This window comes from Phragmites australis, chromosome 6 (genome assembly GCF_958298935.1).
Source record: "Phragmites australis chromosome 6, lpPhrAust1.1, whole genome shotgun sequence".
Lineage (NCBI taxonomy): Eukaryota > Viridiplantae > Streptophyta > Magnoliopsida > Poales > Poaceae > Phragmites > Phragmites australis.
Window position 1 is genome coordinate 10,992,820 of NC_084926.1, and position 71,042 is coordinate 11,063,861.

General features: G+C 48.2%; 3 protein-coding genes and 1 long non-coding RNA gene across 7 annotated transcripts; 1 reads left to right on the forward strand and 3 right to left on the reverse strand.

The window, feature by feature from the left end:
* Nucleotides 1-9,667: 9,667 nt before the first annotated feature.
* LOC133920448 (probable inactive leucine-rich repeat receptor kinase XIAO) lies at nt 9,668-11,420 on the reverse strand. Its single transcript, XM_062365069.1, has one exon. It carries the CDS (start codon nt 11,159-11,161, stop codon nt 9,863-9,865), a length of 1,299 nt encoding a protein of 432 aa, XP_062221053.1. The 5' UTR covers nt 11,162-11,420; the 3' UTR covers nt 9,668-9,862.
* A 22,029-nt stretch (nt 11,421-33,449) lies between these two features.
* LOC133920449 (aldehyde dehydrogenase family 3 member F1-like) lies at nt 33,450-37,282 on the forward strand. Its single transcript, XM_062365070.1, has 10 exons — nt 33,450-33,755; nt 33,873-33,941; nt 34,090-34,186; nt 35,526-35,732; nt 35,838-35,962; nt 36,068-36,172; nt 36,254-36,414; nt 36,499-36,589; nt 36,673-36,822; nt 36,934-37,282. Exons 1-10 carry the CDS (start codon nt 33,543-33,545, stop codon nt 37,168-37,170), a joined length of 1,455 nt encoding a protein of 484 aa, XP_062221054.1. The 5' UTR covers nt 33,450-33,542; the 3' UTR covers nt 37,171-37,282.
* Nucleotides 37,283-45,515: 8,233 nt separating this feature from the next.
* Nucleotides 45,516-48,347, reverse strand: LOC133921657 (uncharacterized). 2 transcript variants are annotated; one of them, XR_009910308.1, is made up of 4 exons: nt 48,150-48,347; nt 46,131-46,204; nt 45,929-46,020; nt 45,516-45,833 (listed from the first exon to the last, which is right to left on the reverse strand). It is a non-coding gene; the product is annotated as an uncharacterized LOC133921657 (long non-coding RNA). The 2 variants fall into 2 exon arrangements; XR_009910309.1 differs by having other exon boundaries at nt 45,929-46,026.
* A 1,707-nt stretch (nt 48,348-50,054) lies between these two features.
* On the reverse strand, nt 50,055-53,085 carry LOC133921658 (B-box zinc finger protein 21-like). Of its 3 annotated transcripts, none has more exons than XM_062366630.1 (3): nt 52,579-53,085; nt 52,062-52,463; nt 50,055-50,497 (listed from the first exon to the last, which is right to left on the reverse strand). In XM_062366630.1, the coding sequence occupies exons 1-3, from the start codon at nt 52,786-52,788 to the stop codon at nt 50,333-50,335; spliced, it is 777 nt and encodes a 258-aa protein (XP_062222614.1). In that variant the 5' UTR covers nt 52,789-53,085; the 3' UTR covers nt 50,055-50,332. The 3 variants fall into 3 exon arrangements, with proteins under 3 accessions (XP_062222614.1, XP_062222613.1, XP_062222612.1); XM_062366629.1 differs by having other exon boundaries at nt 50,055-50,527; nt 52,579-53,083; XM_062366628.1 differs by having other exon boundaries at nt 50,055-50,542; nt 52,579-53,083.
* Between the last annotated feature and the right edge of the window lie 17,957 nt (nt 53,086-71,042).

Consider the following 71,042-nt stretch of genomic DNA (forward strand, 5'->3'; position numbering starts at 1 on the left):
TAGTACTGCTCATTGACAATATTGACCATAGTGGCCCCTTTAAATGTGCTATAGTGCTGGGTAGATAACAATATTGACTTTGAGGCTCGTCATACCAGCGTGGGCGTTGCTGCTAGCCTCAAGGAATAATGCTAGTACTGAAAAGCTGCAACTGCTCGTGCTGGCGCCTTATTTCTGCCAAGAGCCCTATGCATGCCGGTATGGCCAAAGCCAATTGGGGGCGTGCATGTTAGACAGCCCTGTGATCCATTCCTATAGCAATTGGGGTTTGGGGCGTGCATGCTACCAAGGCCAGATCGTACCAATAAGGATTATCCTCTCTACTAACCATGCATGCAATGGACTACCTTGAACATGAAGTTAGCTCATTCAAGAACAAAAAATACCTTCGACAAACGTCAGCCTGGAATAAATGCTGAAGCATCGGCCAATCGGCCACTACCTCGATCATGCGAGGGCCCCCTCTGTCATGCCTCAAAGCCCATCTATAGTGGAGAGATATCGCGAGCTTCCGTCCCTGGCTTCGGAGCCCATGCGGAGGAGGAGCGACCGCTCGGCTCCAGAGCCCATGCAAAAGCGGGGCAGCCACTCAGCTCCGGAGGCATGTACAAAGATGGAGCAGCCGCCCTGCTCTAGAGGCACATGTTACTCAAAGCTGCCTCACCGATGTACCGAACAGCGGGGTACCGCATGACTGTGTTCCTGGTTTCAAAGCCCGTGTGAAGGCAGAGTAGCCACCTAGTTCTGGAGGCCCATGCAGAGGTGGAGCAGCTGCTCGGCTCCAGAGGCCCATGTGACTCCAAGCTACCTCACCGACGTACCTGAGCAACGGAGTACCGCACGACTCCGCCCCCAGCTTTGGAGCCCTTGTGAAGGTGGAGTAGTTGCCCAGCTCCGAAGGCCCGTGTAGAGGTGGAGCGGCAGCCTAGCTCCAAAGGCCCATGCGATTTGAAACTGCCCCACCAATGTAGCCCAAGTAGAGGGATACCACAGGACTCCATCCCCAGCTCTGGAGCCTGTGCAAAGGTGAAGCAGCCACCCAGGTTCAAAGGCCCTTGAGGAGGCGGAGCAACTGCCTAGCTTTAGAGGCTCGTGTGACTCTGAACTGCATCAACAATGTATTCCAAGCGGAGGGATACCACAGGGCTCTGTCCCCCAGCTCCGTAGCCCGTGCGAAGGCAAAGCAGCCACCTAGCTCCAGAGGCTCGTGTGGATGCGGAGCGGCTACTCCACTTTGGAGGCCTGTGCGACTCCGTGCCGCCTCACGGACGTAGCCGAGTAGAGGGTTCCCGCGTGGCTATGAAGGACCAGGCATCGTCCCTAACTTCGGAGCCCATGCGAAGGCGGAGCAGCCACCCAGCTCCAAAGGCCCGTGCGAAGGTGGAGCATACGCTCGACTTCGGAGGGCCATGCAACTCGGTGCCGCCTCACCAATGTAGCCAAGTGAAGGGTCCCCGCACGGCTGTGAAGGACCAGGCGCCGTCCCTAGCTTCGGAGCCCATGCTAAGGCGGAGCAGCCGCTCGGCTCTAGGTCACCTTGAGCTGCTCTGGAGTCTTTCGCTTGGACCGTAGACGCAAAGCCAGCCCGTCTCCTCTCCAGGTATCCCTATCACCATGGATACCTCTGCATCTCGACATAGACTTCCTCTCTGTTGTTCACCAACAGTATGCATGCAGGTGCGTACAACATGTGCATGTTGGTCTCCTCGTTGTACGCTAGCGTCTTATGCATGTGCGTTATGTCATGTTCATGTTATATACGCTAATAGAAAGGATTGAATCCTTACCTCATCACATAGAGGCTAAGACAAATCCTGCTACATGCCATCAGATTTACATCCTGCATGCTAACATCAAGGCTGGTAGGTACATAACCTAGCCACCTGCTAGCACTTTTTGTTACTAGAGAGTAGCTGTTACCTACAGGCACATATAAAATTCTGAGTGGCTGCTAAAAGATAACCACCAACCACAGGTCTCAGGCTGGCTGCTTGCTTTGCAGAGAGTGTGGCTCACTTGAAACAATATCGCGTCCCATGTGCTTGGTCGAAAGGTTTGCTATATTTATTAAGTGGTGTCCTGTCACCCCATCTCTTATCAGCTAGCTGTCCTCTAGCGTATATTAGGAACAACATGGCTATAGTAGGAGGGTACTCTGAGTTGTTGCGTCTTTGGCATATTCTCTCCTCTGATCATGCATGCAACCTGACATTGATGTAGCGCCACCTCGTCTCACACGGGGAGGCCCCGTTCCACCTTTGGGACAGCTAACAGCTCAAGCTAAGTTTTTCTAACAAGCAGTAGGAGGTCGGGCCTCTAGCAAACAGATCGCTTGGGAGTCTCCAGAGGCCTTCCAGACTTCGGCCCTACTGTGGGGGCCTAGTCGGAGGCCAGAGGCCCCTCCGACAAACGGCCCACACGAGAAGCTCTGGAGGCCTTCCAAGCTCTGGCCTCGCTGTGGGGGCCCAATCCGTGCGAAGTAGGCCCCACCGCTGTCCTCTCTAATTCTGCAAAAAAGAAAGAAGTCCGATCAGTGGGAGCCAAACTCCAGACCTGCAACCTCACAGCAACATAGCTAATTGCACCTAACCAGTAGGTCCGCTGATTACTTCCTCCTGTTACATGCGATATTTTATAAATAGCGCACTATCATGATGTTAGCGACATGGTCCACATGCACACAAGGCTGCGTACAGCCATACGTGCATGATGCCTTGGGGTGGGTCCTTGAGTTGCAGGCGCATGCAATCATCAAATTACATACTGCAAGCATTAATTTGGCCTGTGCTAAAATTAGCTTAGCTAGTTGTGGATATTTTTTTTAACTAAAAATGGCTACTCGACGCTAATAGTAATCACACATCTCGAGTGGCATCTCTACTCAATAATATAACATGTCGCACAGCAAGCTAAAAGGCCACGACGATGGTAAAAAGCCCATCACAGTAGCACTAGCTCCGCACCTCGAAGGCTATAAGCCTCGATCACATGACACACTGCCTTGACGGTTTCGCGCCTCAGCAAAATCCCATCACAGTGGTACTTGCTCTGCACCTCAAAGGATATAAGCCTCGGTCGTGTGATGCACTACCTTGATAGCCCTGCTCATCGGTAAAAGCCCACGACGATGGAAAAAACCTATCACAGTGGCACTAGCTCCGCACCTCAAAGGCTATAAGCTTCATTCGTGTGACGCACTGCCTCAACGGCCTCGCGCCTCCACAAAAGTCCACGGTGATGGCAAAAGCCCATCACAGAGGCACTAGCTCCGCCACTTCGAAGGCCATAGGCCTTAGTCACATCGAGCAGGTAACCTCTGCCACCTTAAAGGCCGTTGGCCTTAATCATGTTGAGCAAGTGGTAACCCTCTTGGCCAAGCCTGCAATAGCGGCACAAATGGCCACCACCGTAGCACTGTTTTGCACCTTGAAGTATCAGGACCTGGGTCATGAAATATACGATATAAAGGCTCCACGCCTCAGTAAGAGACCACACCTGCACATAAGATGCGGCACACGCCCTTCGCTCGCTCACGACCGAAAAATGCAAGGGGGTTGCGGAATGATGCTCCGCATAATACACACTACGCATAAGGTGCAGGACACACCCATCGCTTGTTCGCGACCAATAGATGCGAGGGGAGCAGGGGGTTAGGAAGTCCATGATGGCGGGCGTCGCGCAACACTGGATCATACAATTACAGGAACAATGCAAGGGCCTAGATCCTGAGAAACTTGAGTGGGACTCGAAATATGTTGGCTCTGGGACTTCGCTGTCATCACAATCATCCCTCAGCCTCGTCGTCGACTTTGCCTCCGGCACACGCCACAGTGCCCTGAACGGCCCCATCTCCATCGAGCATCGCCACGGCTACTCGTAGAGGGGGTCACAAACTGCCTCTCTCAGCCTTGCCATCAAGGCGGTCCTCGTAGTGGCACTCCAAACGGGTCCACCTCCATCGAGCCTCGCCACGGCACCCACTGAGGGGATGGTTGGCTGCCTCCCTCAGCTTCGCCACTGATTTTGCCTTTGTCCCTCGCCGCGGTGCTCCAAATGGCCCCACCTTCGTTGAGCATCGCTACGGCTACCCACTAAGGGGGTCGCAGACTGCCTCCCTTAGCTCGCCGTTGACTTCTCCTCTAGTCCTCGCCACAGTGCCTCGGATGGATCCGCCTTTGTCAAGCCTCGTCATGGCACCAGCTGAGGGAATGGATTGATGCCTCCCTCAGTCTTGCCATCGACTTCGCCTCCGACCCTCGCCATGGTGCTCTATACGGCCTCACCTCCATCGAGCATTACCACAGCTACCCGCTGAGGGGGTCGCAGACTGTCTCGACTGAGGGAGGCCCTCGCTATAGTGCTCTGTACGGCCCCACTCCATCGAGCATTACCACGGCTCCCCGCTGAGGGGATTGCGGACTACCTCCCTCAGCCTCGCTGTCGACTTCGTCTCCAGCCTCACCGCAATGCTCTGGATGGCTCCTCCTCTGTCGAGCCTTGCGTGCGACACCTACTGAGGGGATGGTTAGCTGCCTCCTTCAGCCTCATCATCGACTTCGCTTCTAGCCCTCACTGCGGTACTCCGAACGGCCCTACCTCCGTCGAGCATCGCCATGGCTACCCACTGAGGGGGTCACGGACTTCCTCCCTCAGCCTCGCCGTCAACTTCACATCCGGCCCTCACTGCGGCGCTCTGAATAGCTCCGCCTCTGTCGAGCCTCGTGGTGGCACCTGCTGAGGGGATGGGTGGTTGCCTCCCTCAGCCTCGCCACCGATTTCATCTCAGGCCCTCGCTGCAGTGCTCGGGACAGCCCCGTCTCTGTCAAGCATTACCACGGCTATCTGTTGAGGGGGTCATAGACTGCCTCCCTTAGCCTCACCATCGACTTCGTCTCCGGCCCTTGCCGCGGTGCTCTGGACGGATCCGCCTTTGTTGAGCCTCGCCGTGGCACCCGCTGAGGGGATTGTTGGCTACCTCCCTTTGCCTCATCGTCGACTTCGCCTCCAGCCCTCGCCGCCATGCTTCGGACGGTCCCACCTCCATCGAGCATCACTACAGCTACCCATTGAGGGGGTCGCAAACTGTCTCCCTCGATCTCACCATCGACTTCGCCTCCGACCCTCACCGCGGCGCTCCGGATGGCCCCGCCTCCATCGAGCATCGCCCCAGCTACCCTCTAAGGGGGTCGGGACCTCGTCGTCGTCTCTTCATCCACTGGCTCCAATCTCCACTACGAGGACCCTCGATGTGCGACCCCGGTGAGCTTTGTGGCCTTCGCTCCTTGCCAAAGACGTCCACGCTACAACGACAGAGAACGATCTAGGATAGCCTAACTTCAAAAAGACTGGAGCTAGTTCTCTGTACATCCGCTCGCCCCTCGGGACCTCGAAACTGGCGGATGAGGGGGTGCTGTTAGGGAAACGTCCCAGCCTTAAGATATTTAGACGTATATGGTGGTATTACTATAGCGATCATAATATCCCACACGTCACATGTAAAGGGTTAAATACCTGAAATGCCCGCCTATACATATGATTGTAATAAAATATTTTAGGAATAGACCAGTAATTTCTCATGTCCCTTCTCATTATAAAATAAGCTCTCAAGAGGCAGGGAGAGGATTCCAACTTTTCACCTATTTCAACGACTCAGTTTCTCTCTCTCCTTTTGGCTCATCGTTCTTCTCCAAACTTAAGCCTCACCTATAGGGAAAGACTCTCCCGCGCTCTGTTTGGAATATATTTTCGTGTCTAAACACAGAGTATAACTCGCCGCGCTCTGTTTGAACTTTTATTTGTATTGAGATTTGTGTTAGAAAGTTATGTGAAAAATCATAAGGTATGTAAGAGAATTAACAGATAGATAAGTATTAGATGAGAGGAATATATGACCGAGATAGTCTTTGCGTCCACATCTACAGGTTGAATTGCTTTGCCGATGAGCCGGGCGCCAAAACTGACCGAGTCACGGAAAGAAAAACGCACGAAAATGGCGCAGCAGACAGCAGATCGGTTGCTGCTGCTGTTGACACCCTAACTAGCAGCCTCAATGAGAGACGTCCTGCAAAACCAGTTGACAACGAGCTGCTCGTCCTCCACACCTTCCAGGAGTGCACTACGGCCAACGCGAAACAGATGTGCCGTATACATGTAACTGTTAACAAAGGTGCTGCTAGACACTACAATCATCCGTTAGGCCGCAAGAGACATTGGTTGTAAGGTAGCCGGTTGCAACTTGCAAGGGTACTTAATTATTTGGTTGCAATTGCTAAGCATGAACTGCATTGCGTCGTGGAGTGCAGATGCAGGGGTCCCTACAAATAATGCACGCAAGCATGTATTGGTAGCTCATGCTTAGATAATAAGTTTGGTTTGATAGACGCAATTAAGTTGCTGTCTGGGTTTAGGAATGATTCCCAGAAGCCGTTTTACGTCCAATAATTCGAGACGACCTAGAACGCAGGTAAAAATTCGTGTCGTGCCCTCTGCCCTGCCTGAAGTGGTGGTTACAGAAATTCTATACCTGCAACACTACAGCGCAGCAGCTGGGTATAATGCGACACGGGAGATCTGAGCCGCATTCGTATTCTTTTTCTATCGCTTGCTTTGCTGGCTAGGCAAGAAATCATATGTTTAGTTCGTTTGTTAGATGTTTCAGTGCTTATACTTTTGAGCTTTTTCTTTAACAGCCTAAGTGAACCAAATCAGCTCTCCATCAAAAGCAAAACTAGCCTCGCTCAGCGAGACGAGACGAGCAAAAAAACCAAACGCGCCCCTGCTGTACGGTACTTGCCTCCGCAGCCTTCGCGATCCTGCGAGGGCGTGAGGCCGGCAGGATGAAGCTTGCCATTGGATACTCAACGGCGGCCGGGTTTCAGAGCGGCAAAGCTGGTGAGTTTTTAGTGTTCTCAGAATCGCAATCACATGCGAACCAGATCTCTCATAGCGCAGAAAGTCATCGGTTTAGGCTGAAATTAATACTGTGCTCCCAGCGTCAATCAGGAATAGGTCTTGTGTTCTGCAGCAGCGTTTAGGCTAGTTGTTCTGCGTGGTTACTCCAGGGTGGTTTAGCGTGGAAGGCCTCATTTGTTTAAGCTCCAACTCTGTTCATGCCACATGCGGAATTGTTAGATCTTTGTTGTGTGCTTGCTCTCGTACTGGCTAGTTTAGTGAGGCGACGGATAGCGTGTTGCATTATTGCTTATTGTTTATTCAGAATAGAGAATTATGATGAGCTGTGGAATGTTGAAATGTCGTGATTCAACGCTCCCTGGTTCTTTTTTACTCAGGGCTATGAAAAATGGAAAATCGACGCGTCACCATGACTTAGCGACATCCAAGCAGCATTTGGTAATGTTCAAGGAATTTTTATCCTTTCTTGGAAACCTGGAATGTAAATTTCCTGTGAGGCAACTTAGAAAATTATTTCAGAGGATATTTTACATATGAGGTTTCAGATAAGAAAAAAAAAAAAGGGGCAATTGTGTTCTTACCCCTACTTTGAAGTGAAACTGTGAATTTGCTCCTTTTTTCTAACTTTGTGATTTTACCTCTCTTTTTCACAACAAAATTACCATTTACCCCTAGTTTGGGGTTCCATTAGGTGAAACCGGATTAAATGGATTTAAAAAAAGAAATGAAAGAAAACCAAACTGCTCTCCCCTTACCCGTGACTCTCTCTCTCTCTTGGCGGCAGCAGGGTGTAGGAGAGAGGTGGCGTGGCCTGGGTGGAGTGGGCAAGGATAGTGCAGGAGGGCAGCACGGCCTGGACCAACAGGAGGGCTGCCATGGCCAACCAGCTCGGCTGGCACTCGCCGGTGGCAAGCGGCGAACCATTCGGCCCGATCGAGGGCACCAAAAAGGAGGAGTGCGCCGCTAGGAAACTTTCTGGGCAGGTGCCGACCGGTGAGCTTGGCCGGAGCATGGCCAGCGGCGAGCGCCCAGGAGCGGCATCTTTCAGCACTTGCGGCAGGCCACGCCGACGACGGGCTAATGACAAGATGGTGCACGCAAAATATTAAGGGTCTGTTTGTTTTAGCTGGGGATTCTGAAAAGCAGCTTGTAGATTGTGGTTTGTTAAAAGCTGGATTGTAAAATGTTAGATTGTGAAAAACTTTTAGATTGCTGATTCTAAAAAACTTTGATGGTCAGTTCAGTACAATAGACTTTCATAATATGTAAAAAACTGAGAGAAACCAGCTCCTTAAATTCCTACAATCCAACAAGCGGATTGTAAAAAGCTATAATAAAAAATTGTCTGTTTGTTTCAGTTTCAGATTATAAAAGCTAAAAGCCACAATCTGAAGCTGAAACAAACAAGCTCTAAAGGAGGTCTGGTGATGCTGACTGTGGCCTCGGTTAGGGTGTAAAGGTGGCGACGCAGAACCGGGTCGACAGCATGGAGGATCCATGATGGCGATGCATAGAGCTTTGACGGTGTCGCAGCAGTGAGGAGCTCGACCGGAAGAGGGACGTAGAAGGCGTAACGCATCGCAAGGAACCCATTTGGGGGTTTTTGGTTTTGCGGGCCTGACCAAAGCACAGACGGCAACATGCACTCTGCGACTCAAAGGCTCGTGGTGGGCCACGTTGGCATCCGGCCCAAGCCAAACCGGCACGCGCCAAGGTTCGCTCAAGGTGAGAGGAAGCTCACCGAGGTGTGCAGCTCATCGAGGAAGGCTCCTCCGTTGCGGCTCGATGGCGAGGTGGCAGAAGGGGGTGCCAGAACGGGGGAAGACCCACTGGGAGCTCGGTCCGGTGGGGGAAACGTGCCAATTCGGTCGTGGAAGACGCGCACGACACTTATCTTCGCTCCACGTAGCTCGGGCCCGGTCAAATTGAGCTCGGGCTTGACGAATTTTGTAGTGACGGCGCTGTTAGTGTCGTGCTCTGCTCTGTGTGCTTGTGCTCGGTAGAGAGAAGGAAGTGAGGGAGCGAGAGAGAAGTTTTAAAATTTTGTCAAAATTCGGTTAGATTTAAAATATATGCAAGTTCTATCAAGTTTTGCTATCAAATTTCTTTTGAAATCTACGAAAATGCTTAATATCAAAAACAGGGGTAAAATCACAAAGTCATAAGAAAAATAAGGGCAAATCTATAAGAGTATACATATCACTTTACTGTTATCTTCACACCGTTAAGTGCTCTTAACAGATTAGGGGAAAACACAATCTTCCGTTCAAAAAAGGGAGAGCAAAGTCACAGAGTTGTAAAAGTAGGAGTAAAAGTAGAGGTAAGAACATAATTGACCCAAAAATAAATCAGAAGAAAGTTGGGCCACAAAAGATAAGTTTCTTTCCCCATGTTAAGTCTAGACATGCTGCTGAAATCCAAAACTTGATGGGCCACAGGGGAAATATTGAATTCCTTGGCCCAAAGTCTGTTTGGGTAGGCCTACCTCCTACAGATATATTTGAATTCCTCTGTCAAAACCAAATTTAACTTATTTAATTTTGGAGAGAGATTTCTAGCCTTTGTATGTCGATAGATTTATTTATTTATTTTTTTTTTTTTTTGCTCTTTCGCCCTGTCCTTTCTGTGCAATTCATTGTTGACTTTGGTGTCTGCTGAGGTCGTTGGCAAGACTTCTTTGTCCCCCTGAATCCAAACAAAGTTACAGGACACGCTTTTCTTCTGCTCCAAAAATTAGCAATACAAATGTATTCTCGTGTCATGTGAAAGAATGTTCAGGCATACAAACACAGGCCCGGAAAGGTTTACAGCGCGTAAAACGATAAGCAGAGCTTGTACTTCTTTAACGGCGAGTTGAGTTACAAGATGTGATGATACAATGCCATTTCGATAATCTCGACAATCCAAAGCTGAAAAGAGAACACGAGTGCGCTATTTACAGATTACAGTCTCAATGCATCTCCAGAAGAATTTCCTCGTGGATCGCAGTATCGCACTTTGGACACGCGGCGTGGCTCTTCTGCGGGACCCCTTGGCAGAAGAAGAACTTGTGCGGGCACCTCGGCAAGCAGTTGTCCGCCAAGCTGACGACTGCATCGCCCTCCTTCAGCTGCCTCATCTGACTCGGCAGGGCTCCACAGAGATAGTTCCCCTGCAGCATCAGCCTGGCGAACGGCACCCACTGTTCAGTGGCCTCCTCGGCCGCGACACGGACGGCGTACTGGTCAGGAATGACGCCGACGAACCGGTTCCGGTCAAGCGCGACCGCCACTAGGCGCGGCATTGTGCCGAGGCATCCCGGCAGCCGCCCGGCGAGTCTGTTGTTGCTGAGGTCCAGCTCGACGAGCTGGCTCGACGCCCCGCCGTCGGGCGCCTCCTCGACCGTGTCGAGCTGATTGGATCCCAGCCGCAGCTGCTGCAGCGCCGGGTGCGCGAACGCGCCGCCGGGGACAGCGCCGGACAGCGAGTTGCTCGTGAGGTCCAGCACCCGGAGTGCAGGGACAGCGGCCAGCGCCGTGGCCCGCAGAGGCCCGGAGAAAGAGTTGTTGCGCGCCACGACGGACACGAGAGACGGCGGCAGCCGCCCGGGCGCGTCGAGCAGCGTGCCCGACAGCGCGTTGGCGCTCACGTCGACGTGGGCGAGCGAGCGCATCGCGTCCATCCTAGGCAGAGCTCCCGTGAGGCCGTTGTGCTGCAGGTCCATCCGCGTCAGAGCGCCCAGGGACGCGACCTCCGGCGGTATCCGGCCGGAGAACGCGTTGCGGGAGAGGTAGAGCTCCTGCAGCGCCGAGGCGTGGCTGAACAGCGAAACCGGTATCGCGCCGGAGAAGGCGTTGCCAGAGAGATCGAGGACGCGGAGGCTTGGTGGCAGCGGGACCCCTGCAGGGAGCGCGCCGTGGAAGCGGTTGTCGGCGAGGGAGAGCGACGCGAGGAAAGGGAGCGAGGACAAAACGGGCGCGGGGAGCGCGCCGGAGTAGCCCGCGGGGTCAAGCGAGATGGCCGTGACGCGGAGGTAGGAGGAGTTGGCCGGCGCGTAGCAATGGAGGCCGCAGGGGAAGGCGGCGCAGGGGTCGCGGGCGAAGTTCCACGACGCGAGGCAGGAGAAGGGCGGGACGGAGGACGCGGACACCGCGGACTTGAGCGACGCCAGTGCGGCCGCGTCGCTCGGGAAGGTGGCCGTGGGCGCGGACGAGGCCGTGTGCCGGAGCGCAAGCAAGAGAAGGGACAGCGCTAGTAATACCGAGGCCATTGTTGCATCGATCGAGGAGAGGAGTCGCGGGGGAGAAGTGGTAGCTTTGGCTTAGCGATCGGCGCTAAAGTCGTGGAGGTTGGTTTGCTTTGAGCGAGTGGGATCAGTGGAGCGTGAGCTGTGCCGGTCAGAGTGATGCTCGCACCCCCATAGCATCCCCGTAGCGTGTCCCTGTGCGCCGGGAAACCCGGGGGAAAGGAGACAAACGAGACAAGGCCGTTTCTTTCCCGCTTTTGTTTAGACCCTGTGACATTCGGTGGCCATGGTGATGGGAGCTTTCTTGGGTGCGTTTCATGAGTCGGTCATATGATTAGGAGGCGGCGGTGGAGTGCCGTTTACTCTGATCGGACGGCGGATGAGACTGTACTTTTGAGCATAGACAACGCGGTTGCGTGTGACGGTGTGGTCATCCCTTTGGCTTCATTTCCCGTTCTCAATCCCCTGCTCGACGTGTTCTTGGTGCCGAGAACACATACAGTGCCGCAGTGCTAAGCACCGGCGCAACCACCGCAGCCACATTTTCGCAAAGCGAGAGAAGTGTGTGCACGGGCCCGGTTGTTTGTTGCGGCCTGCCTCAAGCAGCGGCTAAAGTTATTGGGCCGGAAGTTGTCGCAATTGGGTGGTAAGTAGAGTGCTATTGTATTTGGTCTGGGCCGTCGGGCCTATGCCTACCAATGCGTGTGTTGACCGTTGTACCTAATAAGAGAAAACCTGTTGCCTCAGCTTGTCAAATCTTTTCGGCTCACATCGAAAAACGTTCCAATCTCTTGCATCATGCAAAATGGTTTCAGCTACAAGAAGGAGAGCTAACCGAACTCCTCGAAACAACCATGCCTGCCATGTTTTGGAAGGCCAACAACCAATGCCACGACGCCAAATGGTGTTCATCCTCCGATCTATAAATTGCTCGGGAAGACTAATGTCTTTGCATACCTACTAGTAAACAGTTTTGGTTTCTTGCTCTTAGCATTGTTGCAGTAGTTAGTAACTAGTAATATGAAGATCTCATGGCTTCCACGGTTCCACCTCACCTCTCTTCACGGCGGCGCTTGTCGTGGCTCTCGTGTTCATCCGCAGTAGCACGTGCCATGCGGCGCACCATCTCGCCGACACAACTGCGGCCACGGCACCAGCCGCTGTCCCGGCCATTCCTGCCACGCCAAAGCCGCCAATGCCCACGGTGCCGACCCTGCCCACAGTCACGATGCGGCAGTGACTGCCCTGCCACTGATGCCCGTGGCACCAGCCGTCCCCACGGTCGCTGTGCCACCAATGTTTGCGATGCCCACCGTGCCGAGCACCGCGTTGCCCCCTGTGCTGACTGTTCCGGCCGAGCCGAAGGTGACACTACCGCCGATACCCTCCGTGCCTTCCCTCCCCAAGGTTACACTACCGCCGATGCCTTCCATCCCAGCCGTGGCACCGCCTCCTTTGGCATAATTAAGCACGTGCGCCCGCTCAAAGCCTCCTTCTATTCTTCTGTACTTCTACTGCGACTACGACTATCACTTGCCGAGGTTTGAATGTTCATTCGACTGGGCGTGATTTCGTCCATGCATACATATTTGTTTGGAGTGTTTCCCCCCTTTTGATGTGTTTGTAGTGCTCTTTGTGTTTAAGAGGTTTTTTGTCATTCAATCTTGCATTTCCTTTGCATCAGTGTATGTACAGCCTAACACAATCAGTCCACGTCTCTAGGAGGCGACTCGATCTCCCAGCGCCACCAGAGCTGGCTGCCGGAAGTCCATGCAACGGCGGGGCTCCCCCCCCCCCCACGGGGTTGCTATGCATCGGCACAGAATCGTCTAGCTCGACGCGCTTCTTCTCCGACAGGATCCACGTGTAGGGGGTCGGATCCGAGCTTTGCCAGCGGGATTTGGGCAAGGGCGGCCATATCCGCTATGTCGTCGCCGATTTTCGCACAGGGACGGTCTTCTTCATGGAGGCCACCCCCTTCATAGCGTTGTCATGCTCCTCGCGTGTCCGGCCAGTCCATCTCCGGGGCGTAGACGCAGCTAGTTTCCCGGGGCGGAACCGTGTGCTTGTGCTCTCGCCGGCGGAGTTCCCCACGTGTCTGTGCTGGGGCCACACGTGGGGATCAGAGGTGGCGGATCCGCCGGGTCTAAGGTTTTTTCTCACCGATGCGCTCGAGGTGGATGCAGGGATCACTGGCGAACCAATCTAGTGACTCACAGGTGTGGTTCCTGCAAACTTCTTGGTCGTCGGCATGGTGAAGACGACGCACAACTTTAAGACAGTGTCGACCTTGGCGGCGGTATCTTGGGCTTCCGGTGACTGCTACGGTGGTTTCGTGCCATGTGTATGTGCTATTGCGGCGGCCTTCATGCAGCCGTGTTTCTCTGCAGGGTCACACCGTTGTCGGCCATTGAGTGGCGTGATGCAGCCCGCCGGGACATCGGCGCGTTGGCGGGATCCGAGCGTCGGCAGCCGGTTCTGCACGCTGCTGGTGTCGGTGGCCTCCACATTAGTAGGGAGGTGCAGCGCGAGGCGTGGGTTCCAACGTCGTCGGTCTCGCGAAGCCATCGCCGCTGCTGCCAGCCCGCCAGTGACCATATTGCCGCCATGTGGTTCATATGGAGTCTCCGGTGATGTAGGCTTCCTCAGCGTTCAGGCCATCCCGGGTGATGGAGGCTTCCTCAGCGTTCGGGCCATCCCGGGTGATGGAGCAGTTCCTGTGCGAGCGGCTGTTGGATAGCTTGTAGATGGTTGCAGATTGCTAGTTTTGCATTTGTGTCTGCAAGTGTTTTCTTTATGTTTAAGATTTTTTTTTCTATGTAGCTTCACTTGGTTTCTTTAATAGAAATCGGTGGGGGCAACCCCTGCCTTGTCTGAAAAAATCAGTGTATGTACAGTGTGCTCAACTACCTTGTGGTGTTCATGAATTATTTTGTGTATTTTGTCTATATTTCATCTTTTATTTTTAGTGGAAGCAGGAACTTTATTAATTTGGCACAATCTTTATAGGTAAAACGGATATATCCGGAGGACTAGAAAACCAAACATAACGACCTGGACTCAGACTCCAAGCCGCCTTGGCCAGGTTGTGTGCCTCCCCGTTATTGTTCCTGCTTTCATGATTAAAGCATAACCCTTGAATTCCAGCTGCCTTCGCTTTGATCTCGTGAAGTATGACAAAGTAGCTGCACCTATTCATCTCTTCTAGATGTTTTGCGACTTCCAGACAATCGGTTGCAACTACGACAGAGCTTGCATTCATATCGAGCACCAAATTGACTGCTTCACTACATGCCTGCGCTTCCAGGGTCTCCGGTGTCCAGGAAAGACAACTGCACTAGCAGCGACAAACTGGCCCTCCGCGTTCCAGCATATAACCCTAGTTTTGAATTGAATAACCAAATGAGCAAACCATTTCGTTAATGAAAAAACACACTACACGTCTCAAGTAGACTTGAGCATGGGCCTGGCTCGAGAAGGCTATCGAGCCATAAATATTAGGTCTGGGCAGAAGCCAGCTCCAGCCGCCCGGCATTGAGTTGGACAAAATCGCTTGTGAGTAGGGGTGTAATCCCATCGGATACCAACTTATATCGTTGATCCTATATCTTTTTCATATTTTTTCATTAACGACAACTGCGGCATTGAGTCGAAGCTGGATACGGATGGATACAAATGTAAATAGTCTCGGTCACAAATACGGATTGAATATGTACTAAGTTAGTCAATCACGAATATTTCTTTGGATATTGCGTAGCAACAACTAGTTATATCTGGTATGTTATGATGATTGACCATTCCACATATCCATAACTCAACTACATTAGTAGTTCAACAAGCAAATTAGCGATATACTCATATGGAAGAAGTCATGTTGGATCGAAGCCTGAGAAGTTACGAGTACTAAATATATTTGTTGAAGCTTATATTAAATATTTAGGCACATTAATGACTTCAAATGAAAAAAAAATCTACTATAAACTTGTAGATCTCGTCGAGAGCTATAATGTTCATATAAAGATCGTCTCCATCTGACTTTGTATAAAAAGTTACAAGCTCCAGAAGATAAACTCAGATAGTCATCGAATAGTTTTCGGATATATCTAATTTTATTCTTGGAATTCCAATATCCGACAAATATTTGTCTCCCTGCATCTGACACAATTATCCTACTTTGACTCTAACATCCGAAAAAATTCCCAAATATTCGATTTTTCGCTCCAAAATAATAAAAAATTTAGACGAGAGGAGCATAAGGAATGGCCCAGTGGTCTCGTAAAAGGATGAATATACCACAATTGATGATTTGTATTGAGATTCGTGAGAGTATTTATATAGAGTATATGACTTGATGAGCCGAATCATATCGAAGAAATTACAATCAAATGTTACCAATCATATCCTATCATAACAATCTGATATATTCTAACATCCTCCATGGTCATAGTGTGAGTATCACAGACACTCAGGCTAGATTGGAAGGTGATAGACCTTTTGGTGCAGTGGTAGCCAAGAGTGAGGTGAATGTGATCATACCTGTGGGGAAGGGTAGAGGTCCAAAACACCAACCTCGACTGGCGACAACGGCCTCGATGGGGTGACCTGGAGGTGTCAGAGGAAGGAACTAACTTGGAGTGATAGAAGGCATGGTGACCAGGATGAGCAGCATGGTGTGGAGCCATTGTTCGGAGAGGCAGTGAACCCATCGATGATGTCATGACCATGAGCACCAGAACTACAGCCCAAGAGGGCACGCATCGATAGCCTCGTTCTCAATGGTACGAGGCTCATGTTCACAGACGACGAGCCAACGATGATGATCTAGAGTGATGACTATGTGTAGACAGGGTGCTTGGAAGGTTGTGGAGGAGGGGCCATATTGATGAGTGCACTGCATCACGTTGGGGTGCCATCAGAGGAGAGAAGGTGTTGTAGAGGTCGAAGCCAAGGCAGAGAAGTCCATAGTGAAGGAGCATCGACAGATTGTAGGACATCGCAGATCGATCTATGATGGGAAAAATTGATCTTGCGATTAAGAGAAAACCCAATCTAGAGAAGACCAGGAAAACCTCTAATTGTAATCGATCGGATGATCGGCGACATTACTACACTATGAGTTGTGTAGCCCCCGGGAGAGATCATGGGGATCGGATCATCTCTAAGGGGCAGGGCGACGGATGTTGTGGAGGTGGCATGGTGGCTCAGGAACGATGTCGACTTGATACCGTGTAAAAAGATTAATATTGTTGGTGAAATAAAATATCTTCCACGAACAATGTGCGGTGAGAGCTTAACTCACTTGAGTGGCTCAAGCTTAGAAAAATAGTGGAGAGGAAGGGATTGCCTATAGTGATCACCAAATTGGTTGTCGCCGGCATCGTATGCTCATGGTCAGTATTTATATTGCTTTTCAGAGCGTAAGGGTACAAGCACTCCCATACAGAGGGGTAGAGATACAAGCTACCACTATACAACTGGGACATAGGGCTAGCTTGGTAAAACATTGCCTAGTCCCGAAGCCAAAATATTAGCCTCTTTGATGACATCACATAACCATGGCAGTAATCATGGCGGCAAGTGGTCACAGTGCTTGGTCGATCACCGACTCTGACGCCGGTCTAGTCCGGCATGTCAGGCTTGCCCCCGTTGTGACCGGCATTCAATGCTAGGCACATCGTGGTAGAGACCACGTGGTCGATGGGTCCTATTACCGCTGATCTTTCTGGGGGGGCGCCCCCCTCCCAAGGTTCCGGGGGTCAACAACCCCGAAGGCTTAGATCTTAGTGGCGGCTTCAGAGCCTGGGGCCTCCGGAGGGGTTCTGAGCCGAATGACCTTCAGATGTAGTATAGCGGAGCTAAGGGCGTCGGGGGTCCTTGATGGTGACCCCCAACAGCAGCCTCTTGCAGCCAGCCCTGCGGTCTTCGAAGCAGGGCCTCCAGCGATCCTTAGCTCCATTGTTGGGGGGCTCATGGTCCTCCGGTTGTTTTGAGTTGCTTTAAGTGCCGGTCTAACGATCGAGCCAAATGCTTGATGTCATCTACGAGAGAGGGCATTAAATGCAACCTACGATTAGTGGTGTAATAATATCTTGCTATGTAGTGGTGGGACATGTGGTGTCTTGGTATTGGAGGGTCATGGAGAGCGGTTCTGTTTCCCCATGATCATGGGTGAAAGGATGGGGCGGGCTTACGCGCCCCGAGGAGGCAACGACTCCTCCCCTATCTTATAAAGTAGGGGTTCTGATCGAGCGGTGACTTTATCTGGCACTCTTGCTCTTTTTCGTCCTTACTCTGCGCCAGCGCCCACCGGTCCTAACAATCCCAGCCTCCCTTACTGATGTATTCTCCTCGCCATATCATAAGGACCTCATGACTTGCTCAGACACACGCGACAACACCGACTCCACTGCGGGGGGTCACGTGACATCCAGGAATATCGCTGCTGCGTCGGTGATCTCAGCCGTCGCCGCCCGCCATGCAGGATCAACTTCCACTGTTGTCCTTGGTGTGGGTGAGCTAGAGGCGGGTCGGTCTATTGGTGCTCGCGTGCTGGCCAAAACCATGATGACGGTGATTCCTCTGTCATTGCCTGGGCTGCCGCTAGGCATGGTGCTCCACCGGGTTAGTAAGAAGTACCCCCTTCAAACCAGCGCACTAGGGTGTCAACTGTCACTGAGGTTGAGCTCAACTGGATGGTTGAGGATGGAAAGATCTCCTCCAGATCCGTCGCCCATGCCTCACGGGGGGAGGTGATACCGACACCATAGGGATATGAAACCATTGTCTTCGAGGCCTTCTTTGATGCGGCCTTGGCTTCCTGGTCGTGCTGCTCCTCAAAGGGGTGCTCTGCCATTTCTATGTAGAGCTTCCTTAACTCTCAGCCAACGATATCGCCCGTCTAGCCATCTTCGAATGGGCCATGTGGGCAGAGGGCTATGAGGGATGAGCAGAGCTCTTTGCCACCATCCATGAAGCAAGCTGCAACCGAAGACCTGTATAGAGGACAGAGAGATGAAGGCCCTCAACTTCCATAGTGTGAACTTACAGCTCCGGCAGAAGTATCAGGATGCATTTCCGGCAAAGGCTATCAATGACTAGTGGTATACCAAGTGGTCGAAGGGGTGGTCTATTATGACGTGGGCTTCGGATCCTCCCTTCGCTCCACCAACTAAGACATTCATTATATCCAAACCCTAGTGGTGGACCATCTCAGGGCCCAGCTTGTTTTGAGGGTGGCGCTCCTTCGGAAGGTGGTCCGGGGGATGAGCATGCGTGATCTCACGGAGGAGTTCATGATGCTGTAGCTTCGGCCCCTTCGGGCATATTGGGATCACACTTTCAAGAAAGGTGAGGAGGGTGAGCCGAACGCGTACTCCAGGCCCACTGTCGCTTCTGGTGAGTCCTCCCCTTTGTCTAGCATTGAATTCGTAGATGTGAGACGTCTTTTACTTTCAAATAGGTGCCTTGTGCTAGACCACGTGGCTAAGATCACAGACTGATTCCTAGGCAAACCCTTTGTTGTAGAGTGGGACCACTTTCTAGAGTTGGTTGGAAGCTAGGAGGCACAACCGCATCTGCTCCCACCTCAGAATTGCGGCTCCAACGTGGCCAAACCTGGCAGAGCCCTGGGTCACCAAAAAACAAGAGTGCGGGACCTTGGGTTCCATAGCCTCCACAATTCTCGCGATCCCACTTTGTACTCGACCCCTAACTGGCCCCGCTGCCTCGTGCACTAGCTCTGCAGTCAAGTCCTCCGAGGCAGAATCTGACAGGACAAAGCATCAGAGACATGCCGAGGGCTTTGGAGGTACGGGCGGCACGACTGAGGATGTGTCCCAGGCTGGAGTAGGTGGCCTGGGGAAGGCTCTGGTCATCCCAGACCCGGTAGGCCACTGCCAAGGAGGAGGGGACAGGAGACCTCCCTTGATGAGTATGCAGCATGGGGAATTGTCAATCCCTTGGATAACGAGGATCTCATGGGCCCTGTTACTGCTACGACCGGTGGCATGGGTGAGGCATCATTTGGTACCCCGCTGTGTCAGTGCTTAAGGATCCTGAACTTTGTGTTTTTCCATTTTACAGGGGCTGTCGAAACGGGTCCGACCTCGGCCCCCGCTCCAAAGGTTTTGGCTTCCCTAGAGGGTCCACCAATTCCTCCGGAGATACCTAAGGCAACCACTCCAGAGGCAATGGCTTCACCACCTTAGGGTGTTCCTCTAGGCCAGGATCTGGCTCTCGTAGCCAGGGCTGGAGGAGCCAAACCCTACATGACGTCCGCCTCCATACTCCTAGAGCAGGGCTTAAGTTTCAAGGCCCTAACTTTGGACTACTTCACACTCCGGTCGGAGGCATTGAGCACATTTTCCTCCACCTCGTCTCTACTTAGGAGCAGGGAGATCAAGCTATCTCTGGCCGAAGGCCCCCTGAGGAGGTGGCGGCATGTCTAGAGGTGGTAGCCTGGCAGATATGTTGGTTAGATAAAGCTTTCATGGTTCCAACCTTTGGGTTGCCAAACCTTATCTCTCCCTCATTGTGTTTTGCAGCAACTGCTCATATTGAAGGCGCTAGGTTGTTTGTAGCGTTGGTCCCTTGTGGTGGCCCAGAACATGGCTCATGAGGAGATGTTAGGGATCCATCATGCCCTGTAGGAGGCCGAGAGGCAAGCAGAGGCTGCGAAGGGCCGTCTACATGAAGAGACGATGAGCCAAGAGCGAGCGAAGGTTGTATCTCATAAGGCTACCGAAGCCCACCGAGTTGTGGAGGCGTCTCTATCGACCAGATCATCATGGGTTGCATCGCTGCAAAAGGTGAAGCTCGGGACCTCCAGATTGCAGTGGTCGTAGCCCATCAAGAGCGGGGGGGGGGGGGGAGGGGGCTAGCAGCGGAGGAAGCCCTACACGTGGAGCACTAAGGGCTGGCCGATTGTGTGACGGAGGAGGCCCATTCCATCAAGAAGGCTCTAGGTGGCCTCATGGACAAGGGCCCGCCATTGCCATCCGACCTGGAGATCCTAGCCCTAATCCTCCACTGGCTTTGGACCGTAGCCAGGGTGACGGCAAGTGCTACGGAGGCCTACGCCAGCTCCAGCGTCCACATGGCCTCGACATTTTAGTTGACGCTACTACACCGCATGGGGTGCAACTAGTTTGAAGTGTTGGAGCAGTCAACTTCGAACTTCGTGGCTGAGGACCTCCGGCCTGAGGTGCCTCCGGCGAAGATCCACATGGCCTTGGACAACTTCCGTCGGAGTGTACGGGTGAAGCATGGCTGACCCGTAACTCTGCGTTTTGTAGCATATCAAGTGAAGTCAAGTGTTGGAGGATCTCCCCATTCGAACCCTCCCTGCATGAGGTAAGCCTTCGCGCCCAGAGACCTCCTCACGTGCACTACTACCACTATAGGACACATGCTTATCTAGGCTGCCTCCTCATCTGGATATCATTCCGTGGGAACAGTTTCTGTGCACGGGTGACACTCCACAAGATCGGCAGCCAGAGCTGTAGCTCTGAGTAGGCCTTGCTTTTTTGTTTCTCTCCTTTTCCTGTGGGGGGTAGAGACCTAGTGTGTTGACTAGGATCTCCTGCTTTATGTATTTTGACTTTGTTTACCAACTAGCGGGGCTACATCTACTTTGTGCTTTTATCTATTTATCTGTGTGTCATGCTAGAATATGCGTGCCACAAGGCTAGTTTGGCAACTCAAAGCGAGAGGAGGGCCCAGCGGGTCCCGATCGCCCAGGCCCATGCTACCTCCCCTGCAGCTGGAGCACTTCATCCTACCTCGCAATTCCCAAGGATGCGTGGACCCAGAGGTGGCTACTGATGTCTTGGTTAAGGAGGAGCTGGAGGATCCTTCCGCCTCTACTTCAGAGGCTGGCCTGGATTCCATAGGGGTAGATGAGTGGTGGAGGGTTTTTGAGGCCGCTATCCCATGTGACTCTTAGCATTTCGTTCTCCCACGAGACCTTGGCGGAACTGTGTCATTTGACCATTTTTAGGATGTTGTGGCCCGAATCAAGACAGAGGATGCGGAGGACCCATCATCGTCAGGGAACGTGGATTTCTCGGCCTTCGACTCGTACCCCTTCCAGGTGGAAGCCTCATCTTCTTAGGCTCGAGGAGACTCCATCATTAGCAGGAGGTCTTTGTGTCGAGGGTACATGTGACATCGCCCCATGCACCAACCAGGCCATAGGGTTGGTGGCCTCGGAGGGCGGAGACAGCCCTCCGCACCTCGCCATACTTCAGGAGGGCACCGCAGCCTAGCTCGTCTGTTAGGACTAGATTGATTGTAAGGCACATCGCCGAGTGCCATTTTTTGCACTTACTATATAAATAAGATTGTGATGTGTTAGCTTTGGTTCCCTTCTTGCCTTTTATAACTACTCGTATCTGCGTTCCAAAAGCTTCACCTTTCTCGGCCCTCTCACATGATGTGGCCAGTATCGGTCGGAGGGTGCGACTAGAGGGACACTTAGGTGTCATAGGTGCGACTAGAGCAACAAAGCATCACACTAGTGATCAGTGGTATAGAGCCATATGGCCTTCGAGTTAGCGGAGGTTTTGTACACTCGATGGTACCGAGGCCACTGGCCTTCAAGGTAGCGGAGGATTGTACATTCGATGGTACTGAGGCCGCTGGCCTTTGAGGTAGCGGAGGTTTTGTACACTTGATGCTACCAAGGCTGTTGACCTTCGAGATAGTGGAGGTTTTATACGCTCGACGCTACCGAGGCCGCTAGCCTTCAAGGTACCAGAGGTTTGCACACTTAATGGTATTGAGGCTGCTGGCCTTCAGTGTAGTGGTGGTTTTGTACACTCAATGCTATCGAGATCACTAGCCTTTGAGGTATTGGAGGTTTTGTACACTTGACGATACCGAGGCCACTGGCCTTAAAGGTAGTGGAGGTTTGCACTTGATGGTATCAAGGCCGCTAGCCTTCGAGGTAGAAGAGGTTTGCACACTCGATAGTAATGAGGTCGCTGGCCTTTGATGTAGCGAAGGTTTTGTATGCTCAGCGGTACTGAGGCCGCTGGCCTTTGAGGTAGCGGAGGTTTGCACTCGACATTACTGAGGCTACTGGCATTCGATGTAGCGAAGGTTTGTACACTCAACGGTATCGAGGCTGCTGGCCTTTGAGGTAGCGGAGGTTTGCACTTGACGCTACTGAGGTCACTGGCCTTCGAGGTAGCAGAGGTTTTGTACACTCGACATTACTGAGGCCACTGATCTTCAAGGTAGCAGAGGTTTGCACACTCAATAGTACCGAGGCCACTGGCCTTCGAGGCAGTGGAGGTTTTGTACACTCAACGCTACCAAGGCCGCTGGCCTTCGAGGTAGCAAAGGTTTTGTACGCTCGATGTTATTGAGGCCGCTGGCCTTCGAGGTAGCGGAGGTTTGCACTCGACGGTACTGAGGCTACTGGCCTTTGAGGTTGAGGTAAAATCGAAGAGACTTGGTTGATGTTTTATACATTTCAAAATGTGGCCAAGGGCTTGGCTTGGGTACCTTACAAAATGAGTAGGGGAAAGGTTTTTACATGTAATACCTACGGACTGTGTCGGTGTATCAAGAACCGGGGGTCCCTGAGTCCCGAGGCCAGGCCAGCCGTCCGCCACGCGTCACCATCCCGCGAGGTCCCTCCTGCGGGATGAGGAAAATCTAAGTTCCGGGAAAAGGTGCTCGGGGCCACAGCCTCTGGTCCCTGAGCACCCCAGTTCCCCGATGACCCGCAGAGTCTAAGTACCGGGAAGAAAGTACTCGGGGAGGTGCCCGGTCGCCCCCGAGCACCCTAGTCCCCCGACGATCAGAAGAGCTAAGTTCCGGGAGAGGGCGCTCGGGGGGCTACGTGCGGCAACCTCTGAGCGCCAGGTTCCCCGAGGGTCAATGCAAAAGTGCTCGGGAGAGAGTGCTCGGGGTTGCACGTGGCAGCCCCCGAGCACTCGGTTCCCCGAAGGCTCGTGCGAGAGTGCTCGGGAGAGAGTGCTCGGGGAGGTGAACAGTACCCCCGAGCACTCGGTGCCCCGACGACCCAGAAGGGCCCCCGAGGGGCCCGCCGATGAGGTGTCAACCAGTCAGAGGTCCGAGGCCGCATTTAATGGGCGTGCGCGGCCTGACATCCCCAACTGCTCCCGCCGCAGTGTCAGTCCCTGCCATGCTTTGGCAGAGAGACGTGGGGCCATTAATTGCACGGGTCCCGTCCCGTATCATCCGGTGTATCTCGGGATAACGTTGCCAGGATCAAGGCGTTCCGCCTGCCGCCCTGCCGTGGCAGAGGAACAAGACAGAGCGGGCACGCCGGGTGCCTCTGTGGCTGCCCGGTGGGCCCTCTCAACGGCGCCCGTCGCCAGGGCGTCCACAATGACGAGTGACCGGACGCGCGCCGCGTTTTTCCACCGCCCCTGTCACTTCACCCAGAGGAAATGATGACGCCTTTCTCAGTCGTGGCGTCTTGGAACTTGTGCCCCTTCCTTCCCGTTCGGGGTATGTCGCGGCCGGCGAGTGCATAAAAGGATCGGCATACAGAGAAAAGAAGACATTGAAACATTGGAGAGAACAATTGGAAAAAAGACAAGCCCAAGCAGTCGACCGTGCCACACTCAGACGAAAAACCTTGCAAGCAAGCCTAAGCAGAGCTAGAACAAGCAGCCTCAAGCTCTTAGTTAGACAATATATTCTTGTAACCAGATATATCCCTGAGGGATCCCCCTCAGGGTAAGTTATTGCATCCATACAGGAGTAGGGTATTACGCCCCCATGCGGCCCGAACCTGTCTAAACTCTGGTGCATTTACTTCCCTTTGCACTAGGTCGATTATCCCCCACCACCGGCCGTTTCATTTACTTCCACTTCCATTTATTTCTCTGACGAACTTATTCAGGATCATCCCCCCGGCTGAATCTTTAAAAAGGGGTCTCTCGGGATCCCTGCGACAGGAGTTAATCCTCCGACAGCTGGCGTGCCAGGTAGGGGCGCCAGGCGACGGCGCAAGAAGTCCGCCACCACCATTACCGAGGTCAGCCCGGAGTCGCGCAGGAATCTGATGCGCTCGAACACCGGCTCCAACCTCGCGTCCTCCGGCGGCGGCACCTCCCACGTCGACTTCCGGGGCTCCGCTGCCACTTCCGGTAGAGCGAGACGATCATGGGGGTCGACGTCGACGAAGAACCAATCCCGCCGCCACTCCTCTCATTTGCTGCGCAGCACCTGGGGGATGTACTGCTCCCCCAAGCCGTCTCGCAGCCGAAGATTGCAGCACCCTGCGACGTCTGCCGTGGAGTACTCCCTCTTCTTCCCGGCCGGCCGCAGGACAAAGAAATGTCGGAGAAGCGTCACCGAAGGCACCACCCCCACGAACATCTCGCAGAGGTGAGCGAAGACCGCCAGCACCACGACGGAGTTGGGGCTCAAGTGCACCAGTTGGATACCGTAGGTGTCGAGGACTTGGAGGAAAAAAGTTGAAAACGGCGGCACCAACCCCGCCGCCACAAAAGAAGTGAACAAAACGATTCGCCCGGGAATGGTCGTCGCCGGCGGGAAGTTCGCCGGCGTCACCACCGCGGCTCCCTGCTGGCCCTCGGGGACCAGCAGCTTCCTGATCTTATCAGCCGCTTCTTCATTCTTCAGGCGAGACTCCGGCAGCACGCTGTCCAGAGTCCTGTCACGACGGCCTCCTCCGTCTCGGCATCTCGACGGGAGGGGAGGTTGTCTGGTGGTGGAGAGGAAGGAGGAGAAGCGCTCCGATCACCTGAAGGGTTTCTAAGGGCTCCGAAGCACGAAGGAGACAAGAGCAAGATCGCAAGAAGGCGTAAAGAAGGGGGCGGATCGATCCCCTCCCCATTTTATATATCTCAGAGTTCAAATGTCGCCTGCCAACGGTTCGCTCGGCGGGACGGCTTCCTCGGTCGACGCAACTGCCAGGCAAATCTCCCGCTGGTCGTGCGGTGTCAGCAACTGCCATGCGTATTTTCCTCAATCTGCACGGCAGCCGCGCGTGCCGCCCGTACCATTGTCATGTCCTTTGGGAGTTGTGTGGGCACGCATCCGCTTGTCTCCCCGCTGGGCCGTACCAGAGGCTCAGGTCTAAAGGGCCACCTCTTGAAAGCCTGCCATGTGGCGTCCACGCCAGCCTCGGCCTCGCCCGCGACGAAGGGCCCATCCGCAGTCTCCGTGCCATCGCCTGCCAATGGGCCCGGGGGCTACTGTCGGTGTATCAGGAACCGGGGGTCCCTGAGTCCCGAGGCCAGGCTAGCCGTCCGCCACGCGTCACCATCCCGCGAGGTCCCTCCTGCGGGATGAGGAAAATCTAAGTTCCGGGAAAAGGTACTCGGGGCCACAGCCTCTGGTCCCCGAGCACCCCAGTTCCCCGATGACCCGCAGAGTCCAAGTATCGGGAAGAAAGTACTTGGGGAGGTGCCCGGTCGCCCCCGAGCACCCTAGTCCCCCGACGATCAGAAGAGCTAAGTTCCGGGAGAGAGCGCTCGGGGGGCTGCGTGCAGCAGCCCCCGAGCGCCCGGTTCCCCGAGGGTCAGTGCAAAAGTGCTCGGGAGAGAGTGCTCGGGGTTGCACGTGGCAGCCCCCGAGCACTCGGTTCCCCGAAGGCTCATGCGAGAGTGCTCGGGAGAGAGTGCTCGGGGAGGTGAACAGTACCCCCGAGCACTCGGTGCCCCGACGACCCAGAAGGGCCCCCGAGGGGCCCGCCGATGAGGTGTCAACCAGTCAGAGGTCCGAGGCCGCATTTAATGGGCGTGCGCGGCCTGACATCCCCAACTGCTCCCGCCGCAGTGTCAGTCCCTGCCATGCTTTGGCAGAGAGGCGTGAGGCCATTAATTGCACGGGTCCCGTCCCGTATCATCCGGTGTATCTCGGGATAACGTTGCCAGGATCAAGGCATTCCGCCTGCCGCCCTACCGTGGCAGAGGAACAAGACAGGGCGGGCACGCCTGGTGCCTCTGTGGCTGCCCGGTGGGCCCTCTCAACGGCGCCCGTCGCCAGGGCGTCCACAGTGACGAGTGATTGGCTGTAAAGGAGTCGACGCCTGGAGGCTTCGACGTCGCATCCACTAGCATCCTTGGCAGGTGTAGAAAAATTCCTTCGCATTAGACATAATTGTGGGCCAGTGTAGCCCATGGCAAAGAGATTTTCCTCCAAGGGCATGAGGTGGCTGCTGCAGAGTCCTTCATGAATTTCCTGAAGGGGGTCAACACCCTACTCCTTGGTGACACAACAGAGGAGGGGGTGCAGACTCCAGCCTTGTAAAGAGCTTCATCCACTAGGAGGTTGCCCCTAGCACGCTACTCAATGCGACTGAGCCTGACGGGGTCATCAAGCTCCTCCGTTCCATTTAGGAAGGAGAGAGGGGCCCCTCTAATCTAGGAGTCTAATGGGGAGGATGGTGGTGGCAACCCCGTCGAAGGTACATGCGATAGACTTGTGGAGGACTTTGAAGAAGGCCCCTGGTGGAAGGACACTGCTCCCAGCTGCAACTTTGGCCAAGACATTGGCCTCGTGGTTGTCCGTGCATGGTATGCTTTGCACTGAGATGCCACGAAAGGACCCCTCGACTTTGCGGATGAATTCGAGGTATTTTACCAGGTCTGGATGCTGAGCCTGGAAGCTCTTGTCAACATGCCTAGCAACAACTTGAGAGTCTGTCTTCATGATGATTCTAGTGGCTCCTAAGCCCCTGGTCTTTCGAAGCCCCAACAGGATGGCTTTGTATTCGTGGATGTTATTGGTTGTCTTGAACTCCACGCGTGTGGCGATTGTGGCTCGCTGTCCAGTCAGGGAGATGAGGATTGCCCTTACCCCCGTGTTAGGGAGATGTGGACCCATACATCTTAGGGAGGTGCTGCTGGGGGCCCTAGGGCTGGGGAGTCCATTTGACGACGAAGTTGGTCATGACCTGTGACTTAATGGCCGAGTGGGCCACAAACTTCACTACAAAGGGTGCTAGTTCCATTGCCCACTTGCTTATATGTCCCATCGCCTCCCGATTATGGAACATGTCGCTCAGTGGGAATGAGGTTGGTATTGTGACGTCATGGGCGAGAAAGTAGTGTTGGAGCTTGTGTGATGCTACCAGGAGGGTATACGCCATCTTTTCAAGCTCTGTGTAGCATGTGTTGGCCCTAGCTAGGACCTCCGAAATATAGTAGATCACCCTTTGAATAGAGCGACTTTCATTCTCCTCCTCCCGCATGAGTATGACACTTACAGCGGAGGCAGAGGCGAGCGAGTACAAGAGGAGCCCTTCACCAAGGAGGGGTATTGCCAGTGTCTTGAGGTCGGATAGGTGGACCTTGAGGGTCTCGAAGGCATCCTATCACTCTGTCGTCCATTTGAAAAACCATAGCCCCTTAGTGCTTTGAAGAATAGAAAGTTGTGCTTGGTGGACTTGGCGAGAAAACAGCTAAGGGCTATGAGGCAGCTGGCAAGCCGCTGGACCCCCTTCGTATCAGTGGGGGGTGCCATTTTTGTGATGGAACGGATCTTTCCGGGGTTGGTATCAATGCATCTCTTGGAAACGAGGTACCCTAGTAGCCTGCCAGCTTTGGCGCCAAAGACACACTTCTCTAGATTGAGCCGCGCACCTGTGGCCTAGAGGCTATTGAAGGTTTCTTGAAAATCAACAATGTTGTTAGCTTCGAGATTGATTTTTACAATGATGTCGTCAACGTAGGCTTCCACATTGCAGCCTAACTGCTATTCCAGGATCTTACGCACTAGGTGGGAGAAGGTTGCTCTAGCATTTCGAAAGCCAAAAGGTATCTGAATGTAGCAGTACTCCCCGAAGGGGGTAATGAAGCTAGTTTTATCTTCATCTTCCGCAGCCATCCACACTAGGTGGTATTCAGAGTAGGCATCTAGGAAGCTCAATAACTCACAGTCGGCGATGGAATCCACAAGCTGGTCAATGCAAGGGAGAGGGTACGGATCTTGAGGTAGGCTTGGCTAAGCATTGTGAAGCCGATGCACATGCGCTACTTCCCATTAGGCTTCTTTACCAAGACTGGGTCGACAACCACTCATAGTGGATGATTTCACGAATTAGGCCAGCTTTTAGTAGCTTATGGACTTCCTCCTTAGCTACCTCTGCCAACTCGAAGGATAGCTTGCGGAGCCCCTAATGTACAGACTTGGCCTACGGGTCAACCCGAACGGCGTGCTCGATGATGTGGAAGTTGAATCTAGGGAGGTCCTACGGAGACCATGCGAAAACATTGATGCTGGCCTGCAGGACGGCCAGGAGCTGGGTTTCTTGCTTCGGAGTGAGGTACGCCCCAATCTGATAGGTCCAGTCAGGATGGACCATATCCGTTGGGACCTGCCTGACATCCCCCTTTGTTCGTGTCCTCATAATGCCTCGGTGCCTGAGGCACACCGAAGGGGGTCTTCGAGAGGCCATTTTACCACATTGTGGACTTAACGGCTGTCGAGTGGGGTTAGGTGCTTGTATTCGATGCGTCTAGCCAAACCCTAATCGTCATGGATGGAGATTATCCATTGGGGACCTGACATCTTCATACATAGGTAATTGTGATGGGGGACCTCTGAATTTGTTCAGGGTGCACTGGCCTAGGATGGCGTTGCATGTATAGGGTACATCCACAACGTCAAAGCTGATCATCTTAGTCTGCGCGGTGGAGCCCTCGCTCAAGGTGACAGGAAGCTCTATCTTGCCTAGGGCGTCGAGGGGGGCGCCGTTGAACCCCTGAAGGGTCCTCTAGACTGGAGAGAGCCAGTCCCACAAAATGCGGAGTTGGTTGAAGGCATGCATGATGACAAGATCAACAGAGCTTCCTTCATCGATCAGCACCCTCTGGACTTCGATGTTGGTGATGTCGACCATGACGACTAGGGCATCAGTGTGGGGAAGTTAACCCCCATAGAGTCATCGAATGAAGGTCACTGGGGCTTTGACCCATCCCTAGACTTGATGGTGAATTCTGGTTGCCTCGACATGGTTGACCCCGTGCATGTAATCTCGTCGCTGCCGCTTCGAGGAGCCACCAGAGGCTCCCCCTCCTGTTATGGCTAGCACCACTTACATAGCACGGCCTCCCCCTTTGATGTGCTACACCATGGGTGGCGGAGGCAGAGGGGCAGAGCTAGCTGAGGAGGGTTTGGTAAGGCTAGGTGATCCACTTGGTGGCCCACTGCAGGCCTACGGCCTTCGTGCCACTCGTCTCTGGTCCTATCTCCTGCCACACGTACGCCTGCCGCTCAAGGTACTCCTCTCGAAAGGTTACGAGGGTCCGATAGTCCTTAGTATTATGGACACGTTCAGACCTGTGCAGAGTGCACCAATACCATTCTTCGGGTTGCCAGCTGGGGCCGCGTTGGCGATCGGGGAAAGTGCCGAAGCGTCCTCGGCTATGCCCTATAGCTTGGGGTAGGTTTAGAGCCCCTCACATGTGGGTGATGTTGTGTATGCTATGTCACTAGCACTATCAGGACCTGAGCCCCCCCCCCCCCCCGAGCCCTCAACCTCGTTAGAGCCCCTTTTTGTTGGGGTAGACGACAGGGCTCGAGTGGACCCCGCTTGCGAGATTGGCCCTGTGAGGTTGACAGAGGGGGCAACGACAGCATCCATGGTATCCCGACAGAGCTGCTCCTCCTTTGCACGAGGGTATTCCTTGAACTTGCTCATAAGGGCATCCACTATGCGCTTAGGACGCCGATGCAGTCGATCGAAGAGGCGCTTGGAGGCCAGATCTTGAGTGGTCGCGTCAATGACCAATGACTCCAAGATACCTTTTATTTGGGCCTTAGTTTGGGAAAACCTCCGGAAGTACTCCCGAAGGGTTTCGCCCGGCTGTTGCCTGATGGCGAATAGCCTCCCAAAGGTCACTAGCTCAACGAATGTGCCCTAGAAGTTGTTGCAGAAAGCGTCTCAAAGCTGAGCCCAGGCGTAAATGGTCCCTGGTTCCGACACTTAGAACCATTGGAGGGCTACCCCCTCCAAAGCGAGGGAGAAGCACTTGGCCTCAGTGGCCTGGTCACATCCGTTGGTCTTGATGGTGAGGGCGTATGAGCGAACGAATTCCTCTGGGTCTGAATCACCTTTAGACTTAGGAAGTTTGTGGGTTCGAAACCCATTTGGGAAGGGCACGACCTACATGCTCGCCTGTAGAGGAGAGTTGAAGTCTAGGAGAGAAGCCTCGTGCCGACGAGCCTAAGGCTCAGTAGCCTACATGCTGGCCAAGGGCGGCACTTGGGGACGATGAGGGGCACAAATGACGCCCTCACTGGTCCCCAGAGCCCTAGCCGCCATGACATCAGCCATCCCGAGGGTGGCCTCAGTTGTGAGAGCAACCTGCTCCAGGGCCTGAAGGGCCGCCTTCAGCTCCTCCAGTTGGGCCTGAAGGGCCACCACGTGTGCCTGCTAGTGGGTCGTGGCGGCATGTACAGCTGCGGCCTCAGTCGCAGCCCTTGGGGTGCCACGATGTTCTCATCGTACTACTGCTGAAAGGCCTATGAACCGGCTGGGGGGCACGTCAGTCGAAGTCAAGATCGCAGCCATGTCAGTGGTGGCCATAGGGCCCTCATTCCGCCCGAGTGTGGATTCGTTGTCACCCCTGATTGGGGCGCTGGCACCAGCATAGGTGTTGCCGCGGAGCCAGCCGCTCGGGCCGCAGCTGCCATGCTGACTTTCGCACAAGTGTTACCACAGAGCCAGCCGCCACTTTGCTGGTCTTCTTCTTAGGTGGCACCCTACCTCTCCTAGTGATACACCGTTCTACGTTCCCATGGATGGTGCCAGTTGTTGGTGAAAAAAATATCTTCTACGAACAAGGTGCAGCGAGAGCTTAACTCACTTGAGTGGCTCAAGCTTAGAGAAATAGTGGAAATGAAGGGATTGCCTATAATGATCACCAAATTGGCTGCCGCCAGCACCGTATGCCCACAATTAATATTTATATTGCCTTTTAGAGTGTCAGCGGCCTCCGGAGGTCCAGGGCCCCGAAGGCTTAGATCTCCACGGCTGCTCCAGAGCCTGGGCCTTTAGAGGGGTTCAGAGCCTTATGACATTCAAATTTAGTACAACGAAGCCAAGGATATCAGGGGTCCTTGATGATGACCCCTAACAAATATACTGCAATTGATGATTTGTGTTGAATGCCGTTAGTGTATTTATATAGAGTATACACCTTTGATCGCAATGCAATATTAGAGATATAAATGAATCATACGGAGAGATTATAATCAATTATAACCAATTATATCCTATCATAGCAGATGCATAATCTAGGGGCATTTGCAAATACCTCCCTGATTTTTTATTTTTTGCAAGGGTGCCACTTGAATGACAGTTTTAATAGTATTTTTACAATTTTTTTTAGTGACAAGCTTGCAATAACATTAGAAGTAGTGATTTCTTTACCATTATCTTAATAATCTAATATCCTATAAAACTAAAATATATTTCTTTCGAACCAGCACAAGACAGCCTTACTCCTAGGAAAGCTTCCCGAGCCCGTCCATACGAGCAGCAGCGTAAAAAAAAGGGAAAGGGGCCAGACACAGAAAGCCATCAGCGTGGAACGCATGGAAACTCCAAAGAAAAGAGGAAACATGTAGGAACAGAAGCACAACTGCACGACATCTCTGTCCATCTGACGGAACGATCAAGCTAAACAGGGGACTGTTGCTCCATCTGCAGAATTTATTGAGATGGTCGACGTCCACTCGCCTCCATCCGCCAGAGAAGGACCCGATTCAAGTACTAACTGAAAATACTACCAGTATGGCAGTATCCCTGTCTGATCTGCTTCGACGTAGATATGAGACTGACAGCGCTGATCACCTCGGCCAGACGTGGTCTACTCAGTATCACCGATGAGACGGGTCTTCCTTCTGGATCAGTGTTAGATGGAGCCATCAGCCAGACCATTACTTGTAATGATCATCTACTGGGTTCGCCTTTCGCTCAATCACTTCAACAAATTAATTTAGCACACCCTACTGTCCTAGCATCGAGCATACTTTTGAGCATCTGCCACCGGACTAGCGCCGTCAACGAGACAAGCTCGTCTTAAGCTTGAGGACGATAGAAACTCGAGCCAAAGTTAAAGATTTAATCGAGCCTATAAATCAGTCTTGAGTTTGGCTTGTTAGAGTCTCGAGTCGAACTCGAATCGAGTCTAGAGCGAGTCGAGTTTAAGTAACTCGTGAGTCTCGAGCCTCGACCATATGTGTATGTAGTCACGTGGTTTTAAGGTTGTGCGATTGGACTTTGAGTTGGATGGTGAGGTTTAAAAAAATAAACTTAGCTAAAGTGAATAGATATCATCTTTAACTCAACAGAAAGTAGTTGGAGTTAGGCAAGCTTTCACAAGCTATTTGAGCTCGAGCTCGATAGGCTCGTGAATTTATGGCTAAATTTGAGCTTAGCTTGTTAAAGTCTCGAACCGAGCTCAAATCAAACCTATAATAAGTTAAATTCAAGTAGCTCGTGAGACTCGAGGTTTTTTTTATAGCCATACACCGGACCCGATCGCCGGTAACTGTTTCTGTGCATCAAAAACTTTACGCAGTGAAGCTACCTCTATATTCCGTGTCGGCTCGCGGCCGCCTATTCCTCCGGCACCCACTGGTTGGTATAAGAGTTCATATGTTAATTTATTTTTCATTCACTAGTAAAAAATAAATACAAAATATAATTATAATTGTGATTAAACGAGTCTCAAAGCTCGCAAGCCGCCCCGCGTGCATCCCTAGTGCCACTGCCGGCTACGTGACAAGCACCGACGTCCTGGCGACCTTGCGGACGTTAGTTACCACTTGCTCAAGCACGCCTGGCGCCACGAGGAGGGGCGGCAGCACGCTCCGCGGGCATAGAGCATTCCCGGCGGCCTGACGCACCAGAACAGTGAATCGTGAAACGTGATAGTTATGCGAGGTGCTATATCCCGTCTGAGATATAGGGCTACCAGTCGCTAATTGTTCTCACTAATATAGACATGAACGTGTAACCACCACTCCCCTACGTAGGGTCGGTCGCTCGGTCTTCATATCAATCATGCATACTACTTAAGCGTACAACCATTTTTTCCGAAAGGAACTTAAGCGTACAACTTGTAAGGGCACATACTTGTAGAACGGCCTAGTTATGTGATTAAAATTTCTTTTGAGTGGATTTACGTGACTAGTTTGGGTACGGGATTAGCAATGCGCAATTTGCTACTGCTCCAACAGTCCCAACTGTTAGTAGCTGTTGCTGCCCCCACTCCATTGATGGACCACGGCTACAACTGTTCAACCACACTGCCACGGCCAACACTACCACCACTATTTAACACACGTACGCGTGCACCGGCAAGCCAGGCTAAGGAGTCGATCGAGCTCGCCGCACGTACGAAGAGAGAAACCATCAGCAAGCTAAGCTAGCTAGAGTAGAGCTATGGGGAGTGTGGCAGAGGAGAGGGCTCTCGGCTACGGCGGCCTGGTGAGCGACCTGAGGGATGTGTACGAGAGCGGCAGGACCCGGGACCTGGAGTGGAGGCAGTCGCAGCTCAAGGAGCTCGTCAGGCTCTTGCGGGAGAAGGAGGAGGAGATCTTCGACGTGCTCCGCGAGGACCTCGGCAAGCACCGCGGCGAGTCCTTCAGAGATGAGGTATCGTTGCGTGAATCTGCAGCGGCGTCTTCGATCCATTTATTCGGTGATCGGTTAGTTAATCACTCTAAGTTCTGTCCATTTGGCTAAGTCTGCTGAATTGCGCCCCCTGTGCAGGTTGGGGTCCTGGCGAAGTCCGTCGAAGACAAGCTGCAAAACCTCAAGAAATGGGCGGCTCCCGAGAAGGCAAGCTCGCTCTGACTGCTGACACCTTATGGCTGCACGCAGATATGCAGCCAGTTTGTTATGGCTTTCTGCATAAGCCTTTTGTTGTCATGGCCTAACATATTTTTTTGTGGGACATGGCTTAACATTTTTGTTCTTGTGAGTGCAGGCTGACACGCCGTTGGTTGCCTTCCCGGCGACCGCATTCGTGGTGCCGGAGCCGCTCGGGGTGGTGCTCATCTTCTCCTGCTGGAATCTCCCAATAGGTGAAGTGAATCTTTCCTCTTTGCTCCACTCTTTTCTGCAGGCGAATTTGAAATCAACACTCGCAAACTGAATGCTATTCTCTCTAGAAAATACATACTCTGAATGTTAAACTCCAATCCAACCGGTTTATGCCGCAACTCAGAAACTGATACGTAGTTATTATGTTTGTTAGATATCACATCACGTTATGAATTCCCTAGATCGCTAGAGCTGTCGATTGGTTAACTCAAGTCCCGTCCCGTCATTGACCCATAAGAAATCAGTATGAGGCCACTGAGAAAGAGACAGGCTACGTGTGGTGGCAAATTTGACAACCTGCTAGTATAAAACCCAATCTTTTCTTTTGGCAAAAGAACACCGCATGATGGAGTATTTTTATCCAAACTGATTTCATACTTTCACAGGCAGCCTGGGCATGCATACTAGAAAAAAGCTGGATGTGTGTCTATGACATATGTTATTGGAAAAAAAATGCTCAATAATACTTTGAGATGTACGAATCGGAAGCACGTACAAGCCATCAGAATTCAGAGGCTTTATATGTTCTAGTGGTTACAACATCCTTCGTAATTGGGAACCAGTTCCTCTGATTTTGCTAAGCAAAGTCAGATGTGAACAGTACTGTGAATAGTAATTTATAAGAGCATAAACAGTAAATTTGGACGTCGGTTTCTAACCTAAATAATATATTTCCAATCCAATAGATCACAGTGGGGTAAAGTACAGTACTATTGACGGCTGACTTTGCTTAAAAGTCAAAGGAGCCAGCAAAGTTAGAGGAGCTTGTTCCCATAATTGGGCAGTTTATATTTCTTTTGAACGTCCCGTGCAAATGCAGAGACGTTTACCGCGCAGCCCCCACTGATCGCTATCCGTTCTCCTTGCGGCTTGCAACAAAGTTGCGTCGTCAAAGAAAGAGCACCCTCCAGCCTCACCAACAGTAGTACTGCTACTGCAACGGCACAGCACAAATTGTCTAGGAGCCTTACAAAAGATCCAATGGCTCAGTACCTCACATGCGTGTTCGAGCCATTGCGATCTGTTTCGGTATGGTTGGTTACTCGTCACCTTTGTGGCAGGTTGATCACGTAGGTGTTCTCCTTGTCCTTGTGCGGATGGGTGGATGGTTGAATGAAACAAACCAAGGACTACTTCCTGTCAAGACAGGACTGTACTCTGTGAACGATTGCACAACGCCATCACGTGACCAAACTAATCGATGGACTGATAATTCAAATCATCTTTGCCCTGTGCTCACTGTCACAGCTCTGTGCACGGTTTTGCTTGCATGATCATTGACCAAAACTCACCGTGTTTCGGCATTGCTGCTGCGTACAGGCTTAGTTCTGGAGCCACTCTCCGGTGCCTTAGCGGCGGGCAACGCCGTGGTCGTGAAGCCGTCCGAGCTCGCGCCGTCCACCGCCGCGTTCCTCGCGGCCACCATACCGAAGTACCTGGACTCCAAGGCCGTGAAGGTCGTCGAGGGCGGCCCGGAGGTGGGGGAGAAGCTCATGGAGCACAGATGGGACAAGGTCCTCTTCACTGGTAAATTTATTCATCACAAGCCTCCGAACAAGACATGTACTACTGACCGTTCTTCCGTTGCATGGACGCACGTTTGACGGTCGTTTTCTTGGTGGCATTTCTCAGGCAGTAGCCGTGTGGGGCGCACTATCATGACGAAGGCCGCGAAGCACCTGACCCCGGTGGCTCTTGAGCTGGGCTCCAAGTGCCCGTGCATCGTCGATTGGCTGGATAGCAACAGGGACAGCCAGGTAAACCTCTGTTTTTTAGACGATTCTTCAGTTTTGCAACAGCAGCCGTGTAGCAAGGCAGAATGACCTTCACGCGTGTATTGTGCTGAATATATATATATTCAGGTAGCTGTGAATCGAATAATCGGGGCGAAATGGTCAACTTGTGCCGGCCAAGCTTGCATTGCCATCGATTACATGCTGGTCGAGGAGGAATTTGCACCGATTCTGGTCTGATTCATTATATCCAGTGCTGTATTGCATGACGTCTACTATACCACGTATCTGACTTGTGAAGATTGTTTCCTGAAGATCGAACTGCTCAAGTCAACGCTGAAGAGATTCTTCACCAAACCAGAGTACATGGCGCGCATCCTGAACAAGCAGCATTTCCAGAGGCTGAGTGACCTTCTGGAGGATCCCAGGGTGGCGTCTTCCGTGGTGCACGGTGGATATTACGACCCCAAGACCCTGTAAGCCCGCAATAACAGCATGGCACTGCAATGTTCTTACGGAATTTAGTGCCTCTGCTTGACGCCATGATCCCAATTGTGCAGGAGCGTCGAACCCACCATTCTGCTGAATCCTCCGCTTGACTCTGACATCATGACGGAGGAAATATTCGGCCCGCTGCTCCCGATCATCACGGTGCGCATAGACGGCAGCTGACGCATTTCTTTCTGGGTCCAAATGCATAAAGCTGATCTGCTGCCGCATCTGTTCTTTTCTAGGTCAAGAAGATCGAAGACAGCATCACGTTCCTGAAATCGAAGGCCAAACCACTGGCGATCTACGCCTTCACCAGGAACGAGAAGCTGAAGCGCCGGATCATAGATGAGACGTCGTCCGGGAGCGTCACATTCAACGACGCGATCGTGCAGGTGTGCACACTCATCAATCCTGCCATGACTATCAGAGTGGCTGACCTGCAGTTTTCTCCAGTGAAATTCATACCATTTATAAACGTTTTCTTGCAAACATTTCGGTTGCAGTATGGACTGGACAGCATCCCATTCGGTGGCGTGGGGCACAGCGGGTTCGGGCAGTACCACGGAAAGTACTCATTCGAGATGTTCAGCCACAAGAAGGCGGTGCTTAAGAGGAGCTTCCTCATCGAATTCATGTTCAGATACCCGCCGTGGGACGACAGCAAGATCGGCATGCTCAGGCACGTCTTCCGCTTCGACTATGTCAACCTCTTCCTTGCGCTGCTCGGCGTGAGGAGATGAAGAAGCCCCCACTCGCCAGCCAGCCGGAGGAAGACATTAAGGATCATCACTGTCGGTTTAAAAATTGTATAATGTCGGTTTTCGGTTCAAGAACCGACACGATATTTCTTATCATTATCTATTGGAACCATAAACTAGCAGTGATAATTTATATTATTGTCGGTTTATGGCTCTAATCTATCGATTGATTGAGAAACCAAGTTGAGTTGTATCTTGATTTTTTTTTGAGTGATTGATATTGTCATTTATTTGGTTTGATGATCTTCGGTTTTGTATAAGCTTTGATGTGATTTGAATTGATTTGAGATTTCATTTGAGCATATTGATTATAGACTAATTGGATTTGGAGTTGGAGATATGTGTTTGTTTGTCTCATGGTGTGTAGGTGATGGATACAACTTGGTGGTCGATGGCGGTATGATCGGGGCCAAGCAGAGTGCTTGGTGCTAGACGATCAAGGATGCTGGACGAAGTCAAGGGTGATCCTAGCTGAACATGGGGAGGTCAAGCAAAGCATTGAAGACGGATGAAGACGGTATGTTGACAAAGTCAAGCGAAGTGAATGCCGATACAAGTAACAAGGCGGCCAAAAGGATCGGGAGCAGGAGAGACTTACCGGCGGTCATGATCGCATGACGGAGTACACACGTTGATATCGAAGCGCTTGCTTAAGGTGTAAGCAAGGCGATGAGTCACGCTTTGAGAAGCGTACAGGCGGTTTCGCAGTTTGGCCTCAAAACCATGGGAGAACTGGTGGAGTATGTGGTACCATCGCGAAGCATATGTCGAGGCGAAGCTAAGTCGTGAAGGCGCCGTGGCCGTCCGATGAATGAAGAAGAAAATGGACTAAGATGCTCTCGATGATAGGTAGGAGTGCACTACAATAGAGGGGTATTTTGGGGAAATGCTAGAAAACTTAAGGACCAAGTTTTCTAGGCTAGAGAGAGCTTTGAACCAGCCACTTGAGCCCCTTTGCGCCACCCATTTGAGAGCTTTAGAGTTAAGGTTTTAGAGGAGAGAAAGATGAGAGCTTAGCCTATGTAATAGGTGAGAGTTTTGATAGATAAATCTTTGTAATCCGTTTAAAATAGAGCTGACCTCTTTGTGTAATGAAGTTTATGTTTTTTTTTTTTTGCATATGCTTGAATTCCCCTCCTTCTAGTTTCCCTCTATTGGTTCCCTTGCAAGTTTGCAAGTTTTTCGGTTTTCAATTTTGATTTTTATTTTGGTTTTTAGGCTGAAATTTTACCACCTTGTGAGGTTATTCTTCTTGTTGCTAAAGATATAAAAACTAACGTACGAGTGTATGCTCATGGGTTTTGAGTACCTTGCCTCTAGATCATTAACTTGGAGAGATTCTTTACTCGGTGATCTTTTCTTTGAGCTGCAGTTTTTCACCTTTGCAGGGTTATTTTTTTTTATGCTAGTGGCTTAAACACTCACATACTCATATATTTGAGCGGGTCTTGAGTCCCCTTGCCACTAGACTATCATTTTGGAGGATAAGTTTATCCGGTGTCCATCTTCTCCAGTTTCTTTGAAAGTTGCGAGTTTTTGTGCACAAAGACACATAAAATTGTCTTGAATGGAACCTATGGTTCATATTCCATCCGTGGAATCATGTTGTCATGGAACTAGTCTTCCTGCTTTATCTCTCAAATCATTTTGCTTCCGCTTCAGCGTTTTGAGGTGCGTTAGGTGAGAAATAGGAAAAGACTATCTATTTCGAAAGAAATTTGTTGAGGCGCCTATTCACCCCCGTTCTAGTCGCCATTCTCGATCCTATATTGATATACTTAACATTGTCGGTTCTAGCTACGAACCGGTAGTGATACTCAATTCTAGAAAAAAAATCAAAATTTAAACATGCAGGTAATAATTTATTCGAGCTTTATATTACTAATCTCCAGAATCACTGGTTTAAATCACACTAATAATTAATTAAGTTATTATACACCAAAACAAATGACGCAACTGTGCATGCAAAAGAACTACAAAAGCGTCGGATCGCTGTTGTCATAAAAGAGGCCACTAGTTGCATCCGCTGCGCACGCCTAGCATAGCCAGTTGGGGTCAGCCATGATGAAGAAGTAGTCGGTGGTGGTGTCCTTGCCGTCCTCCTCCTTGGTCTCCTCTTCATCCAAGCTTTGGCACCTCTTTGACATTGGCTCATCGATGAAGTAGTCCCAAACTTCGTCATCGGAGGAGGACCCCACCGATCCGGAGTCCGAGGACCCCACCGATCCGGAGTCCGAGGACTGCGCCTCGTTCGAGCTCTCTGGCGGCACTAGAGCTTCATTATCGGACAAAGGTGCGGGGGTGGGTGATGTCATCGAAGATGGTGGTCGTGGCGAAGGGGAATGTGGAATGGTCGGAACCGAAGATGGTTGTGTAGTTGGGTCCATCGTGGCGGCGGCGACGTGGAGAGTGAGAGAGTGCGCATGTGTAGGGGTGAGGCCTTGGAGCTGAGCGATCAACTAGAGAGTTAAATTTAAAGACTTTCAGGAGAAGCCAAGCAGGCGGGGGCTGAAAGTCGTACAGTTTTGGACTATCACTACATGGTCATGTTACGCATCGACAGTGATAATCACTATCAGTTCTTACTGGCTCGGTTTTTTAGATGCTCTTGAGCTTATAAATCGACAATGATTATAGGGCACAGATGATCTTTTCTATAGTAGCGAAAGGCTAGCAGAGAGTAAATAACCGAGCGTACCCCCAGCGTTGCTAATGGACAAGTGTGAACATCAACAGTCATGGGTTCGTTTATACTTGTTGATGAATGTGTAAATGCCCCATGTATACACTAGCTTCTATATTGTCACTTTATACGTGTCTGTAAGTTTATTGCACCAACAGGTTCATCATCTAATATTTTCCGATTTATGTGCTTTTCTCATTGAACAATCGCCATGTTTTACCATGCTTACCCTCTTTTTTCATACGTTTTTTCCTAAAAGGAATCAACCCTGGCAGGCGGAAACAAGTTTGAAAGCACCGAACCAAAACATACATTGGAAGTTCAGGAATGTTGCAAGGATGCCCTAGTTCACAATATATGCCTCTAGTTCATTGACCTACCTATTCCTATTTAATTTCCATAATGATCAAGGTAAACCAACCAAATTCCATTCATAGAAGATAGAACAGGGAATACAAAAACCAAAACAGTGCTAAAATGGGACAACCGTGAATAGTATATGCAGTTGAGCATTTCACACAAAGCCAGTACATACACCTTGTTGTCACAAGTTCCATAATGATCAAGGTAAACCAACCAAATTTCATTCATAGAAAATAGAAGGGGAAGTAAAAGCACACCAAAACAGTGCTTAACTGGGACAATCATGAATATATGCAATTGAGCAAATCACACAAATCAAGTACATACAGATTGTTTCACAACACTACCATAAAAAAAAAAACCATCTCGCATGAGCTACATCATTCTTTTCAGTCCTAAACTAGCAAAATGGCACGCGCAAATAGCAAATGGCAAGAATCGCTTAAAACGGGTGGTGAGCTGGAGCTGCTGAAGTGACGGTTGATGTCCTCTAAATGGTAGTCAACCGACACCCCTATGGTGTGGAGACAACACCTATCATTATGTTGAAAAATATCATAAGTGACAGGTGATAACCGTCATGGGTGACGACACTACGTGAAAAAAAATCATTAGTGACGGGTGATAACCGTCATTAGTGATAGGTATTGTACATATCACTCTTATCGCGTTACTAATGATAGGTCATTAGTGACGAGTGATGACCTGTCACTAATGAGATTATTAGTGACGGGTTGTAATCTTGACCCGTTACTAATGACCGATTAATATTTTTCATATTTTTTGACACAAAAAAGTCAAAAAAATATTTTTCACCCAAGCCATCCCAACATAGGTCCATCTCATATGCCTCACAAGCCATTTTTTTTCATATTATTTTCAAGTTTACGTTCCATGAAAATCGAACCCACGACCTCCTCCTCGTATGTGTAGCCACCTTACCACCTCTACTATCACGTAGTTATGATAGAAATCAGATATTTTATCTTTTTAACCTTCTTTTCAAAGGTCATTAATAACGTGTTATAACTATGACCAATCACTAATGATTAATTTTGCCAAATTTCGTCGAGGGTTATAATTCAATAGGTGACCCAGAGTGCATTCGGTAAAATGGATATAACTTTTGCATACAAACTCTAATTTTGATATTTTTTCGACTCTACAGACATCTAAAAAAAAATTACATCCATTCCTCCCTCACTTTGTTGGGTTTAAAGAATTTTCGAGGCTAAAAATAGCTTGAAAGATTGAGTTCTCGCCCATAGAAGTTTCTGCATTGTTTTTGAAACGCACGTTTGTGTCTATAGCCGCCGCACCTTACATCAAACTTAACCAGAAATGTACAATGGTACCTATTCTAGTGCTGCTGAGTTGAGAAAAAATAAGACAAAAATAAAAAAATATTTGCGAATACCGTTATTAGTGACTGGAGTTGGTTATTAGTGACGGATTACAAGTTGATCTGTCACTAATGACTGATATAGGACAACATATCATTGATTAGTGAATCATTAGTGACGGATCAAGTTATAACCCGTCACTAATGACTGACCTAAGATAACCCGTCACTGATGATCTAGTCATTAGTGACGGGTCACAACTTAACCTGTCACTAATAACTGACCTAGAATAACCCGTCACTGATGATCTAGTCATTAGTGTCAGGTCACAACTTAACCCGTCACTAATAACTGACCTAGAATAACCCGTCGCTGATGACCTTATCATTAGTGATAGATCATAACTTAACCCGTCAATAATGATTGACCTAGGATGACATGTCAGCGATGACCTGGTCATTAGTGACGGGTCACAACTTGGTTCATCACTATTATCATCAATGACGAATCATGTTATGACCCGTCACTAAAGGCCAATCATTAGTGATGGGTCTACTGATCAGAAGGCACATTAGTGACGTGTCCTTATTGGATCTGTCACTAATAGGACATTAGTGATGCGTGTTGAGCAGTTATCACTAATGCTGTGTCTCATTTGCTGGTTTCTTACGTAGTGTGGGTCATGCATCTGTCACCCTAAATGACTCACTGATGACTAGTCATAAGTGACGGGTAAGGATCTATCACCAATAAGATCATTGGTGACAGGTCACAATTTGACCCGTCACTTATGACTGATGAACATTTTTGGTATTTTTTGGACACAAAAAAGTTAAAAAAATATATTTTTTTCACCTGAGCCATCCTAACGTAGGGGTTATCACCACTCGTCACATGTCACATAATATTTTTCACATTGTTTTTAAACTTTGCGTTCTATAGGAATTGAACTCGCAACCTCCGCTCGCATGCGTTGCCCCTTATCACCTCACCCTCATGTGTGTTCTGAAGGTAATCGGATATTTATCCTTTTAACATTTTTTACCAAATGACATAAATGACATGTCATAACCATGACCTATCACTTATGACATAAGTGACGGGTCATAGTTATGATCCATCACTTATGATTTTTTTTGCCAAATTGTAATTTGATAGGTGATCCAGAGTGATCTTCGGTAAAATAGGCATAACTTTTATGTACGGACTCCGGTTTTGACATCTTTGACTCTAGTGATATCTACATAAAAAAGTTACATCCATCCCCCCTAACTTTGTCAGGTTTGGAAAAAAATTTAAGGCAAAAAATAGCCTGAAAGATTGAGTTCTCGCGCCCTGAAGTTTCTGCGTCATTTTTGAAACTCGCATTTGTGTCCATAGCCACCACCCCTTACATCAAACTTGAGCGGAAATATACAATAATATCTATTCTAGTGCTACTAAGGTGAGAAAAAATAAGAGAAAAATAAAAAATTATAGCATCATGCTATATACATATTTACTGTATAAGTAAAAAATTAAGTAAGTTGTGATAGAAAACTGATTGACTAATGCATCTAATGACCCACGCGAAAAATTAAGTAAGTTGTGATAATAAAAAAAATTCCTTCACCTGCTTTATTTCATCAAAATGGTCACTCTCTAGGATGACCCGTCAATGATAAGTTATTCATTAGTGATGGGTCATAACTTGACTCGTCACTTATGACTGGTCAAGGATGACTTGTCGCTTATGATTGGTAATAAGTGACATGTTACAACTTGACTTGTCAGTTATGACTGGCCAAGGATGACCCATCACTTATGACTAGTAATAAGTGACGAGTCATAACTTGACCCGTCATTATTATCATAAGTGATGGGGCATATTACAATCTGTTATTATTTTTGTGTCTTTTTTTATCTATTTTTCACGTAGTGCCATCACCCACCCTCCATCCAGACCATACCCTTGTTCTCGTATGGCACCATACAGGAGGTACCATGTTCTCATCACAGTGTTAGTCTACCGCCTTGTTCACCAGCATCGGGGTGATTGGGCCCCCGCTACAAAACTAGAACTGCAGACTGCTGCCCCGATGGTCGTTGAGCAAGTGGAGGTGCGCCTCCATGGTAGCATGCTAGGTGGACCATGTCCTTGAGGAACGATGGCACCTTTGTGGTCCAGCGCCAGCTCCACACCTAGGTGTACGTACACAAACCTAGCCCAAGCGTATGGATCACCTGCAGCACTGGCTCCAGTAACGTCTTCTTGTCCAACAATTTGAACATGCTAGGCACCTTGGGCACAGTTTTGTGCACGTTCATGATACACAAAGTGCACATGCCCACACATGGGCCTAGGTAGGAGAACATTTCTTACCGTCAAATGACACGTCCACCCTTGTTTCTGCGATGTTGAACCCAAGCCATGCCTCATGAAAACCATCAGTGTTCTCCAAGTGGTAGTTACGCTTAGTCGCTCACCTCCTCGGATCCTTGCTCCTGCTGTGGTACCGGTACAACTCCACCAGACTCCGCACCTCGGTGAGCACCTGCTCTCTTGTTGAGTACCAGCACCAGCGGCACTCCACGTCCTTTGCCTGTGTATGACTTCGTGAACCCACGTCTCCACCTCCATGTTGGCACCTTCTTACCATTGGAACTCATCTCTACAATATCAAACGCGCTGAACATGGCAAGCACATGGCCCAAGTCGCAACCCGTGACTGTCACGCTCATCCCCACGGCTTCTTGCCCCTATTGTTGTACCAGTCCACCAACTTTCGCACATCGGTGAGCACTTGCTCTCGCACCGAGTACCAGATTAGTAGCACTCCACGTCCATGCTTGTTCATAGCTCCATGAGCCCCGTCTCCACCTTAACCTTGGGGTTCAGGTATAGGATCGCAACTTCTATGTCATTGTTAGGTCGGCCACCCACTACAGACAAGTCAACATGCAGCGCCATGCAACGATGATGTCTCGACAACACATGCATATCGTCTCCTCGTCGATGGACACAACCACGAAGCCAATGAAGATGGTCGTTTCGCTCCACAACTTGGCATCAGCATCGGCAAACTTCTCTTTCTGGTTGTTGATGTTAGTGAGCTTGATGGGAGACGGTATACTGATTTGGCTGGTCGGACTCAAGTATTGTCGTCCTTAAAGAGTTGTAGTTAGGAGGAAACTTAGAATGTCATGTCAAGTATATGATCGAGCGGGCCGATGTAATCATGAGTATTCTCGTGTTCTCTGCTGGAGAGCTTCCATGGCTGACTTTCTGCTCCCACACCGCCAACGTTGATCTCTTTTTTCTCTCATACCAAACAGCAAGCAACATCGTCGTTGCTGTACGCCAATACATAGGATCCCTCGCGATCAAGGGCCGTAGGCCGTAGCCGTGCGTACGCACCAAAGGTAGCTGTCTGCATAGAGCGCACACCATCTTGACAACAATCTGCGGGCAGGTCCTCGCTGCATGTGCGTTCGCGCGCTAGAGACGAACGCCGTGGGCGCTTTTGCACTGTCGTGTCGCCGAGACGTCGACCGCTGCACTGAGCATGCGCCCACACCACCTATGTGCCTGGCAGCACGCCCAAGCCGATCAGCGGAAGAAAATTGTAGGTCTCGGCATCTCGGGAAGCCGTTGAATCGCGGTTGGCTTCGGAGTTATGGCCCGCACTGTCTCACGCACAACGGGAACACACGTCAGGGAAGGGCACGATGTAACCCGTTTGATGCTAGTTTCAGTTTTTTCTTTCTTTCTTTTGCTCTGCTAGCCAACTGAGGCAATTTTTTATTGACTCTGATACGATCTTTTTTAAAATGGACCCTGATATGATATGATATCAATCGCGATCATTTTCTAGATAAATTCATATTTGTACTCATCATGTATTGGCATGGGAACATTCCTTTCCTAATATTGTACGACTCTCTTTCCATAACAGTGGTGGATTGTAATGTTTATATCTAATCGAGATCTGAATTGTTTTAACATGGGGCCACGACAATCAAGAGGTGTAGATTGTTCACGTTTTCTTACGATTAACGTGATAATTTCCAGGCCTCGAGAGCAAAGGGTATTGCTCCTTTTAACTTTGTTATCCTAAGATAATAGACAGAAAAGAAAGCCCCTCCCATGGGAACCATGTATACATTAGTCACTTATGTGTTCTTGACAGTGCGAAGCTTTGTCCAGGGATCGTCACTGCGACTGACTCTTACCAAGAAGTTTCTGAAGCTGACCATTTGAAGAGAATTTGCTGTACCTGCAATATGCAAAATGTTGATTGTTGGTATCTACCAAAGGTAGCTGTATGCTCACATGGAAACAACAGTGCAGCTGGAAGGTTTAAACACTAACCATCTGAGCCACCAATATGCTGGCCATTCACAAACACCTGCCGCACAGTATGACGCCCAACTAGGTCTAGAAGAACACTTTGGATTTCACGACTGTCCCTTGCGTGGCGTGGCATGCATATATTAGTTTTTATCTTCTTGCAGACAAAATGCCAGAAAGTATGCAATTGGATTGAAATTCAATATGATGCCAGAATGATTACCTCGGAGATATAGCTCAACAACATATTGATCTTCCTTGAGATCTCGAAATATATGTTTAACACGCATGGAGTACCTATGAGAAAGAGTAAAGGAATATTTGGTAACAAAAGTAGTATTTAATAATGCATAAGTTATCAGGGTATTAGACCATGGCAAGAAGTGTTGTGATTTTCTTTTCAAACATTTCATTTGAGTACAAGTACAACAATTCTCCTAGTTGAGGACTTCACTTCACCCAGTACCTATGAGAAAGAGAGTAAAGGAATATTTGGTAACAAAAGTAGTATTTAATAATGCATAAGTTATCACTTATCAGGGTATTAGACCATGACAAGAAGTGTTGTGATTTTCTTTCAAACATTTCATTTAAGTACAAGTACAGCAATTCTCCTAGATGAGGACTTTACTTCACCCAGCAGCAATACCATCACATCATCTGATAGCAGTACTTGAGCTTGAAGCGTAGTAAAAGTCCAATCTATGCTTCTGTAGCAGTAACCCAGGTGATAGAGACCAAGATCCATATCCAAGCAAGAACAAGATAGGGGAAGTAAAAAAAGAGAACATTTGAAGGTATAGCGCTTCTCCAAACGGAGCAACAGCAGCCACGATGGTTTCAAGCAGGCACACCTCATTTCTAGGAAAGGGCTGAAAGCCTGAAAGAACAACCGGCATCGTTCCATCATGGAAACACTGGATAGAATGACGGGACAAGCTAAAAGAGATAATAAAAGGAAACAAAGACCATCAAGGTACAGAAAAGAGCGGTCGCCTGTCCCCAAAAATGGCCGGCGAGAACACCGGAGGAAGGGCAGGGGAGGGGAGATTTTCATTGCTCTCTGATTTAGCAGAGATGGGAAAGTTGGTTTGAGAGCATTCGGTTGGATTAAGTTTTCACAAAAGAAGTGTTTAGAATTATAACTGCAGGGAGAGTACGAGATATCCTTGCCCATAATACACAATCCTTGTGTGCAAGATCATTGACCTAAAAAAAGAACTTGCGCCCTCTGTATTTACCCTATGCGTTCTTAAAATAATTTATAAATCTATACATTAAACAATTTGGTTTCATATATTGCAAGAGAAAACATAAAAATATCATATCAAATATAACCTTGTGAATATGGTGCCTACCGAAATCAGAAATTCTGATTACATAATACGAAGGATTAAGGAACCAAGGTTCAGACTTAAAGCCCTAAATTAAAAATTCAGATAGACCTGCATTCTTTGCATGAAAACTAAGATAGAAACAACAAAAAAGTAAACAGTAAAATGACTTCAGAGTGTTACTGTAGTGTGCATGTCTGGATGCAAGCATAATGGTTCCTCTGAATGTTGTACTTATCCAAGTAACAGGCCAATTAAAGCCAGTTAAAGCGAATCTGTGAACAGAACACATCAGCCACATGGTACAGTAGAACACTGATAATTTATGAGTATCCGATTCCTGGTAGCATGATCTGAACCTATATGCTATAGCATATTTTAGTTAACAGCGTATATACCGGCATCTTAGGACATAAACTGCAGAATGGTACAAGGATCATACAGTTAGGCCAGCAGTAGACCATGGTGACAGTACAGATTCATTCACTCGAACCAATATTCAACCGAACATGAGGCAGTTTCTGCCTTATGTTTTTCAGTTTTAGCATATAAAATGCTCAGTTTGCATTGTATGATGCTACGGGAACAACAGTTCGCAAGTACCAACGGACAAATCTAACCAATTCGCCACTGCCTGCGGCTCAATTGCACTGGGAACGTCCAAATTCGCACTCCATCATCTGTTATACTAGATAGCAAATCCACCCAATTCACGACATACCGAAGCCTTCACCTAGTAAAACAGCGGCTTGACTCAAGTTTCCTGGGATCTGAACTACGAGCTTGATGCTTCAACGCCCGTGCGCACCAAAAGAAAACCCTAATATACATTCCGCCAGATTTGCAGACCAAAAGCAAGCGAGCAATGAGTCGTATTAAGGTGTTGGCGTCAGGGAGCGAGGGCTTACGGGCAGTAGGTTTTGGAGAAGATGGTGATGGGGTTGGAGTAGATGGCGTCCTACACGAAGGCCGACGGCGACCGCGTCGCTGCCGCCAAGTCCGCCGCAGCGAGGAGGAGGAAGATGGAAACCGCTAATCTGGCCAGAGCCATCCCCTTCGATGGGCTCCCCGTCCGACTCGTGTGCGGCTCCGGTCGGTCTTGGAGAGCGGAGACCTTTCCCCTCTGATTATTTTTATATTTCGAAAATAGAAAAATCAAAACTAGCTGTTTGTTTAAAAAAAATTTAAAAATAGGCTCCTGTTGCTGATGACATCTTAAAAAAATAAAGATATCGTCCTTCCACCTATCGACAGGTTAAACAAACATTGTTGCTCTCAAAATTCAAAGTACTATAAAATAGTCATAAAAAAATCTGAAAAAAAATATTATAGAGGATGCTATAATCTATCTTTAAAAAATCAACTCAAATAATTACTTTTACAATAATAAAAAAGATAAATTTCATTGTAATATATGAAATTTGTCCTTTTTGCAAATAATATTTTTGTCCGATTTTTTTGGAGAAATAGATTATAATATCCCATACAATATTTTTTAGAATTGTTATAAATTTTAAAATAATAGAATACTATTTCTTTTTTATTTTTAAATATGTCACCTGTTGAGAGGGTGACACTAAGGCAAGAGTAGCACATTTTTGCAATTTTTTCAATTGGGCATCTAATTTTGCAATTATATATTTTTCAAATAAAAATAAAATAAAAAATCGCATTTCTGTTTTTTTAGAAGTTTTGTTCATTGTTGCTTCGCTTGCTCCTGTTTCTAACTTAAATCACCAGAGACGGCCCATTGGGCTTTTTTTGAGAAGTTCTGTTCATTGTTGCTTCGATTGCTCCTGTTTCTAACCTAAATCACCAGAAACGGCTCATTGGGCTTTTGAGTTCGGCGTAACTCGGGGAACAAAGTTTGCTTACCTTTTGGCCCATTAGATTTTTTGGTTAAAGATGTTATCATGCAAAACATTTAGTTTGGCAATCAAACCAACGTTTAAAGTTTCAAGAGAAAATCGATTAGTCCATTTTTCCAATATTGTGAAAAAGAACAAGTACGGGTGCTAGCGTGCTACCGCTCCTCCTGGAAACGACGAAAATGGTATCGAAAGATAGCGAATAAAATTGAGGGTAATGCAATAAAAGATAAATGGAACTATTGGTGGCAGTGGGTATATGTTCTCGGCATGATATGTACACCGTTACATATTAATTGCTTGCCGTGTTCTATGTTACGGTTTGACCTCTTCTCACCCAACTCCCCTCAATTCTACCCACCGGTATTCAACGTCACGTTGAAGAATCCAAAAATTGCAGCTTCTCCACATGTTTTTAAGGTCATGTGCAGCGGTACATACGGTTACTATCTGTAATACGATTAGATATTATATATAGATAATATAATAAACAAACTATTATATGGGTTGACTATAAGTAATTTAAATGACACAAAATTGTTAAATGACACGTAAAAGGTTGAGACCACATATAACAGGCGACATCCATACAATGAGAGAAATATTGTCTATAAGAGTGGTTGCCTGATATTTTAGACCGTCTGTTAATTAATAGACGATATCTTTCTCTATCTTATTTGTCTTTCTTTCACGTCAGATAAAATTCTAGATAGTTTCTTTTCAAGACGGCTGATGTCACCTCAGTACACCCTTTAACATCTGATTTGCAAATCTCCAACTCTCGATTCCATATCAAATCTTATGCTTATAGGCTAAGATAAAATAGTTTGAGTCTCTATTTTAGATTAAAATAAAAATAAAATGGCTCACCTAAATACTTTCGATATAACTACGACTCTACCTTTATAAATTTTTAGAGTTAAAAAATGTTAAAACTCGACCAAATATACTCTAAATCTTAACAAAGATAAAACAGTTGGGATATACAATATACAAAGTAGAGAGACAGAGCTGAAGTTGCAACGAGCAAAAAAACGGGACACAAAAGGTGCGGAGCTTTTCTCTAGCACCTCAAAAAGCACAAACACTCCGAAGCATCCACCAGAACGAGGAGGCCCAGAAGCGAAAAATACATGAACAGGCCTGAAACAACTTCTGTTACAGTCAATTGTACTAGTAGTAGTACACCAGCCGATGGCACGGGGACACGGTCTTCCGTTCATTCACCAGTAAGAATACGACGCGCCGGACGTGGCTCTGGACCTCTTGCCGCCGGCCAGCTCTGTGTACACCTGCGGCACCCACCGCTCCCGGCTGGCCCGCGCGTCGCCGGCGACCGCGCTCTCGCAGAACAGCCGTTCCTGCGCCATCCACGCGGTGTAGCCGTCCTGCAGCCCCCCGGTCCGAGTTAGTCCTTCCTGCCCAAATGCAATCTGAAACCAGTTTAGTTTACTTCAGCTCCTCGCCGGGTTTCTGCTTCCTGCTGACCGTCGGCGAGTTTTCCGGCCTCTGCTTCAGCTCCGGCGACGGCCATGGCAGGCGTTTACTCAGGTATGTTAGTCTATGTGTGCTGGTTTGTGGCGATTGGGTTGGTGGCTTCTGTCTTCCCCATCTGTCAGGCGTTTACTCAGGACCTGTTTGTGTAGTCCTTGTAATTTCATTAAATATCAGGGGCCTCTTTGTAATGATGGGGATGTAAGCTGTCTTTTTCCTTAGGGAAAACTGCAAAAAAACCCCAAAAGTCACTTGGATTTTGACTTTCCCCCCCCAAAAGTTGTTTTGTTGCAAAAAGCCCCCCAAAAGTTTGACTTTGTTGCAAAAAACCCCCTAAAAATTCAAAAAAATAAAAAAATCATTAAAAAAATTCTAAAAAAAACTAGAGACAATTCTAAGACCTTCTGTGAAATTTGTTTTCAAAAATAATATCCTTTGCATCATATTTCATGGAGAGGAAGTTTGGAAAAAAAAGAAAAATATGCAGCTCATTTATTAACTCATGTTATTTTAAATTTGTCATGTCTACCATTATTTTTCCTACACAAATAATTATTTAAGTAAACTAATAAAAGTGGTTTCACTAATTTTGGGGGTGTTATGGATTAGTTATGAATTAATCTATCTGCAACCCATCTACTGAATCCTGCACGTTACAATAACTATTTCAAGATTTCATGTATTTTTACAAGATAGAGGATCATGTAAGAAGACTAAAAAATTTTGTTTCATGATTTTTTGATTAGTAAATAATTAACTATGCATTTAACTCGAATTAATAAATGAGTTGCACGTTTTTCTTTTTTTTTCAAACTTACTCTCTATGAAATATGATGCAAAGGATATTATTTTTGAAAACAAATTTCACAAAAGGTCTTATAATTGTCTCTAGTTTTTTTTAGAATTTTTTGTGATTTGTTTTAAATTTTTTTGAATTTTTAGGGGTGTTTTTGCAACAAAATCAAACCTTTGGGGGGGTTTTTTGCAACAAAACAACTTTTGGGGGGGAAAGTCAAAATCCAAGTGACTTTTGGGGGGGTTTTTGCATTTATCCCTTTTCCTTAATATAATCCAACCCCATTCGCAAAAAAGAAACCAGGTTAGTTACAGGTCACGGCTCACGACAGTCCGACAAGGCAATGCGTGTTCTTGCACTGCTTTTAACCTATGATGTAAAAAGAAGTAAAATTTGCTCCTGACCAATCTGTTGGACTGTATCAGGGCGCCGTGTCTAAAGTGGCCCCTCGAGATAAGATAAAGTGGCCCCTCGAGATATTATCGTCACACCCTGGACCAGCGAGAGCTGCGAGCATAACTACAAACCGTACCGGCGCGCCCATAATTGGATGGATTGGATTGGATGTAATGCCGACGCAGACACGATCGGAATATGCCGTGTTTTTTGTGTGCTCAAGAACGTGTCGAGAATGAGTGGTTTGGGCAATGGGACCAACCAACCTGATACGACGCGTCTGCGGAGATGCCGATAGCAGTCGCTGAGGCAGCGGCGGCGGCGGCGGCGGCGGCGGTCGTGGCTTCGTCCACCAGGAAGTCCTCGACGTGCCACCCGGGCAGCGTCTTGGTCAGGTACTCGGAGATGCTGCTGCTGTCACTCCCGTGGCTCGTGGCGGGCGCAGGCGGGGCCGCGTCGCGGGCGGTGCAGCAGAAGCTGCTGCTGCTGCTGTTCTCGTCCTCCGACGGCGGCGCCGGGCACGCGGCCGGCTCGGCGGAGAGCCGCACGCCGGTGAGCAGGAACCGGGTGTGGCGCATGGTGAGCTCGCTGGCCGTGTGCACCGACACGTCGCAGTCCTGGCACAGTATCGCCCTGTCCTCCTTGCAGAACAAGAGGCCCCTCTTCTCCTGAACAGCGCACATCGACCAAAATACAAATCAGCTTCGATCCTTCGACCTTTCAGGAATTAGCCTCACACAGAAGCCAAAACACAGGACCGATCGAAAGGTTTGCATATCAAACCTGGCAGATGTCGCAGAGCGGAGGCGGCAGCTGCTGCGCCGACGCCGACGAGGACGGCGACGGGTTGAGCAGCGAGAGCCGGCGGTGCTTGCCGGCGAGCTTGTTGGCGCGGTGCACGCGGCGGTCGCACGCGTCGCACAGCGCGGCCTCGTCGGCGCAGCAGAAGACAGAGGCCGCCTCGGCCGCGCACACGTCGCACTGCACCTTCATCTTCTCTTCTTTGCTTGCAGCGATCGCTCTCTGGACGGAGGCAGCTCAGCTCAGGACAAAGGTATGGATCGGCTGGAAAGCTAACCGCTGCAGCGGCGGTGGTACTTACTACTTCTAGACCCGTTTAGCGTGGAAAGATACGTGGGGGCTACGCACTTTTATACGCCGCACTGAGATAGCACGAGGCGAAGAATGGGGGATTAGGTCGTGTTAACATTTGCAGTTTTGTTAAGGTGATGGCGATTCCCATTGCGTCGAAAGATTAACGAGTCAATGGGGAGATCGGGATTCGGGAAGGGGGGCCGTCGGCGACCGTGCCGACGTGACGTGTTAGGCACTGCGTCTCGCTCAGCTTGGGTTGGGTGAGGCGAGGTGAGTTGTGTGCGCTCTTTCTCAGACCATCTCTGGAAGTTTCTTTGTGGATGAGAATTTTTTTTCAAAGTGATTTTTGTTTTTTTAGTATTTTAACGTTTTCTTTTATAGTTTTTGTCACAAATAGATTTTTAAAGTCATTTTTATCGGAACAGAATTCTCTCTTCTTTCTCTTCACAAATTAAAAAAAAGTTGTTAGAGATAAAAAAAAGTAAAGAAAACGAGAACGAAAGATAGAATCAGGAAGAGAACGAAATGAAGGAATATAGTTGGAATGGTCTTACATCCGACTATCTGAGCCATCTCAAGCCTCATTGTCCATGTCTTATCCGTGTCTCTATTTTGTGTGTGACTTGGCTTTCATGACGGTTTGACGGTACGTACTTGTATCGCCTCTGGCGGTAATGTCACTCCTATTTATGTGACTAATCCATCAATCCATGTAGCTAAAAATATTTTTAGAAAATATATGGATAATAGAATTTTGTGAAATGCCAATGATTTAGAATTTATATGCAACTAATGTATATATATTGACCACATTTCTTTACTCTATTTCTCTACTAAATCAGAGTCTTGTGCAAAGTTGTTTTTTTTCCTCACGTTTATGATATTTGTTACTCCCTTTTCCCCAATTACATGGCGCATAATTTTTTAAACCTCTTCCCAAATTAGAGGGCATATTAAACGTGAAGCCCATAATGTAGCCGTTTTGACAATCAAAACGCCTAGTAATTAAAGCTGCTATTGCATGCGAACCATTGGAATGAGATAAGGTGTAGCATATGTATAGCTTCAGTTGCCACCGACGAAGAGCCCACGCGACGTCTCCCTGTTTTCATCACTCGATCACCTGGATGTCACCATGGATGGCTCCTTCGACGACGCCCGGGATAGTCCTATAGGCAAGCACCTCGACTTTGCCATGGACGGTATCCTCATCGCGCACCTTGACGGTTCCCTCAATGGCGCCTAGGACGGCATCCTTGGCTCGCACCTCAACGGCTCCCTCGACAGTGCCTAGGATGGTGTCCTCACCGTGCACTTTGACGACAACCAGGACGACACCATGCAAGGAGCCTTGCTCGTGCACCACGACGACACCCAAGATGCTGCCATGCACAAAGCCCTGCTCACGCAACTCGACGATGCCTAGGACGACATCCTGGTCGCCCATCTCGACGGCTACGTAGAAGACCAGCAGGATTGTGCTCTGGATGCCCCCTCGACGCTTTCCATGATGCCACCCTCGATTGGCTCAATGAGCTCAATGACGAGGAATTCTCTGAGTGGTTGTCCGACACGGGAGCTGACTGCTATCGCTGCTCTCTCGAAGGTCCTTGCACTCATTGCCGCTGGTTGACATCGTGCTCTCATTGCAAACGCGTCCACAACAAGTACACCATCATCGCTTGGCTATACGAATACAACTACTTTGATTTTAGGGTGATGCTTTCAAAGGACGGTGCTCTATGCGCATGGCATGTCCCAGAGTTGTTGTGGAAAAGTGCAGAGGACTCGGTCGACGTCGATGTCATGGTGTCATACTCCCTCGGGTGATGCTTGATAATAGAGATAACATTACAAAATTAATATTCAAAATCGTGGTTGAGTTACAATTGCAAAAACAGAAATAACATTACAAAATCTAAGAGAGAAATTCAAACGCTTCAATCACAATTGCTACCTCGCATTGTAACACTATTCCTCTCTAAATCTTCCTTCTTCAAATGTGGGATTTTATAATGTTGTCCCCCCTTTTGATGTAGTTCGCTCTCATGAAAGCTTGGTGAGTTAGGAAAATACGGTTACTCCTATCAATTGGATATTCGTCATAGGCTTTGGTTACCTTGGCGACAATGTCTTCAACACTAGTGGGAGATGACTTTTGAAACATGGCCTGGATGGCCGCAAAATAACCAAGGTCGAGCACATTGAGATCAGGGGAGTTGGCCGGTTGGCACATAAACCTTATGTCAAAACCATATGCCGATGCCGCACTACAAAACTCGATGTCATTTACTACAACATGTGTCTTAGCATTCTGCTGGATGAAAATAGGGGTACCAAAATCATCTACTGGCCATCTTTGTTTGATTGCTGGCAAGACATAGTTCAGGAAATATGCATGGCTATGATCCTTCGTAACCGAATTCATTTCCTTGGTTACCAAGGTACCAGCAAGCACTATCTCTGTAAATGGCCATATTCCAATCTTTTCGAAAAATGTGACATTATCTTCTTGGTCATATCTAGGTCTTGCAACTGCACAGAGGAATATCACTTTCTCTATGAAATTCTTGTTCTTTGTGACCCTCTCTGGTCTGTCTTCGTCAAGTGCCAAATAGTACTTCCGTCATTTTCGGGTCCTATAGAACTACTTCTCATCGATGTGCACAATGTTATACAAACCGTGGAAGGTTGGCTCATGAGGAATGCTTATTGGGTCTAGCATTGAAAGGCAAAAATAAACATGACTTTTTTTGTTCTCATCCGTCAACGAAGATTTTATGTCATTCATGTGCCTTCTAAATTACCCCTCTTTCAACAGCCTAAATAACATGCTCTTCCAAACACCCAATTCTGTAGCTAGGTCATGAAGAGTCGTTCATTTACTCAAATGTACATCTTTGATAGCCTCTTCATTGAAGGCAACTCGTTTGCGGCTATAGTTCTTTGGCTTCTTGCTGTCCATGGCATGTACACCACCACTGTGCTTGCCATTCAGCCATCTACGATGTATATCTCATAGGCACGCCCATTTCAAGAGATACGACACTTTTCACTCAATGTTTTAGAATTCCTAATGATGTTCTCTCTAAGAACATGGTATAAATGGTCCGTCATTCCTCGTCGTTATATTGCTTCCTCCTGGCTACATTCCCAACTTAATCTACAATTGCATTGGAAAACTAAGGTGAACATATGGATAAATAATTTTAGAAATATTTGTAAACATATTTCTAGAAATATTTCTACAAATAGCTATACAAATATTTATATAAATATTGCTACAAATATTTCTACATCAACTACTCATATTCCTGAGAGCCCAAGCTCGACACGGCCTTCGCCTGAGACCCCGATGCCAGCATGACCATGGCATGCGAGTCCAAGTCTGGTGCGCCCGCGGCTGACGAGGTCGAGCATGCTGTGGCCACGGCCAGCGTTGCCTTCACCTGAAACACAAAACCCGACGTGAATAGACATGAGAGCTTGAGCTCGATGTTCCCTTCGTCTGAGACCCCGAACCTAGCGTGACCGTGGCCAGAGAGTCCAAGTCTGGTGCACCTGCGACCGGCGAGCCTGAGCGTGCCGTGTGCGCCATCACTATCTCCTTCTCCCTGATCGTCAGCACCAACTTCTTCTTCCTCTAGTCCATCTCCTTCTCCATGATCGTCACCTTCATCTCCTCCTCCATGATTCTCAACTCCATCTCCTACACCATGTATACCTTCGGCACCACACAAAACAAAAAAGAAGTATACCTTCATCCCACTCAAGATGGTAGTTGAGATCAATAACAAGTCCATCAAACTCTTCAATCTGCTCCCAATTGATTTGCTGGTTGAGGTCTAAATTTGCCATACTCAAATCATTCTAATGGATGATAGAAGAAGAGAGAAAAGAAGTGAAGATGCTCATGGAGAAGATGTGGCTGAGCTATTTATAGGAAGACATGAGCATGATTTTGGTGCAAATCGTCTGGCAAATTCTGGTGGCAAAACTCAAATCAGAATTGATCTTTCGTGTCCAATTTCATTCCCTCTTTCATTCTCAAATTTTCGGATGTGGATCACCAATCCAGTTGCCATGCATGAGCTTTTGTTTGCCGGTCGTGCGTGCCATGCATGAGCTTTTGTTTGCTGGCCGCGCGGGGTGAACGCCCAGATGCGCTATGCACTGGCCATGCATGCGCCATGCACGAGCGCGTGGGTGGACGCGAGAGCAGGCGCGCGAGATGGAAGCAAGAGCGTGTGACGAACGCGGGAGCGCGCGTAGCTTAACTGACGTGAGGGCGCGGTGACCGAAGAGCTTCATGCCGCGACGTGCGAGGCCATGCAGCGCAGCGTGCGTATACTCTTTGAGTGCCTTGGTCTCACAGTCAAGGGCTTATGTGCCCTGTAATTAGGGAAGGAGGGAGTAATATGTGTATGACCATCCATGTTATAATATTTTCTTTCTATTTTAGTTTGTCTCTCGACTTCATGACATAATTGAGAGAGAGAGATGGCACACACTAAATTAATGTTTTTGTTTAGGTGAAAAACATGTGAAATATTGCAAGACAGTGGCACTTTGGGTTAATTTTTTTATAATGGTATATGTGGGTAATTTAGAGCAAGTATTTGTGTTTTTTTGGTCAGTTTTATCATAATGGCACAACAGATAATTTAGAAATATGTTAGATCTAATGGCTGTTGTTATTAATGATTATTAGAGTGTATCAAATTAATGGTCGGATGTTTTGGTTTTTGTGAGAATTTCTATGGTTTCTCTCTCTTTTCTACCGTGTCTTGTCTGAGAATTAACATGGAAGCTCTAAAAGAGCCTCTAATTAGTACCATCTCCGTTCTTTTTTACTTATCATTTAAAATATCGGTACGGTCTCCGAAGAATATGTTTGATCATTACTTTTTACTACTACTACTTATTAGAAGTTGATAAAATTTGATGACGTGAAAATATTTTCATGACATATCCACCAGTATAATTTTCATGTCACAAATCCACTGCCATCTCAGGCCTCATTGTCCATGTCTTCTCCGTGTATCTGCTTATCATGGAAGTAGTAGCTAGCGTCCTCACATGATGAATTATCATGGAAGTGAGATTCAATGTTATGGAAATGTGGCTGCCCAAAGAAAGTATTGCGTGGACTTTCATATTAATAAGAAATCTATTAACATGATCATCTTCTTATCAGGTATTTGGATTTTCACAACGTTGAAGTCCCTTAGAATGTATGGCAATTGGATAAAGAACTATCTTCTCTCTCCCCTCAATTCCTCTGCCACTCCTTGGCAAACCCAAACCCTCACCCTCTTCCCTGCACATTGCCCTCCTGCCACCACGCCACATCATCCCCAATATTAGCAAAGCTAACCCATGACCCCCCCCCCCCCCTCTTTTGCCAATTGCCCTCTTCTCGTCATTGCATTGCCTTCTTCCCAAATCAGCATGTCATCATCACCTCTGTAATTGGTATCACCCCCACTCATAATCATCGTCCTCCGACCTAGCCTACGACCCTTCCCCTCACCTGCATCTAGCTAGCGTCGACACCGTAGACAGAAGCACCGAGTGTGTGAGGTGATCCATGGTTCATAAAAGGTGATCGGTGAATTATTAACTCTTTGAAAATTAACAAAACGAGTAGAAACATATATGTATTCATAGAAGAGAAGAAGAAAGTACTGCTGAAATGGGAATATATATAAGGAATTAGGTGTCTTTTAGAAGAATTATGCACCCGAATTGTGCCAAGTAGAACATTTTCGGTGTACACCCACACTCCCAAGAAAAGTACTTCTCAGACATACGGAGTAGTTTTCCCTTTCCAAAAAGTTCGGCTATTAACATGGCATGGCCACCTTTTTCAAAGTTTACAGTTTGTGAGGTGGCATTAAAAGCTTGCTTTCCGTGCCACATTTCTATCTGCCCCGCTTGCAAGGTCAGACCACTTCTAATACTTTGTTTTTTACTAGATGATGTCTAAAAGAAGAGAGAATAAAAAATTGATCTTCTATAATCCATGCAGTTGTGTTACTTATTTCTAGATGTATTTAAAATTAAGTTATTATCTTACAATCATCTAGAATTATTCAAAGAACTAGTTTCTTCTTATAAGAAACAAACTCATTCTCTCTCTTTTTAAATTGCTTATCACATTATTTTTTATTTAGATGAATAGCTAATTAATGTTTAAGAAATTAGTATTGGGAGTGGAACCATAGACAAATTCGTTACCTCGCCGATTTATGCCTATCTTTTTTTCCAATATTTCTATGAAGAAACTCATGTTGGATTGGACGTGATGGGCATGAAATGGGCACGTCAGGCATGGGCGCTATGAGCTCGGATCATAAAGGCTGCCTTCAACTTGGTGCCTCCTCTTATCCTGTCTCCAGCTCTCTCCCTCCCACTTGCCTTCTTGCAGGGCCATTTCCAAATGTTGCTCTCACCGAGCACGAGAAGTTCACTGCCCCAGGAGCTAGAAGCCAACGCCAGCAGCCAACGCACATCTGTCGGCAGTTACTGCCGCAAAAATACGTAGCGGTAGGACAGGGAAAATGGGATTGGATTCTATCGTTTGTAGTTTGTACCATATGCTAGGCGACACATGACCGCTTTTTTACCAGCAAGCAGTAGCCAGATCCTGTATGGAGAAAGGGGCGTGTATAGCAGGCAAGCCCTACAAGAAAACATACGAGAGCCAACATGCAGCTACTGCAGTGTGGGTTGCTCTTGTAGCATGTGAATCGTGGCATGTAAATAGTTGACAGAAAACTTTTTTTCGATTAATATTTATGCGACCGGTCCATAGACGCATTGACATTGAGCACCTAGTTGCTTGTTTGCACTCTAGTTGAGGCTACTTGGTTTTTTGGATGAAGTGAATGTCAAAAGGGAAAATATGAAAGATATGTTTGCGTCCTCCGGAAGCAATAGCGACGTGTTTAAAGTTCGTTTTATTCCTCAAAGGGAGAAAAAGTTCATTTTCGGGTCGTTTGAAGATCCCACCTGTTCTTTTCAGAAGAGTTGGCAGTGCACAAGCAAGTCGAAACCGGGCGGAATCTTGGTCCAGCCGGCCGAGATAAGGACGCCGATTCAGCAAGCGCCCCAAATGGCCACTGGCCTCCATAAACAATGCGCGCTTTTCCAATAATTGCAAGCCAGTGGGAGGGCAGGGACAGGGCCAGCAAGGGGGATCCACCGAATTGCGTGCGCGGGCGAGATCGAGGGAAAAGTGGACCGAAAAGGTCAGTTTTGGCCGCATCCGCGCACCACTTTTGCCCCGCTGGCGGCATGGGCGCCGCAGCCGTCCCGTGCAGCGCGGCTCACCACCGCGCGGGGGAACGGCACGCGGGTCGCGGGGCGGGGAGCGAGCGCGGGGGTGGCCGAGTGGGCACGTCTCTCATCCCGCTCGAGCGGCGCGTGACGTGCGCCCAGCTACCTAGGCTCCATGGGCCGCAGCAGCCACTGGCCAACGACTCAACGAGATCGATGCGTGATTGATCGATTTGTGCCTTGATTAGGCCGTTTGAGCAGGTCAACCCCCAAGGCCGGCGTCTGTGGGCGTCGAAGCGAACTCGTTATCTGTTTTCGAAGTGGGAGTTTCTGGTGTAGTACGTGCTTACATGTAGACCGGTGTGCCACGTTGGGGACAGGTTAAGTATTAGGTGCTGAGTTTTTACATGACTAATTGAAGCCAACGAAGGTCAATTCTCACAGCTACCTCCGTGTGAGAAGTTCTGACGTATTAATGCGGTCAGATACTCCTCCAGACCTCCCATTTCATTTCTATTTTTTCTGTGGCCACGGTTTATGCGTTGTTGTGTTCTCAAAAAAAAAAAAAAAAACGCCTACACAAGTGAGCATCGGTCGAATTTCTTCAATCGTACAGCTGAGAATTGATGCATGCCGTTTCCTTTTTCTTGGGATAGAATGAAAAGGACAGAAAACGATGCCAAGACACTTGGGAAATAATGCTATTCCATCTACTTGAAAATGCAACCTTGTTGTAGCTAACGCAAAGCTATCTATCACCACAGGCAACGGCAGATCTTAGGGGGGAGGGAGAGGGGCTCTAGCCCCTTACCTGTTGCGACTCTCCTATAGCCCCCAAGCCCCTCCCTCCTCCCTCTCTTATTTTTTGCAAGAGAAGAAGAGGAAGGTAGAGGAGAAAAAAGATCAGCCCCCTCCGTGGTTTCATTGCATCCATCACTATCACCAATGCATCGATCGACGAATACACTCTTAATAGAAGAACAGAAGTGGTAAATTGGCATTGAAATTCCTTTATGGGTATTTTAGCACAAGCAAAATGTTGCTTTTAACCATGCATGTTGATGTTTGCATAGTGCAAAGACATTTTAAGGTGATACTACATTACTTTGGTTATTTAGGGGCATACCACAACTCAACTCCGCAAGTATATCATAGAATCAGGGCCGACCCTAGAGGGGGGCAAGCAGGTTGCTGCCTCGGCCCCCAAAAGCAAGGGCCTCCTCTCGTATATGTATATATGTACAGGCTTTGATCTTTGGCTGACACAAAAGAAACAGCTTTGCTTCTTTGATTCCTTCACTTCCTCTCATGCAGTACAGTGTAGTCTTGATCCGCCTCCTACGCTACCTCCCTGGAGCAGCTGCTCGACTTCCTCGGTGCCCCCTCAGTTGCGTCCCTCACCTCCTTCGACCCCCGCGAGCCGCGCGTGCTCTTCAGAGGCGGTGTCTAGGTGGATGCCTCCCGCGACGGGCTCACCGACACCGAGACTCCTATGTTTGTCTCCTCGCTCAGGTTTGTCGACCCCTCTATGGTTTTACGATGGCCTTGTTTGGGGATCCAATAACAAATTACTAATGTCCCTACCTAATACATACAGTTGCATGGATACATGCATGTTTCAATAATCTAGATCACCTATAATGCATTGCCCAGAGCCGAAGTCCCTCCCACCCCCCCCCCCCTCGGGCCTCTACCTCCAGATCAGGCCTTATCTTCGGGCACACCATCTACGCCCATGGAGCCCTGGGCGAGCCTCCATTGCTTCGCCTCATCTGACTCCATCCCGGACGACCTAGCTACCGAGTTAATGCATGAGCCCGTTGGGATGAGAGGGGTCTAAGCCTGAAGTGGGATTGCCATAGCCATGGAGCCCGCAATGTAGCGAAAATGACCCTATTAGGCTATGATTGTGATTTTGGTGATTTATGACAACATATTCAATGGGACCAACATGTTTGTCAAGAATATATGTTAGTAGGTCTCATGGATGCAATACACGAAGAAGCCACCGTAGCCGGGACAAAATTTGGTCGAATTAAAGAAGTCCCAGAAAGATTTGCATCACCTGATGGTTCGGTGCTGTGGATATTGAGCTCACCAGAGCATATTTGACAAAGGGGGAGAGAGGCCTGAAGACCTCACCAGAAGGTCCGATGATTAGCAAATATGCTCACCAGAACAATTCTTCCAAAGAAGGGTGTCGTGCTGAAGAATAAAGGCTAAGCCTCACCAGATAGTCCGGTGATCAAAGCATGGCAATACCGGAGTGTTTCTGTCTAGAGGGCAGAATGGAACAATCCACCGAATAGTCCGGTGATCAGAGGAAGATACACACCGGAGCATTTTCACCAGAGAAGGTTGCAACCGTGGAAGATCGAAGATCAACACGCCAGAAGGTCTGATGATGAAGCAAGGCTACACCAGACAATACACTGGATAATGAACACTGCAAAGAGGCAAAACAAAGTTCAAGACATCAGACAGTCCGGTGATGAAGTGATGTGTACCAGATGTTTACACCAGAGCAATTTACACAAAGATGATGTAGTTGGCTCGGATGCTAAGTATATAATCACCGGATAGTCCGGTGATGGAGATGAAGTATACACCGAAGTGTCCGATGTTCACAGAGACTTGAGTGGGATTCCAACATCTAGTTTGCGAGAGTGTACTCACCAAATAATCCGATGTTAGTACTATTGTTCTCACCGGATCATCCGATGTTAATAACTTTTATGAGCCAATGGGTTAACGGCTAGTGCGTGGGTTGGAGGCTATAAATACCCCTCCACTCAGTCATTTGAAGGTGTGACATACTGCTGGAGTCCTGAGAAGTTCCTGTACATCTAAGAAGATATCCAAGCCACCAAAGTGTTTAAAGTGATCATCCAAGGTGATTAAGCACACCATTAGAGAATGATTAGTGCTTATATGCCTAGAGAGTGTGTTGCTAGGTGATTGCTGCATAGAGAGTGGATCAAGGAGTGATCCAAGCTTGTACCTCTTGGTACACCGGCACCTTAGAGTCGTGGTGACTCGTCGATAAACTTGTTGACCCTTCGACTTGGTATGGAGCGACAACGAGAAGCGTGTACGGGGACACGGGGACCCTTACCTTGGTGGTTCAAGCTTCGAAGTGATCATGATGGTAAGGAACCAGAAGAGAGGCTAGTGGTGAGACCTTGCCTTGGTGGTTTGGTATCTTACCTAGGTGGAGACCTTGTCTTTATGACTTGGTGGCTCAAGAGATGTGACCAGGTGCCGACTGGGAACATATCATTTGTGGAGCTCCAACATGAATTAGGGGTGACATTTATGTCATCAATACCACGGGATAAAAATCTCTTGTGCTCATATCTAACTCTTCAATTTGTGTTAGAGCTTTACACCTTTCATAAGGTTTCACCAATTCAAGTGGTATTTGAGTCTTAGTCTCTTTGTGATCGGTTAGGCTTCACCGCCTAGTGAGTGTGACGTTCGGGGTTATGATGGATTCTCATAGTGCTCCACTTTTCGATGGTATAAATTTTCTCCAATAAAAAATTCTAATGACTTGTTATTTGCTAGCCTGAGGGTTAGATGTTTGGGGAGTCACTGAGGAAGGGATGAGACCTCGTATCACCAACAAGGAGAAATAATTAGATGCATTGGCCAAGAATATCTTTTTATCATCTATATGTGTTGATATATTTAATCGTGTTTATTTTCTCACCAATGCACATGATATTTAAATTATTCTCATTGAAATGTATGAAGGCACAAAGGATTTGTGTAATGAGAAATATCATGTGCTTGTTACTAATCTCAATGGCATCAAGCAACTACCCTATTAAAGTGCTAATGATATGTATTCACGTTTGAATATTTTTGTTAATGAGATCAATAGGTTAGGTTTGACGTCAATTGAAGATGATCAAGTGGTGAGAAGAATACTTCAAGCTATTTTTCCGAAGTACAAGTTGATAGTCTCCATTATCTACAACAACAATGACATCAAGAAGATGAATCCAAGTCAAATGCTCGGTAAGATCACCACCCATGATATGAAAATAAACATGAAGGTGAAATCTTCTTTCTCATCCGACACAAAGAACCTTGCTCTCACAAGCAAACAAGCTCAATACCAACATATGAAGGCAAGCATGAGGATACAAGAGCAAGAGTCAAGCTCAAGTGAAGATGATGGAGATGAAGATGCAGAGAGGGAGGGAAGAGAGGAGAGAGCGGGCTGGGCTGGGTCAAAACAGAGAAAAAAGAGAGGGGAAGGAGAGATGGGCTGGACTGAGTCAGGCGGGCCGAGCTGAGAGAGGGAAGGAGAGGAGGAGAGGAATGGGCTTTCGCCTTTTTTCATTTTTAACCGCTTTTTTCTTTTTCAAAACTATTTCCTCTCGTGTATATGCATGTGTATACATACAATGCATATACCCTATACATATTATACTAGCTCACAAAATTAACAATCAATCAAGCAATCAATATATACACATATATATCTATAAATATTATTTATAAGGAAAATAGCCTTCAATGTGCATATGTATTTATACACATAACACACATGTTCACATATATGCATATATATGTATAAAGACACACACACACTTAGGGATTTATTTAATTTTGTAAAGCTCTTTTTAGTTTCTTTTGAAAAAGTTTTTATTTTCCTGGTTTTAAGAATTTGGGCTGTTACAATACTGAACTTCTAGCTCATAGTTTTTAATTAACTTGAGCCATCTTCTCTGTCCCATGTTAAAATCAGCTTGAGTGAAGATGTATTTGAGACTTTTATGGTTCGTATAGATAAGACACGGATTTCCTAGAAGGTAGTGACGCTAAATCTTTAGAGTGTGCACAACTGATGCAAGCTCTAAGCTATGAGTTGGATAGTTCTTCTCATGACGCTTTAACTGGTGTGAGGCATAAGCAACAACTCGGCCTTCTTGCATAAGGACACATCTGAGGCCTATGCGGGAAGTGTCGCAATAGACATCAAAACTCATGTACACTTCAGGCTGAGCAAGAATAGGAGTGGTCGTGAGCAGTTTCTTTAAGGTCTGAAAAGCTGAGTCACACTCATTCGACCACTCAAAAACACTCCCTTGCTTCAACAGCTCAATCGTAGGCTTGGAGATATTGGAGAAGTTTTCGATGAACCGACGGTAATAACCCGCGAGTCTCAGAAAACTCTGGATGTCAGTGACATCTTTAAGTCGAACCCAATTAAGAACTTCTTGTACATTGCTCGAGTCAACAGCAACTCCGCTCTTAGATAATACATGACCTAGAAAAGCGACTTCCTTGAGCCAGAACTCACACTTGCTGAACTTGGCATAGAGTTGGTGATCTCGAAGTCGGCCAAGAACAAACTGCGGTGCTCCGCATACTCTTCCTCAGTCTTGGAGTTTATGAGAATATTATCAATGAAAACGACGACAAATTGGTCAAATTCCTCCATAAAGACTGTATTCATCAAGTACATGAAGAACACCGATGCATTGTAAGGCCAAAAGACATGACGGTGAATTCATAAAGTTCGTATCGGGTAGAGAAGACCGTCTTTGGAATATCCTCCGGTCGGATCTTAATTTGATGATAGCCCAATTTCAAATCAATCTTAGAGAAAACACAGGCACCGGTCAATTGATAAAACAGAATATCAATTCGATGAATTGGATACTTGTTCTTGACGATGACCTCATTCAACGGATGGTAATCAATACACATCCGAAGAGTTTGGTCCTTTTTCTTCACAAAGAGAGCCGGGCATCGACAAGGTGAGGAGCTTGGACGAATAAAACCCTTTGAGAGCAACTCCTGAATCAACTTCTTCAACTTTGTCAATTCACTTGGAGGCATCTGATAAGACCTCTATGAAATTAGGGTCATACTGGGCATAAACTCAATAGAGAATTTCACTACTCGGTCAGGTGGCATTCCTGACAGTTCTTCTGGGAAGACGTTAGGAAACTCACAGATCACAGGAATATCTAGGATATTTGTGGCTATGACACTCGTCAAGGCATATAAGTAGGGACCATCCTCTCTAAGGTCAAGAGAAATCCGCACACCATTTGGATTATTGAGAGAAACCACCCTCTTGGCACAATCAATACGAGAACCATATTAGGTTAACCAATTCATTCCTAATATGGCATTTACTCCTCTAGTATCAAGGAGGATCAAACTTGCAGAAAACTGAACTTCCTCAATGAGAATCTTGGCCAAAGGGACGAACTGATCAGCTTGCAACTTAGCACCGGACACATCGATACGGAATGAAGAAGCCAGGGTTTGAGTGGCAATACTGTGACTCAAAACATACCCTTTCTTGATGAATGAATGAGGTGCCCCAGAATCGAAAAGCGCAATTGCAAGGGAAGAATTTACGAGTAACATACCATCAATACATTGGCATCCTCGTCAGTTTCCTCGGGGGTGGTGTAGTTCACTCGGCCACGTTTGGGAACGTGTGCTGTCTTGGAAGCTTAGGGAAGGGGTCGAGCTGACTATGAAGGGCTTGGAGCAGTCGCCATGGCTCCTGGCTTCGAGAAAGGGCAATCCTGTGCATAGTGACCGACACGACCACAATTGTAACACAGGCCATCGGGGCCACCTATCATACTCCTCTGAGAACCAGCGGATCTTGGAAGTTATCCTTGTGGAGTGGAGAAAGATGGGTGTCGCACTACCCACATTGGTCGTGGAGCTATCTAAGTTGACATGTGAGATGGAGGAGGTTGACTCTCCATCCGCGTACGTTGAGAGCTCCCACCAATGGAAGGCAACGGGACGCTTCTTCTCTTCCTAGTGGTTCTTCAGCTTAAACTTGACCGTAAGTGAGGTGCTCAATAATTTGTTGAAGTCAGCGGACTTGTGTGCCAACAAGCGGTCTTGCATCTTGGAAGAGAGATCGTTCACAAAGCAGTATTACTTCCGCTCGTTGGTGTTGACCTCTTCTAGAGCATACTTTGCTAGGTGATTGAACACCAGCACATACTCCATCATCGACCTGCCTCCCTGCTTGAGGTCTAAAAACTCACACCTTTTAATCTCCATAATCCCCTTAGGAATACGATAATCACGGAAGGCTTGGCGGAACTCCGCCAAAGACACCTGGTGGTTGGTAGCGTGCATGGAGAGGTAGTTGGTCCACCACGTGCCAGCAACACCCTGAAGCTGATGGGTGATGAAGAGAGCCTTCTTGTGGCCATCACACCAGAGAAGCGCGGGCTTCTACTCAATGGTTCAGAGCAAGTGGTCGGCATCAAGAGGATCCTCAGCACATGTGAAGGTGGGCGACTGAGTCCTAAGGAAATCCGATAAGTCGTCCTGAAATCCAGCTCCACCTCCTCTTGAGGGGTCGTATTGCTCATGAGAGCTTCGAGAAGTGCCGTCTGAGCTTGACGGTTTTGCTCTATTTGTATGAGAACATCCGCCATACTCGACGGTGGAGGGTTATTCTCATTAGAACTCTCGGGAAGATCTCTGAAATATTGGTGAGTTCTAATCCTGTTGTGGCGATAAGATGGAAGAGGGAAAGAGCAAATTCCGACTCATGCTATCTTGCTATGTAGGATATGACTTGCTTGGGTCTATAAAATCGTATATTTGGAAAAATGCATGCATGTGAGCAATAGGAAAAATGATGTCATGCTCGATCCCTATCTATATGTTTCTTTCCCGAGCGTATCCCTCTGCAACAAACATCAAAATCACAGGCATTTATATATATAATAACTACCAATCATCACCCTTCACGCTACTTTTTCTTTCTTGCACGAACGATGCTTGTGTATCTCGCCGCACAAGTGACATTTTATACATTGTTACCAACGTATTCACTTCTTGTATCGTTGACTTACGGGACATCCCATGTAATCGTCACATGGGTAGATGACCATAATTTTCATCGTATGGTGGATGTTCATACGTTATTGCTAACATATTTATTTCTTGTATCATTGTCGTACGGGACATACTAGGCCCCTGCCTCGTACTGGTTGAGCCCCCGATATTTACCACATCGGGATGCATTCCTTACCTTTTTCATCGATGCAACAAAATCTATAAAGTCATCATCATATGAAAATACACACTCAATGCAGCAACCAACCGTTCATTATACTTAGAGGCATAATATAGCAAGTTTATACATATTAGCATGAAGATGCACCAAGAAACTTTAGTGGGTTGCTTAGTGAGATTGACACCCTTTATTAACCCACGTCTTTAAGTGATTTTAGGCTACTTCATTAAACCAAGCTCTGATACTATACTGTGAGGAACCATCAAATAGTATTCTAATTAATCATTAGGATGACCATTTACTTAATTATGGCCATGATGATTAACCGGAATACCATCCCGGTAGTCTCGGCACATGTTTTTTGTTCAAGATCGGAACATATGTCTTTCCAATACATAACATTGTAACAAAGCTTAAGAAAAAATGACTAATTAAATTATATTACAAGTTCTTAAGCATTTATTTTATTTACAATGATTTACATCAAAAGGGAGCTTGGAGGATAAATAACAGATTACTTCCTAACCAAACTAGAAATTACGCAACAGAAGATTAGCACCTATCAACACCCAAAAGCTAGGTGAAGTCATATGCCCTTAAGATCCGCCCAAAAGCACGTCACACGAGTAGTTTGCACTACACGAGCTCCTTCTCATCGGTAAAACCTAAAAGAGCAGCGTGAGTATGAAGGTACTCACAAGACTTAATCCACAATGAGTACATTTAAATAACCCGACTCCAAAGAGAATGCATTGAGGTATTCGCAAGGAATCGACCACATGGTTAAGTAAATTTCAAAAGCGAAGTACAAATTGACATACATATGTGAACTTCTATACTTAACCACCGGTACCATTCTATACTATAATCACCACAAAGAACATATGTAATTGGAACCATAATAAGCATATTTGTAAATAGAATCGACTGGACCATAACCCAACATGTCATACCACAACATCCCACTTTCATTACTCTACGACCGATGCGAATGGACAGAAGCATGCTCATGACCAAGAGTGCGGCAATTCAAAATATTCTTACAGCCTATAGGGGGTACAATTTTACCCACATGACCCGAGTCCATCCTCTTAGCCCCCGAGACAACCTTTCTCATACTCGGAACTACCCACTTGCACATACCCCTATGGCACCGAGGTTACCGCGAGCGTGTCCCAGATATCTCTGGCTCCCCGCCACCTTGCTTCTCCTTTATTTTTCTTACGCATCATAGGGACGCACGACAAGCATTAGCATGGCGTATGATACTCAGCTCATTCATCCATTATCTGAATATGTGGTTGTACGAAAAGTGCTAAAGACAACGGCACCGACAGACAATGCTTAAACTATGCAAGTGGTCTATGGCATCCGGGTTACTCTCTCGAACTACACCGGGGAACTCCTCCGGTGCAGAAGATACCCATAGCACCACCCAGATCTTGTATCATTCTCACCTCTCATACAACCCACATCGTTGTCATATTGTTTGTAAACAGTAAGTAAGCCCTAAGCTCACAAATAATGATTGCACCATTGCTCGACTTCTACCGATGATCTATGTATGGCTAAGTATTTTGAATAACTCTTAAGTTAGACATTAATAATGTTATCAAGACTATAAGGATATGGATAACAAAAACTCAAGGTAGAGGTAATGCAATTCAATATAGGTTATACCCATATAAACCCGACATTGACTCGCTAACCATGCAATGATACATAAGCGACAACTTATCAATTTACATTCCATTCAATTTAAACAAAGGTGCAATATGCTTAGATGCTTGCTTTGCTTCTTCGGTGATTCCCTGATACTCCCGGCGCAACACTCACAGAACTCATGTAGATTGGTATCGCCTTCACTTGCTTGGATCACCGGCCATATGTCGTCCTGACACCTGATTGTGGAGTTCAACCAGGCATTCTAGACTACAACTAGCGGTCAGACCGATAGGTTTCTAAGTGGCCGGGTGGTCAAACCATGGGCGGATAGAGAGGTTTGGCATCTGGCGGTCAGACCGTCCATATGTCAATCTGACACCTAATTGTGGAGTTCAACCAGACATTCGGGACTACAACTAGCGATCAGACAAGCCAAGTGGTGGTCAGACCACTGAGAAGGGGTAGTGCTACTTCGACGAGGCCACCAGTGAAGGTTCCGATGGCACCTTCAAACACGAAGGGTGCTGAAACACTCCATGAGACCTAGGGAACGCTTTCTAGGTTGGCTCGGATGACATACACAGACCAAACTCGAGAAACCTTATGGATGAGATCTAGACTAGGGTTTTGGCTCGGGTTCATCCTAGGTTAACAACAAAAGGGGGTTGGCTTGAGCTTAGGAACAATGGGAAAAAGGTATGGGAAGGCTCACCTTGGAGTGGGGGAACTTCCTATCGGATTGGTTTGATCCGGAGGGGCTCCGATTTGGAGATAGGCTTAAGGATGCTCTGATCATCCAAAAAGGTGGATGAAGACACGAGAGGCCTCTCCGGTGAGAAGATGACAGGGATGAACTCGTGGAAGCCTCCGAGGAACTCGGGGAAGCCATCTCTACTGATCTTTGGATGTCATAGTGGTCGAGGTGGGCTCTCTTCTCTCCTCCGGCTTGGGGTTTGCTCCGGCGAAGGGAAAGCTTGGGGTCGACCATGAGGATGACGTAGGGGACTCATGGACAATCTCCTCCTTCTATCTCCGGCCTCCGTTAAGCTCAGGTGGAGGATCTCCCCTCCCTACTACTCTCTCCCTTCTTTCTCCTTTCTCTCTCTCTCCCTTCTCTCTCACATGCATGAGGAAGAATGACCGAGTGGGTGGTTGAGCGGATAGGAGTTTGATTGATAGC

Excerpts from the sequence above, each read along its gene's own strand:
- LOC133920448 (XM_062365069.1), bottom strand. The coding sequence starts at position 11,161 with ATGGCCTCGGTATTACTAGCGCTGTCCCTTCTCTTGCTTGCGCTCCGG.
- LOC133920449 (XM_062365070.1), top strand. The coding sequence starts at position 33,543 with ATGGGGAGTGTGGCAGAGGAGAGGGCTCTCGGCTACGGCGGCCTGGTG. Across the intron at positions 33,756-33,872 it reads GCGAGTCCTTCAGAGATGAG|GTTGGGGTCCTGGCGAAGTC; the intron begins GTATCGTTGCGT and ends CCCCCTGTGCAG. Across the intron at positions 36,173-36,253 it reads AGGAATTTGCACCGATTCTG|ATCGAACTGCTCAAGTCAAC; the intron begins GTCTGATTCATT and ends TGTTTCCTGAAG.
- LOC133921658 (XM_062366628.1), bottom strand. The coding sequence starts at position 52,788 with ATGAAGGTGCAGTGCGACGTGTGCGCGGCCGAGGCGGCCTCTGTCTTC. Across the intron at positions 52,464-52,578 it reads CGCTCTGCGACATCTGCCAG|GAGAAGAGGGGCCTCTTGTT; the intron begins GTTTGATATGCA and ends TGCGCTGTTCAG. Across the intron at positions 50,543-52,061 it reads CCGCAGACGCGTCGTATCAG|ATTGCATTTGGGCAGGAAGG; the intron begins GTTGGTTGGTCC and ends AACTGGTTTCAG.